Consider the following 72,089-nt stretch of genomic DNA (forward strand, 5'->3'; position numbering starts at 1 on the left):
CATATATAATACACTTTGTGGTCTGCTTTCACCATTAATTTTTGTTGACATAAAACCAAACTAAATAACAGTCATCATATTTACGATATTTTCGTTTCTTCACAGCTGTGCCACTGGTTGAAGACATACTTTTTTTTATCTGCACTATTACATTTATTACTATTCAAAAATTAGTCCATCATTAAAGATACAAGAGCAAAAAATCACAAAACTATTTATCAAAGATAACAAACAAGAAGTAACATAACACTAACTACACTACATGAACTAATTTATATCACTGTTTATTTATGTGGAGCGCTGAGTTTAATTTCACTAGACTTAGAATATAAACTGACTGACTGAATCGAGCCGGCAATGATTTCTTATATGCTTTCCACAAGATCTTCCAGAACAGTCCAAATGTTACAAAGAGTCTACGCACCTCGACGTGTCTAGTGTGATCATATGACGCGATCGAGAAGGCGCAGTGTTGCCAGCTCACATTCGCTAGAATATTCTGCACCAGTGACTTTATTTTTATAGAGGTCAAGCAAAAACAAACCACACAAAAAATCTATATATTTGTAGCTTCTCACTTTGTTTTTTGTTTAGTTAGGCCAAATGTAAATGTCTTGATTCAATTAATTACAAAGCTTTTACAATATTTCATGGCACTCCTGTGAAGAGGCCGCGGCGGCCTCTTCACGCCGCGTACATTTTGGGAATCACTGTTGTAGCAAATAAAAATGAAAAAAAAATCACTTTTGTATTATAAAGAATTGATGAAAACGTAGCAAAACATTAATAAATGTGAAATACAACACACAGTATAGACAAGTGAAGCTAGATTGAATAAGAATTTTTTTTAAGCTCTGCAGTAGGCAACAACATACAGGTCTGAATGATGTCATATACAGACATGTTTGTAAGTGTCTACTTCTCATGATACAGCGCATATGTTTGTTTATTTTTTTCTTTATTAAGCTTGTATACATATTGTTCAAAAGTAAAAACATAGAAACTACTCTTAATTGTAATCAGTTATTTGATCAAAATGAGTTGATTATAAAAGCATTTTACAAATTTATGATTTATGTAAAATCTTTACATGGTGACATAATTTCAATAACATATTCAAAATTACCACCCAAATTAAAATGAAAAAAGTTATGTAACATGTTAAATTTTATGTTGACTAGTGTTATATTTACCTTACCGGTAATTTAATTTAATAAAAATATCTGTATAAATAACTGTATTAATCTTAATATAACTGTTTAAAATTTATTATCATATCAAGTTGCTGATTTCTTGATTGATACAAGTTTTGTTTAACAGTTACTATTATTATTCATCTAACCTTGGTAATATGTAATGACCCTTTAAGTAATTCAAACTATTATCTCCTATAATTTATTTTTTAGATATGTCACTTTTACTATGAACATGTTTATTAATAATATGTAAAATTTAAGACTAGAGTCTTAAACATAACAAGTAGTTATAATAGGTTATAACAGTAGAAAATTTATAATGGCCTTTGAAATTCATGTTATGAACAGTTATCTTCCAATCTATGTAGGTAATGTTCATTCCAAACTGAAATGCATTCATGAGATAAAATCAGTAGTTATAACAAAGTATATCATCTTGGAACTAAGTGAATAATGAAGAAAGTAATATTAAAATAATGTCATGAGATATTAATTACTAGCAATTATATGGTAGAACTCCAACAAATGATAACATCAGATTTAACAATACAACTCTTAATTTTCCCTGCATTTAGTTCAACTAACAACCCAACAGCAAGAAATCTCAGAAAAAGTATACAATTTTATCATTGATATAATGTTATGTAAAAAATTAATTCATTTTTGTAAACACATAATGTATAATCACACAAAATATGTAATATAAAAAATAAGCACCTTCAAATTTTATAGAGTAGAGATTTTTATGACGTTACAGCAAAAGATGTTCAATAGACAGTAAAAAAAGTAACCACTAAGCATATGAGTTATAATTTTTGATAGTGAGCACAAGCACTGATGTGAGTTTTTAAAACAATTTAATACTATAACATCCAACTGTGCTGAGCATAAAGTGTATAAGCGAAATCAATCATAATATTTTTTTTAAGGAATGAAAAATTATTATCCTTACAAACTGAGTGTGAGTAAATAAAGACAACATTAATTTATTGGTCTTTTAAAACAAGTTTAGAGGTGCTTCATGTTCTGAAAATTGGCTATGATATGGTAGCCAGAAAACTGGACAAAAATATAATAGTTTTGTCTGCTGTAGTCCATAACCCACCATTATTATTTTTGGCCACATTATAAACACTATATGTTTGGGTAAAAATTCCTTATCTGTTTTGTATAAAGATTGGTGACAAAAACAATTGAAGCTCAATTGAAAACATTAGAGGAGCACTTACAACTGTTAATAAAACTGATCCCTTTAAAGCCCATCAGGAATAGGAACAGGGGGGTGGTGTGGTGACTGGAAGCATCATAAGGCGTCTTCCCCTTTGGGGTTGCGATGTTAGTAAAACTGAAACCAGAAAATGATCCTATAAGCAAAGTTAAAGTTTTGGATGGTATAACTAAACATTATCTAGGGAATAATTTAGTAAAAATATATTATTCCATAATCAGTAGATGGAGGAATTGAGAAGATAATGATGGTTTTATGGTGAATTAAAAAACTGTTAAAAAAAATATGTATACCACTGGTTTATAAAATCCTAACTATTCTGAAATATATATATATATATGTATATATATATATCAAATAACACTTACTGCTTTTTTAATGTTTTACATTTTTCTTATCACTAGTATTTCTTACCCACATTGTTTATTAAGTGAACACATTGATTAATTTTTTTTTTTAAATATAAAAGAAGAATGAATTACATCTTCATTCTTTGTTTAATGAAAAAAGAATTTTTCTTTCTGATTTTTTAAATGAACTACTTTGTTATAACATTCACTATTGTAGTAGCACATACTGTGAAAGTATTCTTGGTAAGAAATAAAAAAAACCAATCTGAAGCATACTAAGTGAAATTTGTTTAGTAATCAGTCTATACTCAGCTGCTGTGATCTAATTAAATAAATGCATATTAATTGTATTAAAATATGCATTTACCTTATAAATTTACACTGAATAAAAGAATATTAGTGTTTGTTTGTGCAGAGTACTCAGGAACTGCAGGACTGATTTCAAGAATTCCTATTTTTTTAAAACTTACTATTTCCTGAGGGTCATAGGCTATATGTGAATTATGTCAGCCCTACCCTCGCTTAGTTAGTTCTATGACCATTGAAATTCCCTATGTATGATTAATAATGTGTTAGTAAATAATAAAATATGATTATGAGAAAACCATTTCATATATGTATGAAACTTTGGGATTTCATTGTTAGGGTCAAGGAGAAAATTATCACCAGATATGGTAAGGGTCTGAAATCCCATAATCCCTAAACCCCCCTCAATCAACATGAAAAATTTAGATATTGCAATTTTTGAATTGTCATTTTTCAAAATGAGCTCTGCGTGTAGGGATAATGATATCCCTGCGTGTAGCAGGGATGCGTGTAGTAAGTGTAGGGATAAAATGATATTTAATGGTGTTCATATGGTCCAAGACCCCCTCAGCCTCAGTATCTCTAGTCCCCTAGCTCCATTCTCCTCTTCCACTAACAAAATTAAAGATACTAAAAAATTTCTAAATATAATTTTTAAAGTTTTCTATTTTGGGGAAGGAATATGAATTTTTTCATAGTATTGTACCCCATACACTCCCAGGAATCCTATGTCCCCTGGCTGCCTGAATTAATAAAAACTGAAATATATAATCAAATTCTAGACATATTTCTAAACACTTCTTGTGCTTCTGGGATCTGATAAAAATCAGTAATGTTGTACACTTTATGCATGTATGTACCCTCACCCTTAAACATTGTACCCTTTTAAGTTCCTTAAAATAAAAAATTAATTCTTTATTCAAATTATTTTTTTTCATAAGACATTCTATTTTGAAGAATAAATTAGTCAAATTTTAAAGATTTATGGTCCTTCTTTTCTGTACTGCTCTAAAACAATTAATAAGGTAAACATTATGACATAAAAAATGTTTTTTTTTCAACATTTTTTTCTGTTTTTATGAAACAATAAAAAGTTCAAAGAACTCAAGCACCTTTATCTCTAGTTCACTCTAAAAATATTCAAATCTTAATGTATTCAATATTCAATCCATTTCTTTTGCACATTATATTTCTAGAAGCAAGTAAAAACCAAATAATATCAAAATTTGAGCCCTAACAAACTCAAAGTTCAAAGCCTAAAATTAAAATTAGAAAAATTAAATTAAAAGAAAACAAAATTTTTAGGTATTCAATACCTATCTGTTAAAAATATTTCAAGCTTCCTTACCGCTCCTCCCAAGCTCCTTCAGTTATAACAAATTTATGGACCTTGCAATTAGTATAACATAAAAATTCAAGAAAATTGTTACTGAAATCTATATACAAAATTGAGCAAATTCTTCATAAAACATATTTTAAAATTTAAAAAAGTGATTGTGTACACATGCATGTGCACAAACAAATCTGTTCTCAAATTAAATTATACCATTTCTATCAGGTAATTTTTTCTTCTTTACACAACAGATGTACCAGTTTTAGTGTAATTTTCATGATTGAAATAGAATGTATTTATATTTTAAAAACATAAAATGTTTAGAGAAGAACATTTAAAAAAAAAAATGGATAATTTAATTATTCATCACATATTTCAATAAAACATTATAATTGCAAAAACAAAATTACCCAAATTTCTGTAACTTTGGTAAAAAAATTTAAAATAAAAGCACATGCTTATGAAATTTTTTTTCAAAAGTATTTCATTGTTTTTATTTAGAACGGAATATGTCATATTACTTTTTGATAAGTAAATGATACATGCGCAAATTAGATTTTCATTAACTTCAACCCTTTTTAAGATATAAGGATGCCACAAATGTCTATACACACTCTTACCAGTAAAAAAAAAATTAAAATCAATTTCCCTAATACTCAAGGTACAATACCAGATTTCATGATTGTAGTTTTAGCCTTTTCTGGGATATAAAGATAAATAGCAGCCAATAAACACATATTGCATAAACACAAAGTGTACACACAGAGTAGTTACAACTACAAGTTTTTAATGTTTTGGAAGTCAGAGATCCAAAATTTCCATATAAAAATTAAAAAAAAAACTAAATCGAATTTTGTTTTATTTTAACAGTACTTAACCTTTTTTATTTTCTATTACAGCTAGGAGAGTAAAAATAATCTGTATTGCCTTTTCAATCATATTTTGCTTTATTGCCCTGAGTGCTTTTGTATTTTTAATTGGGAAATTAGAAGTGACTTCTTGACATTATCAAATACTGTCCAAAATTCAGAAAACTGTTACTAAAACACTGGAGTAACAGTATTTCATTCTTTGAAGATGTTTTCTCTTAAAATAAAACTGGTCTTCTAACGGTGTTAAAAAACTGGTAGAGGCAATTAAAAAGACAAGTGGAATTTTTAACAGCATTCAATGTGTTCCTAGTATCCCACTCAGACCCCAGAAACTACTTAAATATAAAACGAAGAAATAATAAACTGAGTTAAATTTGTCAATCTCTATGGTGGAGTGGTAGCATTTTGACTTTCATCCAAGTTTTAATCATGATTAGACATGGCATTTTTGTATGCTACAAAATTTCATCTCAATATTTCCATGTACAAGCTTCTGAAGTTTCTGGTGTAAATTAATGAATTAATTCATTCAGCAAAAAAAAAAGAAATGTATGAGAGCTGAAACTAGTAATAATTTCTAAGATAATCAACTTGTGTTTGTTCAGTCATAGAGTTAAGGAAATGAGAATATACTTCCCTCTCACTATCAGCCTCAAAATAGAATTTCTCACCTGTTCACAATGGTTAGAGACAAACCAAAAAAATGTAGCTGAAACATATTTAGAAGATATTCTGAACTTTGTCAGTGTCAAAATGTTTGCTTAACTATGATAAAGTGGTTCATCCAAAGAAAACTTCCAAAGATTATGTAATATTCTACAATATTCTTAAATGCTTGGCCAGAATAGCCAGTGAAGGCTTATAATTCAACGGCCTCACTTAGAATATGCTATTGTATTAATAATTTCCATAAACTAGTGAATTATCTACTTAATTCAAGAACACTGAAATAAATATACAGTTCAGTAAGTAATAGATTTAAAATTAAAATTAATTGCTAATTACAGTACATTTGCAAGCATTATACATTCTACTATAGTGGTTGTAATGTACAACAATAGGTGCAATGTACAATAAACTACATTGGTTGTAATCTTAATATTTTATGAAATTTAAAGAAGCATTTGTCATGTAATGCTACAGAACATTTGTAGCAAGCTTTTGTCATATTCTGACCACAGCATATCATCAGTGAGGTTGCTACGTGACAATAAGATGATCAGGTTTATCTGTCCGAACAGAATTTGGTGGTTGTCGATAAATTTTAAAATTCTGTTTGGTTCCGGAAATTGTCTTTGCATACCAAGGATCATCAGTAGACTTTTTAACAATCTCACAGCAAACTTTAAGTGCATCTAATTGAATAAATCAATACATTTGCAAATAGATTCGTGTTATTTACAGCAACATCAAAGGTCCAAAATAATGTATATACCACTTTTTCCCCAGAAATTGATTATATATTCTGATATATTACCATCCATCTGAGATTATCTTCCCCATAAAGGAATTATATATATGAATGACATTAGGCTGTGGAATTCTACTTTAGTCTTGGTAGCTGAGGAGTATTTCTTAGCAGCTCTGATAGGGTTTACATCAAATTCATTGGAGGGGAGGATAACTTCACTGTCATCTTTTTGACATACAGCGCATACGTTGCTGCTAATTTTTTTGACATACAAGTCATAAGGACCTCTATTAGTTTTGCTCAATTTTTTTAAAATTTGTATAGGACATTTACTAATTCTATTTTCCCTCACAGACCTAGTAAGTGTTGAATTTTTCATCTTCAAACATCTAATAATGCTTGGTGAAGTTATCACAAAACACAGTCAGAGGAAGATTGTTATATATTTTTTGAATTGCATCTACTAGTCTAATAACTGCACTTTCCCCAAGACTTGATTCTGCATTATTTTGAAAAGATTTGCTTTTGTATATATCAAACTGAAATAATATCCAGGCTCTGTGGCAGCAATCCTCTTCTTGTTCAGTTGATATCTCCCAACTTTTCAAGTATTTCAAATGTAATTCAAGTATTTTAAAAGTACCCAAAAATATAAAAAATAATAATGTAATAAATCTAACAAATAGGTATGTAGTAGGCCTACAATAATAAAGAAATATATAAATAACTTTTAAAAGAAAAAAATTTTACAAAAAGTAATGCATTAATAAATTTTAGTAGTTATTGCTTCAATAATGTGTACAATACAACTGTGTCTTTTATACCTGTGAAATCAAACTTTAGCACAGCCAATAATATAACAAAATATTAGACGCAACAGCCAAAGCATACAACAGTGAATAAGTTGTGAATTCTTTGAAGACATTTTCTTACCAGATTGTTAACGATGAAGTGCTGGAATTGAACAACTGGTATGATACCTACCCACCCGGTCGTTAGTGATTCAGGCTAAAATACATTCATCTTGTATGAATATAAAACTAAACATTGTAATACTATTTATAGAGATATTGTTCTTTAGATTCATTGTGGTTTAACAAACATGAAACATTGAATAAACAAAGTAATATATATATACATCTATTTACATTTTTCAATTATGATGTAACCACAGTTAATCAAGTATACAGCATGAACGTATAAAATTCTTGATAGCTTCACGAAATGCAGCAGAATGCTAGAAAAATCAGTGTTGTTAATGGAAGTTCAAACTTAGTAGCAAATAAAAAATATTGTGACATGCATGAGTTTTTGTAAAAAAAAACATCTCTTTTGGATTGTTAACGACCTAGTGGGTATTTAATGGTAAACAAATAGTAAATAGTAGTAGAAATACTAATATTCTACGACAGACTTTCATATTATACCTACTACTGTAAATGAATGCTATCATCATTATATTTACAAAGTGAAAATGATTTAATTTATCTTATTATAATTAAATAAATTTAGTTATACAAATTATTAAAATATAAAGCAATCTTGAATAAGGAAAAAATGACTGAAATTTTTCAAGTGGAACAAACATAAAAAATATATTATTTAATATCAACCAAAAAAACATAAAAAATGACTATATTGTAGGACAGAAGAAATTGTTTATGTTCATTATTCTTGTGTACATTGTGAATTTGATCATTTTAAATATTTAAATTTGTTATAAAATAAAAATAATTTTTTAACAGAATAAAAATTAGCATAAGAAGATAATTTTGAAGAATATCTTTCTCAAATTTTATAGTTGGTTTCAGATTTTATTTCATTAGGCATTGTATTTTAGAACTTCTTTAAAACATAATAACACATATCGTTCCAAAGTGAGTTAACTAATTATTTTGTAATATATAAAATAATCAAACTTATTTCTTGTATTGAAGTAATGAAATGTCAATAGCAAATCAAAATAAGGATGATGATTATTAGAAAAAAGACTTTGAAAATCAATTTGCAATGCTTTATTTTTTAAATTGATAACATGAAATCTTTTTCAATTTAATATATAATTAACAATAAACTTGCAGAGGGATTCCTAAAAAAAACTGGTTTACTTAAATTTAACAAGTTAAATAACTTTGTAACTTCTATTAAGTTATTAATAAGAGCTCACACTGCACTAAATAGTTAATTCATAACTGAAAAATGTATGTTTATGAAAAGCCAGTGTTCTGACTTAGCATCTAAAGTTGGACTTCATAAGTACAGTTTATTGTTAGTGATAAATGAAGATGTAGTTCTTCATGATCTTGTAATGATTATAGATCTTTTTCTGAAAAATTAAGAATTTGTTACAACTGAAAGTGAAACAGGTGGTTACCATTCTATTTTAAAAAATTATTAAAATTCAGTCATTTAATTTTTTTTAAATTTGTCTGTAAATGTCTCATTTTTTATTGATAGACAACATTTATTTGATGTTTATTCAGTCTTTTAAAGAACACTTTGAAACCTGTAAACACATAGTAATATAGTTGATTTGTGGTACAGTCACTGTATAGAAATAGTCCCCTCTTAGTTCCAAAAGCAGACCATGCAAATCTTGAATCAAATTCCATCAGTAGATTTTTTAGATAATATTGCCAAATTTTTTTATATGCAGTAAAATCCAATGTATCCAGTTTTTTCAATAAAAAATTTAATGAATAAACAAGGTTTTTAAGTATGTAAATTACCCCACTGGACTGGTCTAGTGGTGAACTCATCTCAAAATCATTAGCTTGACAGCTTATTCTTTAAGTTGAAGGCTCTGAGGTTTGAATCCTAGTAAAAGTTAGTTGTTTTTATACAGATTTGAATACTAGGCAGTGAATACTGTTGTACTTTGGTAGTTGGGGTTCAATTAACCACACAACTCAGGAATGGTTGGCCTGAGTTTCTACAAGACTACACCTCATTTATAAGTCATGCATATAATTCTCATCTTATTGGGCCATGGGGGAGGATTGCTTATTGTTCACTAGTTGAACAGATTACAACATTGAAAATAAAAAGAAATATGTAAATTATGAAAAGAATAAGAATCTCTTATGAGAATTATGAATCTCTTTTTAATAGATGGAACGGCTGTCAAGAAGATATTATAAAATATGTAAGTTCTTGATGGATGCAAGACAGTCAGGAAAAGTAAGATCACAGAAAAAGAAGTTAGAAAAAAACACTAAATCCAAACAGGAAGAACTTAATAAACTGAAACAAGTAAGTTTAAAATAGATATATTCAAATTAGAGAGTTCCCCTTCTCTAACTATTGATGAACTGTTTATTTTATCATACTTGAATGCATAAACTTTCAGTAGACATAAAAAAAACCAACTTTGCTTCTATTCTAACAACCAATAAAAGAAACCAACCATTCTTTGTTTCACTAGTGCTGGTAACACAAAGGAGGTTAAAAAATCACAAAGGATAGGTGATTAAGCTTATAGATGATCACCCAATCAGGGCTTTTTTCATCCTTTTTAACCATAAAAAACTAAAATGTATTGAAGTAATGGTAATTAAAATTTTGAGTTTTTTTTGTTAACTTTTCTAAAACTTTGGAGCAGTCCCATTATTAGTTATTTTATTTATTTTTTAATTTAATTGCTAATAATATATTTTGTGGTATAGCTCAGAAACTGCATTCATGACTGGTGGAAAGGAGGACTTCATTGAGTATAGTATTACTCAAATCCACCTTTACTGATCAACACTGAAGTAAAATTCATTATTTTCATGTGAGAACTCGCTCATTTTCAAAACATCTCTTATTCATCAATAAATTGTCAAATTTTATTTATTCCTCTTAAATTTAATGCATTTCTTGTAGGTACTTTGTTAAGAATTTTTCTCTTGTTTCAGATCATAAAGACCCTGTAATGTGAAACTTGTGATATTTTGTTTTCACTTCAGTTTGTTTAATATTATATTTCTCTTGATAAGTTTTATTACTATTAATTAATTAGTTCTCAAAGTAGAGAAGTTCATCACAATTTTTAGTGTTAAATTTGTGGTGTACTATAGCTCATCATGAAAGAATTTCAACCACAGTCCCAAAGCAGTATAAAAAAAGAATATCGGGGTTTTAATGCTATTCAGTTTCTGCTACTTTTTACTTACAGTAATGTATTACAAATAAAATGAAAAGAGTATTTCTTATAGTCTTAAATAAAATTGTTCAATGAGAGGGAACACCTTGAACACACACATACATTAAACAGGAGAGTCGGTCCCATACTTTAACCAGCATGTCTGGAGTAATGGAAGCAACAGCTGTTTCAATCCTATATCTTAAACTGGGTAGATCAGTAGGTAGTGGAGATACACAAGATCATTTATACTCCATAGGAAAAAAATCACATAGTGGGTTAGACAGAGTGACCTTGAAGGCAACTGCAAACTTGTCATAGAGTCTGTGTCAACCAATGCAGCGGTTAAGAACCACTGATTTGTTGACAAGTCAAATATCGGTAATTAACTTTGTCAAGTCAAATCCAAGTCATTTAACTTGGGTTTTAACTCGATCCCAGTGAGGAGGCACATCATCTTATTGCCAAGTAGAATTCTCTATCCATCTTGCTGTTGAAGAAAAAGCTGCATCTCCAAATAAGCAACTCCTGTTACTCTTGCTTCAGTGAAAAAGAGCAGCCTGTAAACTTGCCGTCAGGATATCGCAAAGAAAACATTTAATTTTGGAGAGTCCCTTTTGTATTATAATTGTTCATAGGGATTTTCTCACCTCCCAGAATTGTACTTTGTGTGTTAACTGTTCCACTAATATGAAATGATCCATCACTAAACAAAATATGATTAAGAAAATCGTCATCTTGATGTTGCAATATTTTTATTGAGAAATCAACAAGCACAGAGTAGTGAGTAGATTTATAAGCCTACAACAATCGTAAATGGTATGGCCACCAATGTAAATATTTTCTTGAACATTCCAAACTCTCATCACTGCTATCATGCAACTTCGTGGCTGGCCTTCCAAACAAATTTTTAGGATTACGCAGGAAACAACCAGTACAATCAGGATTTTCTTCAGATACCTCTGTGTTCTCATACTCTTCCCTTTACACAGACATTCAGTCATTTCAAATTGATTATGAGATCAAACAGTGTTATTGTCACTCTGAGGAACACAATTAAAATTTTTACGAAATGCAAGTTGAACTGTAACTACAGATTCATAGTTAGTAAACTACAAAGCACAGAAGGCTTTCTGCACTTTCTTATTAAGATGTGACTACTTTAAAATAAATTTTAATAGAAGCTGCCTAAGACAAAATCAGTTCTAAGCCATGTAGTTTCTAGCAATTGGAAATGAATAAGGTACAATAAAAGACCCTTTCAAACTGTTTTAAAATAAATTTAAGGAACAAAAAAAATGAAATAATTTGAGGGCAGAATTATGTTGCAAATTAGCTTACTGTTTTATAAATTAAAAATCGTTTCTAATTTCCAATTATTAAGAAAACAGCTAATATAAAAAAAGATCAGAAAATTGTTATTACATATTTAACACACATCAGAAGAAGTTTACGAAGTTTTGTTTTTCTGCCCTTACGTGTTCATAACAGTATTTAATCACTGAATTTCACATTTTATCAATGTCTTGTGAAAATTTTTGAATTTTCAGTTAACAGCTTGAGACAGTTCAAATTGATGTACCATATGTTTGACACTCCCAGAAAAAATTTGTCAAAATAAAGATAAATCACATAAAACATAGTAAGCAATCAATTGTGCCTTGAAACTCTATCCATTCTAGCAAAGTTTGATTGACATTAACTAACTGAAAAGTATTATGAGGAGGTATCCATCTTAATGCCTAATATAGGGATGGCCACTTTCAAAATTGGAGTTGTTTTATAGCTAAGAAATAAACAACATCTCAAGATTTGAACTGCCAATTACACCCAATGATGAAATAAACTGCAAACTTTATTTTATTATTTTTTTTGTGACATCTCCCCAAACATGAACTGCAGGTACTTTAAGTTCCTTCTCTATAATTAAATGAAGATTTTCATCAGATCAATAAATAAGATCACTTTGATGGTTTACTAGACTGTTCAGTTTGAAACTACACTTTATCAGACCATATCACTGTACTAGAGATGTGATAATCACTTCCTAATAAATAAATTCCTCATAAAATTCCTACCTTTAGCAAAATCACTTGTAGGAAGTGCATGAAGTAATCTTGGCTGATAATTCTTAAACTTGCAATTTATTTAAATTTTTTTAAAAAATGCTTGAGTATTTCCAGTTTAACAAAAGTATTTCTGATTGACATTTGAAGGCTCTTTACTAATACTTTCATAAGTTGTTTTTTTCTAAATAGAATTACTTCTTGGCTTATACTGATGATAGTATATTTATTATTTTCCACCAAAACTGAAGCATAAGAACTCATTCTTGTTTTGTGTAAGTAAACATTTTTAATATAGTAAGTAGAAAAATGAACTGAATAACAATCAGAAAATTAGCAGATACTGCCAACAGTAAAAATGAAATTTCCCCTCTGATCGTTAACAGAATTTAAATCTGCATGCAGAGGAAACTGACTTTTAGCCCATGTAACAATGTCGCTTGTTTATGCAATGGACTAATGTATCTCTAGCTTGTTATATCTCTGAATCTCCGTATCTCCGTCAGGATCTGTTATTAATTAAAACAAGATAATTAGAATGGCGTTTGAGAGTCAGTATCAAGGAGTAACTAGTATTAAAAAGTAACTTCCCTAGCTGAGCTTTAAACTGTTTAGTTTCACATATGAATGCTAATGTTAATGATCTACATCACTCTAATGTACAGTGAATGTTGTGAAACACTGACAATATAGAACTTATTGTTAATTGATTTATATCTTTGTCATTTAACACTTGAATAATTAAATTAGTATATGTATAAAAATAAATCAGTTTTAAAACAATACTTATGATAATATTTTAATAATAGAAAGAAGAAAGAAGGAATAATATAGAGCACACAGGGCTTCTACAGGGACGTCTTGTTGCTGCCCAAATGGTTATGAATAATCAGAAGGAAGAGATAAAAAGCCTTCAACAACAAATGGATTTGCAAAACAATCAAATTCATAATCTCAGGCAACGGTACAAAAATTTAAAAATAATAATAATAATAGGTGCTTATTAATAGTAGAAACCTTCATATCCATCATACTTCTGTAACATTTGGTCCACTTTTAACTCGTACACATAAATTACTATATATTTAGCAGAACAACGAGTCTGATGGATAACTGTATTAAACCAACTCTTTGATTTAACATTACTAATAGTTTAGCTGTTACTACTGAGCTGTATAATAAGTCTATGTTGCTTTAAAATTATCTATCATAGCACATGTAGTTAAAATTAAAGCATATTTAAAATATTAAATTATTTTTAACTATGCTCTATGCTGAACTATTGTTTGAGCAAGTAATTTTTTTGAAAGTATTGCAAATATGAGTATAGTAAGCTGCAAAGATTAATTAATCAATGTATTGAGAAAGCAGCTTCCCTTCAGTTTTAAAAATCTTAATAATGATTTTCATTTCTAATAACGGGGATCCTACAAATTTAAATCTATTTCTACCGCACTAAATTTCTTTAAAATAATAATAATTAACATAATTTACAATAAATAAATAAAGTAATAATAGACCTGTTATTTAGTTACGGCAAAAGAAGTAGGAATTCCATAAAGCACTTCAGCTATAAAGCTTATGCATTTTTAAGAATCTAATTTCATTTTTTTTTATCGAGCAGGTGCCAGAACATTCTAGGCTCAGATAACTGGGTTATCTGTGACAACGTAATGTTTATCCTAAAATGTAAGAATAAACTCTTAGGACAATGAGCAGATTATTCACAAGATGTACCACAGTACAGAAGATAAAATACCTCTCTGAAAGACCTCCCTGAGAGAAACAGCTCAGCTTTCACTTTCCTGCTACAGAGAAGGGAACTAACCCATGTGCATAAGTTAGGCTCGCTCTGTTTTCTTCTCCACGAGCACTCAAATGACAGTTGCATAAGAAGTATTACTAAAAGCTCTCTCAATGTCTAGAAATTCACAAAGTAAGATTTTTTTTAATTATACAGTCATCGATCCTGTTGATCAACTGATAGAGTAATGTCTCACAGTTTCTGCACATCTGATAGGAAAATTGATTGCAGTGCAAAGAATTAACCAATAATATCCTACTTAAGAATAATATTCATTTAAATTTTTTAGATCTACATTCACACACTCAATAGTTGTTAAAAAGAAGAATGCTAAGTAATGCATCATAATGCCATTCTTTTAAAAAGTAATTTTTTTCTACTGGATAAATAATGCACATGAAGTTTCTTCCACTCTTAAAAACTTTAGGAACACAATGTTTGCTTTTCTCAATTCTGTTTTGTGCATTCTGTATTCTTCATATTTCAAGATTCTAAATGCTATTCTAATTACAATAACTTCTTTCTATCCTTTTATTTGCAGCGATAAGCTCATCTTACTTTTTTAATCACATTATTATTACCAGAAAACAAAATAGAATATACTGTAGTATAATGTGTGTTAATTTTATAAATACAGTCTGTTGTCACCTAAAATTCTTTTCTTCTATAAACCAAATATGTATAATTGACCAATGATCAATTTTTCTTCACATTAAGTTCATGATGTTAGCCACACTTTTGGCTAACTGAAGAATTGTGTTAGCTATATTTCAATATCATAAACTATTCAAAGATCATATAGATTTTATTTGTTTTTGTGGTATATCTTTAAATGCTTTCTTTTTACTAATAAAATTTACTCATCTTTGTCTTTTTAAATGCATTATATTATTTCATAAAGGGCATTTTTTTACAATGTAATCACTGGAAGTTTAATAGCAATATGTTGTGGTTTCTATCCAGAATCCAGAATTACATTTTCTCTTGTTGCTAAATTGTCTACTTCCAATTTTACCAATGTTTCAATTTTTTCATAAAATTGTGTATCCATTTTTTAAGCAAATACTTTTTTAAACAAACAATTAAATTGATGTCTGTTGTATCTGGTTTAACTTTCTTTAAATGGATTACAGAATTATTAAATCCAGAAGCTCTTACACAATAACAAATGTCTTATTTTCTCTATTCCATTTCACAGTCTACAAGATATGTGCCAGTAATCATGTTATTTTTATTTTTAATTACAGAACTAAGCTGTAGAAAATAATCCAGTTCCCAAAAGACCGTACTACATTTTATGTATTAAATATAAATTTTTAATTTATTTTTGAACACAAAAAGAATAAATTTGAACTTTTTAATCTTTAAAATGTTCTCCCAGATATGTATTACTTCTTCAGTAAAAGGCAGGGGGAATTTTTTTCAGAAAATTGATCATCTGGAATATCTTTGCTTAAGTAATTATATCTTTTATTTACCTTCTTATTGGAGAATTTCCTTTTATTCAACCTTACAAAGAAATCTCAGAAATAAAATAGTAAAAGAAAAATTGTGAAATAAGAAGTGTTTAATTAATTGATGGCAGATGTTGTTTTCAGATAAATTTAATATACAACTAAAATAGTTATTTTTCCCTACGGTAGAATTACTTTTTGTTTTATTAAATCTCCACCAAATTAAGTCTCTTGATAAATCTTTTGTTAAAATTAACTCATTCATAAGAAAGTTTTCCATTTTCTGTTTATCTAAAGTAACAGAAAAATCAATCCTTCTTCCATTTTTCTTGCAACAACTTTGTTTCTTTAAATTCTATACAAACTAATTGTTAAAGTACCAAAGTCTAGTTTTTACCATAATCTGTTGGTTCTTAATTAATTGGTTCTTGGTCCATAATCTCAATTGGTTTCTTACTCCTTTCAGGAATGTTTACATCTTTTTCACCTTTCCAGATCTTCCTGTTCTAACTTTGTGTCACACATTAGATTTCAACCTGATTTTTATTTTGCAACTTATCCTTATTCCTCTGTCCAAAAAAAAAAAAAATAGGATTAAAAACTTTTACTTAGTAATTTTTGTCCAGGCTTATTAATTTAAGAAACCTACCCTTTCTTAAGAATTTAAGAAATTATTTATTTCTCCAAATTTACTTTCAGCCTGCAAATTTTCTGTCCAAAAAAAGTGTCATTATTCAGTAACAGGTGCCAACATATCTTCCCTCATTCTTATCCAAACAGTTTATTAATTTTTTTTGTTGTGGACATTATGTATTTGTGCACATATTGAATTTCTTTATTTTTTTAATTTGAGTATTTTTTTCTTGATTTATATATTTTTATAATTTTAATTGAAATTTTTTTTTTGGTACTTGTCGGTTAGTCACCTAATTTATTTTGTCAATTATCTGAACACCATCTATTATTAACTTATTCTTTTTCCCAGGGGGGCTGGATCCACTTATGAAGTATAACTCTGTCACCACCTCATTAGAGGTCATCACCATAGCACTCTACCTCCTTGCAAGTCATTTGTGATGCTTCAATAGACCTTCTCGCATGGCATTTGTGATACTTCACTGCGAACACCACTTTTACAGCTGCTAAGCAGTTGTTCAAGGACAACAAAATACAAAATTAAAGCACATACACAGAATACTCAAATGCCTACATCTTTTTCACGTATAGAAACCATTACTGATATAGCCAAAGATATAGACAGAGCAAAATAATAATAAATTCACACAAAGTCCACAAATACATACACAAAGGCCTAGAAAATATCCATGAAGAACAACCCCCAAAGATGTGAATAAATCCATATATATATATATATATATATATATACCAAACATACATCTATACGTATAACACCTAACTAATATAAAAAAAAATTTACCCGGTACAAAATATTCATAGTTTTAACAAAGTTCACAATATATACTGAAATATAATTAAGAACATATACCTCCCTCCCTAATATACAATAAATCCATGAAGACAAATATACATGAAGACTGTTACCAATATAGCCGGACTCATACCCGAACAAAATAATTGTGGATTCACTAAAATTCCCAAATACATACACAAAACCCCACAACTATCCACACAACTACACACCTCGACTTAGAAATAAATCCAATTGTAGACATATTTGAAGTCCATGCTCATGCCCTTCATAGAGCACCTTCAATCCATATCATCATCAGTCTCCCTAGCATGCACAATGGCTTCAACTATGGAAGTTATACCATGCCAAGCTGCTTCTGAGGCAAGCATCTTAGAAACTACATTCTCAGTCCTTAATTCACCGAACTCTTCCCTTACTGGTTGCTTTACATCGTACCAGCACCCACACCAAAACATGATATGTTCTGGGGAATCAGTGACGCCACAATACTGGCATAGGAGGAAAACTCTCTTCCCAATTCTATAAAGATAGGCCCCAAAGCAGCAATGGCCACTCAAAAATTGAGTGAACTCATAAGTAAGGTTTCCAAACTTCTCAATACATCCAGACATTAAACTCCAGGATGAGGGATCTAGTCCAGCCACCTGTACTTGACACCTGCTACCTCTCATGCCATCTCTCCTTCGACTGGTTAATAAACCATCTGCATGCATCACGAGATGCTGTATCCCCCGCTGCCTCATAGCCCTCTCCTTCACCATGAGACTCATGGACAGCACCTCATCAATAACAAACACTCAAGCACTCTCTGCAACCCATCAAGAAGCTCTCTGGCCTGCCTCATAGTAAGACCTTTAATCCATACTGGTGGTCCGTACACACAGGCCGACCCTACCACCAAGGCAAGGAGATCTCCTCTTCCTGGTAGATGGGCCACTATGCATCAGCTTGGTTAGGTCACTAACTGTCCTCCTAGCCTTGCCAACCACCTCTTGAGTGAGCTCGAGAAAAATCCTCCGCTTATCCAACCAAACACCAAAGTACTTGACCTTCATGGAGGTCATGACATTGGTTTCCCTGACACAGAAGATGAACCATTCTACTGGCCATAACTACCCTTACCATCTTCCATTCCACCAGTTTAAGGAAACTTAACTGTTAACTTAAGCCCATTTCTTTGCCATGCAAATTGCTACATTGCCCTTCTCTGCCAGTTCAAGTACTGTGCTACCAGCTACTACCAGAGCCAGGTCATCTGCAAAGCCTATAGCCGTGACCCCATCCGGATACCCGATCCTCAACACCCCAGCATATACGCAATGTTCCATATAGGACCGAACACCAACCTCTGCGGATAAACAAACATCACCTCGTGGGTAATTTGCATTCAGGCTCATAATCCGCTGGGAGGTACATGCTCACACAACATCTCTCCAGCTTGTCATGTATCGCTCGCCAGGGCAGGCAATTAAACATGTTTTCAACATCCAAGAAGACAACAGCTGGTACCCTCCTGTTGCGCCAGGTACTAATGGCAGCCTCACCCACGAGCGCCATAGCACGCACTGTGACCTTCCTTTGCGAAAACCATAGTGGTTATCACTTAATCCAACCCCAGCATCCAACTCAGCTGTCAGTCTACCCACAATTAGGCGTTCACTTAACCAGTGTACTCAGTGGCACACTGTGGCACAATGGGCAGTAACCAATAACATTGCACCTTTCTGGTCCCTACGCCTTTACAATAGAACTAGCCGAATAACCTTCAAAGCATCCGGCCCAAACTCACGTGTTAAACAGTTAACAGTAACCACAAACTTTTGCAGTGCACCTACACCAAGGCCTGCCTGGCCTGATGACATAATCAGTGATGCCATCACGGCCAAGGCCAGCCTGGCCTGATGGCATAATCAGTGATGCCATCACGGCTAGGGCTCTTCTTTGGGTTGACGTGCATATCTGCTGCCATTACCTCATCCCGGTTAAACAGAGGCACTATTCCTCCCAGGACAATTTCTCTCCAAGGCACCTGATTAGCGTTGGGGAGTAATTTCTCCTAATAATCCACCAGGCGCTCCATCGGAATTGCGGGAAGGGAGCATCCAAACCACTTTGTTACAATCTTTAACCGTTCTCACATATCACAATCAACTTCGCTGAGCAGATCAGTCCTCTTGGCTCTCTTGGCCCGACTAATACCTGCCCATTAGGCATGCTTGGCTTCACTAAGCATCCCCTTAGCCTGCAGGATAGCAAATCTGCCACCGCCTCTTAGCAATCTTTGCAGTTACCTTCTCGCTCTGAGGCACTACCAGTAGACCCTCTTACCTCTAGCAGTGCTTTTCGGCACCTCATCCGGCACACTATCATATATTAGCCTGTCAGCGATGATGTCACAAAAGACTTCCTTAGCGCATTCACCCAGTTTCCAGTTTTTGGAGGATGCAACTAACTGTATCCCTGACAACTGTGTAGGTGAACTCAATAGCCCTGTGGTCACTAAGGATCTCTTCATCTAACACACGCCAAATGTTGACTCTCCGGTACGCCAATTCATTGGCAAAGGTAACATCAATGAACGATAATGAGCCTCCACTCTCAAAAGTAGATGATATTCCATCGCTCAGAAAGGTTAGATCGACACCGCTTGCGGTCTTCTCAAGGAGCTGTTCCCTCCCATCAGTGATCCCGCCGCCCCAAGGCACGCACTTAGCGTTGGAGTCACCAGCGAGGATCACCTTTGGCCATTTCTTAGCCTCATCTCAATCTCAATAATCATACCTTACAATCTCATCAATGATAACTTAACAATCTCATGAATGTTAACTTCTTACTCCTCCAAACCTATTTTGGGAGAGATAAACCGAAAATCAACATAACTTCCGAGCTCAACGACTACAAAGCCATTCTTAGAAGCCGCACTGATGACCGGAAGGATTCATCACACCTCAATAAACCCAGAATCTTATATCTCGTCTCAAATCCAACCCCTCTTTTCAGTCAGCTCTAATCCCTAACTCGCAGGTTGCATGTACCTGCTTGCTCCTGTTGACATTAATTGGTGGAATCTAACCATTGCGACATTGTTGGTTTCATACATTCACTTAACCTCCGCTACCACACTTGAGACATCTAGTAGCTTCACCACATTCCTTACTCAGGTGTCCCTCTCACCAGCAGATATATAGCACAGCCTCCAGCGGTCAATCCCCCTACATTTAGATATGACATGACTAGACACTGCAACGGAAACAGCGCTTATCCTTGGATCTGGGCAAAACCCTGCAGCAGATTCAACCAACTTTAACACGACCCCTTTCCAAGAGGACATCCCTGACGGCCCTATCAACCAATACAGTGTTGGTTTTGGTGTTTCCGAAGGACTCCAAATAAATCACCTCTTCACTCGCCACACCAAAAGCTGCTGCAATTCCCGCCCTAACTTCCTGTTCAGTTACAAGCTCGTCTAAATCTTTAATTAATAATGTGACCGGGTGCGTTATTCTTCCACTCTCCACTATCTTAACTTTTTTACTGATGAAATTGCTTAACTTTCACCAACATAGCTCCCCAGCTTCTTCACCCACCACACTGCCCTTAACTTAACGCAGAAGATCTGTGTATGTGCGTCCTTCTGTTTAACCAACCAGGGTTCGCGATTGGATCATGGTGTCTACCCGCTGACCTAGCACACTTCTTACAGCATTGTCAGAGACCAATCTGAAGGAATACCTCTGATCAGCACACTTTACTACGTATTCTGCAACCTTCTTCAAGCCCATGCCTAGCGTGTTTATTACCGCACCAATGGGCAATGAAGACTCCAAGGTAGCATCAATCTTCAGCTTAATAAAAATCTAGCATGCCGAGCTCTCCCTCTTGGTAGAGTCGACAATAGTGACAAAATTATGTCTCTCTTCCACCTCCACATCATCACCGAGCAACACTTCCGTCCTGATGCTTTCAGCGATCACCAGTTCCGTTCTCGGCTCTCTTGAGCCTCTAACTTTCTTAGCACATTACAGGCGCCAAAAACCGATTTGATAAAATCACCCTTCACATCGGTCCCCACGTCCATAACATCAACCATCCTCTCAGGAGATTCATCGACGCGGGTAAACCACTCCTCTCGCCAGAATTTTATTGCACTAGGCACAACTACCTTCTCCTCACTCTCAACCCCCTCATCGAGCTGAACCTTAACCTGTTTGAGCCCCTTAGACGAATCAGTGTGTGAAGCCGCAGCCTGGATGTTACACGAAAGCACGTCTCCATTCGCTCTCATCCTGGACCAGAGACTGTCCATACTCAGACGATGTCCTTATCTCCCTCTTGGTGTTCCAGTTCTCCTTCAAAAGAAGAGTCAATTTCCTGTCCTCTTCCTCAACCACCGTGAAGGCATTAATAGCCTCGGCATCCATCTCTTAGGAATTCTCTAATGTACTCCCCAGGCGCTGCCTCTGGACTTCCTCGGTAGGATGAGCTCAACCAAGTAAGGTTTCCTTCAAAAGGATCCTTGTCACCACAGGTTTTTTCGCCACGAAGGACTCTACCCCTTCCTCAGGGGACACCTTCGCAGCACGCCGAACTCGGGGGGACCTGGGAACGAATTTTCTAGGTTTGAAATCCTTGTCCTGCGACATTATTACCATAGAAACCTATGTAAGGACTTTTACAGAGAAAAACTATCAACCATGGAGACAAATAAATAACCAAAACAAAAATGCCGGAAAAAAATTAAAATTCGCAAAAATAGAAGTGCAGAAAGACTTCTAAACCAAAGGAAGCTATGAAAACAATTAAAAATAGAATAAGAAAAAGGAGCGCAAACCTCCCTCTTCAACACTACCATGTAATATTTAATTAGTAAATAACATGTAACAATGATGTCATCAACACTTTGTAGAACGATATTACAACCAAAAATAAAGGAAAATAAGAAATCAAATGAAATAAAAACAGAGCAAAAAAAAAAAAGAATAAAAGACAACTACGTAACCCTGATTCACTCGGCAAGCATTTAATTAGCATTTTATCCTAAGCAGTAACTTGGTGGCAGACTAATCTAGAACCGCCGCCACCTTATTGGTATAATTTGCACAATTACTGTACCAACTTGTGAGTGAACAGGTATCAGCACTCACAGAAAGCACTGAAAGATATCACCAAAGGAATAGGACCCGATAACGAAGGTGCTATACCGAGTAACAAGCCTATCCAGTCTAGTAAGTCTAAATGCAAATAAGGCTCCTAATATATAAAAAACAGTATAACTTCATTAATAATCGTCCGATTTGAGAAATTCAAACCCCTTTTTTTAACCTTTTTTCTGTTTAGCTTCCGAGAATCACCGTCTGGGATTACTTCAGAGGATGAATGAAGATATGTATGAGTGTCAGTGAGAAGTGTAGTCTTGTACAGTCTCAGGTCGATCATTCCTGAGATGTGTGGTTAATTGAAACCCAACCACTAAAGAACACCGGTGTCCACGAAACAATATTCAAATCTGTATAAAAGTAAAACTGCCTTTACTAGGACTTGAACACTGGAACTCTCGACTTCGAAATCAGCGGATTTGGGAAGACGCGTTCACCATTAGACCAAACCTGTGGGTCCCTTTTTTTTTTAAAGTGTTGCGAAAAAATATCATTTACATACCCCCACAAAGTGGGAGAGTGTCGGATTCGTACAGGTTCGGCTAGATCTTATCAGAGCTTATGTATGCCCGTACCCTACCAACTAAAACTCCTGTTTCACCATGTTTCCCCACCCGAGGACGGATCAGCAGTCAAGCATACCACAACCTCGGGGGTGACTTTTGAGCTCAGGGGATCAAGAGTCCCTATGCCTCATCACCAGCACCCATCGCTCAGGTGCAGACAAGTAATGACTCTGCAGAGGGGTGTCCTTCACCACTTCGCTCTCTGGTTGGTTTTTGTCTTGTGTCGCAAGATGCTGGCCTTCTCATCCACCAGCAGTGTATGTTACAGGTCAGTTCTCTGTTACTTGTTTACTTCAAGCTCCTAAACTGAGGTGGCCAGGTCCAACCATGTCATCCCTTGTGCCCCACCCCAGGAGCCGGGGATCAGTCTTTGTCTTTTTACCTCCACCTCGTGCGTCCTGAGGGCCACTGTTTTTGTGTTCCACTCTTTTATCTTAAAACATAAAATTGGAAGACTTATTTAAGTATTTACAAATCATATTTATAGTAATGGGATTACATTACATATTCATAAACAGACAAATATTGCAATACTTATACATCATCATGATTCATAAATTACACACATTACATAAATGACTCAAATTAAAAATTACACATTTTCTTTACAAGGAAATACAGTACAGATAAACATCGTTTTTACATCATTATTTTTATCTAAGTCACAGCAATTATAGAATACGTAGGCATTATCATGATTTATCATATAAGATACAATTTATCTACAAACATTTATCTGCATACAATAGAAGATACACAGACATCATATTTCATGGTTCAGTTACTCTGTTTATTTACAACATATAAGCATACAGTGTTTCCATGGTTTACTTTAATGCTTTTATAAGCTTCCGAATGCTGTTTGGGAGTAACCTCTCATTTATCACTAATCTGTTGACATTGATGCTATTTTTTGGAGGTTATACCTCGCTTCTTGCCACTCCGTTCTCTCTGTTTTTGATTGTAAACACATGTGATGCATATCTCACGACGGTGCTGTAACATCACCTGTATTATCGTGTCGGTTGTTATAGGCCTGGTAACCGTTGACGCATTTGCTCTGTTCACTTTCCCAGTGCCTACATAGGTACATGATGTGTAATGTGTTCCAGGGTATCGGTCTCTCCACAGTATCGGCAGAGTTCATCATCTGCTGTTCTCCTACCATGGAGGTACCCTTTTTTTTCCTGTTTAGCCTCCAATAATTACCGTTCAGATAATACTTCAGAAAATTATATGTATGAGTGTGAATGAAGTGTAGTTTTGTACAGTCTCAGTTCGACCATTCCTGAGATATGTGGTTACTTGAAACCCAACCACCAAAGAACACTGGAATTCACGACCTAGCATTCAAATCCGTGTAAAAATAATTGACTTTACTAGGATTTGAACGCCAACCCAGTGAGTTACCTTTTTGTAACCTAACCAAACATTACCTAGCACTTGCCAAGCTCATCTAATTAACGTTAAATACATAAATTATATACACTATACTTGGGAGGAATAATAAGTTTTCAGACTTTTTAATGTTTTTATTACTGCCCATATAAAAAAAAATCAGGTGGAACACTGACAAAAAGTACCAATTTTTAAAATTTTTAATTTTCTTTTTTGGAGTTTTTATTTATATTTATAAAGGGTTAAATTCATTATAGAAACTTTACTTATAATTCCCAATGTTACTCATTGCAAAAAGAAAAATTATACATGTTAATAGAAATTTATTTTCTCCTAGCAAAAATTACCACCAAAGCAAAGCATTCTGGACAAAGTGTTTGTTCGAATATGAAACTAATCCTGTAAGTTCTTTATAATATTACTAAACAACAGACTTCACAATACCATCATCCTTGTAACTGACGCTTTAATACCAGTATTATCACTGACAGGAATATGTACTACTTAACAAATCTGAATGAATTAATGGCTATTTTCACAACTGCAGTCGGTAAAATCTGATTGAATATACAATCAGTCAGATATGCTTAAACTGACCATCATTTATTATAATATGGATTCTATGGTAGGGTAGGTAATGGGACCAATACTGTACAGACTAGGAGAACAGAATAATGAACTCATTTAGCTTTTGTAAAAAGGTTATATGTAATGGATAATGTTCAGCCAAGACTTACACGTATTAGTCAAAGGTACAGTTTACATTAAAGGTATTAACCTAAATAACAGGATTAGTTTGAAGTAAGAAAGTTCTAGAAGCAGAGGTTAAGAAACCTCTACTGTGTTTTTTTTTTAATATTAGACCCTGTTGACTTGGAGTACCGATTTATAGTGATAGAAGTTTAACTTGATCTTAAAACATTAATTAACTAAAAGTTTTAATCATAATCGGGGAAAGAAATTTTTCAAGAGACTAAAAACATATTTCAAATTAAAACCTACTGCCTTTTTAAAAATACTTTTATTATAATAGGCATTATTGTCATATGGTAATTTTTCTATGAACTTCTGACCTAACTATATAGGCTAATTAAATATTTTATAGGCTCATAATATATTTCTCGTGAAATAATTATTTAGATTTAAATTTTTATCACAATTTATCTCCCAAAAGACTTGATTATTAAAATATACAACATAAGAAGAGTAATTAATTGTAAGTTTTCATTTATCGCCTTATACCTACTGTACACCAAAGGGTTTGTCCTGTAGTGAAAAGGTCTTTCTAGATTTTTTTTAAATGATGATCTGCTTAATAATATTGAAAACTGAACAAAGATTATCTGTTCATTTTAAGCTGTTCTCATTTGCTTATCACCAAGCCTAGACATTAATCTTACAAAGAAAGTTCTAAAAATAAGTGTATATAGTGGATTATTAGTTAATATTAATTCACTAGTTAATTGAATTCACAATAAACAATTAAAGATGAAAAAATTGATTAATAAATAAATCTGTAACTAAGAAATTAAAGTTAGATTATGATGAGAGAGTGATTTCAGAAGAGATTGGTATTTATTTGTGCTTAAGATGCGCATGTTTCAGAAGTAGAATACAGTTGGACTTAGTTATTTTTAATTGAAACTGGCTTATTTAAAGAAAAACAATTAGGTCAAATTCACCATATTTCAGAAATCAAGATTTTTCCAGAACAGAATTTTGGCAATAGTAGAAATTTTGAGTTTGTGAAAAACGTGGGGTGAAATTAAGCTACTTAAAATTTTTTGGGGAACTCTTGTTGTACATACAGGGGGTATTGAAACATATTTACATAAAAAGCATGGTATTATATAAATTTATATAGTGGTTCTCCTAATTGCAGTATAGTAAGGCAGAAGATAAAATCATAAAGTACTTTGATTAAGAAATACTTTGTTTATGCTTCAAACACTTTGATATCATTCTTCTGTTACAAGATAAGAAGTCTTATGTTAATATCTCTAAAGGAATGATTTTTTTAAATAACAGCAACTGTTATTGTTATTATTAAATAAATGCCAACATTTCAGTGCTTGAAACCAAACAGAATGCCCAACTTCAGTCTCAGCAAACAACTTATTTCTTATAGCATATTCAATGAAAAATTTACTGAAATCCAATTAAAAACATGTGTAAAGAAAATGCTTCTTTTTACATTTGCCATGCTTCTTCTTCACCACTCCATTAGTTACATCAAATGAAGAAGTTAACAATACTAACTGCTTCTGCAGCCTCACTGGAAAAAATTATTTCAGGTTATTTTCAGTTAGGTGACAACTGAATTTCTTTATTATGTATGTAAATTTTAAGAACTTTGTAATCTATAATTTATTACCTCCTTTTGAACTAGTGAGACAAAATCTATTAATACTAGGAAACCACTTTAATATTCATTACAACCTTTACGATCGCAAATCACTATTCATAAAATAATACGTATCTAATCTAAGACTGGATTAAGTGACTTAATGAATCATAAGAATAAAGATAAGTAAACTCTAGTTTATTATTTTAGATTACTAATGTCAGTAGCTCAAAGTGCTTCTAAAGAGTCACTAGCAGAAAATAACGCTAAACAATGTCAAGAATCTGAAGAAAAAAGAAAACAAACATTTCAACAGTACAGTGCACTTAAAAAAGAAGCACAAGTCATGCAGTGTACCTTAATTGGTACACAAGATCAGGTGATTATTTCAATAATATTAATTTTGTTAATAGTAGATTAATTCATTTCTGGGTCATACACATTAATCAGATATTGGTTTTTAAAAACAATAATCTCATATAAATCATTGGTATTTAAAGCAGTATATATCATTGCCATAAATAAATAGCAATGATATGTATCATATACATCTTTGCTATTTATAGCAATCAATATGAGTGCCATTTTTGTCCATAGCTAAAAGGGCACTTCCCTTTCTTCACATCCAGAAAGTGAAACGTTATTATTATTATTATTAACATACTGCCCTTGATCCTAATAAATGAAAGAAATTGTATGATTTTTCAATGAAGAGCCCAAAAATATAAGTTGTCAAAATATTATTTTTTTTAAAAATTAATCAGTTGGTCAAATAAGACAGGCACAGAAAGTAGAAAGATGTAGTTTGTTATAGAATAGTTTGTTTCTTGTAAAATAACGTAGTTTGTTTCACACAAATTATAAAAAAATTTATTTTTCAAAGAATTTAGTTATAGGATTATATAGTTGTTAGAAATATGCATGAAATAACTACAGTATTATGGTAGGGAATACCATCCTTTTAAACTTTCTTAATAGCCCATTTAAAAAAAAGCTTCATAACAAGTTTAATATAACCTTGCAATAGTGTATATTTTATCTAAAATTAATTAAAATAAATTCTGTCTAAATTTCAATTGTGAACGACTAAGAATAAACCAGACTGCAAATGCAATTTTCACATTTTTAATACAGGTAAGCAAAAATTAGTTTCAGGAGCATGAGTATGATCTGAAAACTTCTGACTAGGCCTAAGTTGGGCAAGGAATTAGTACTTGAGAAATTCTGAGTGATATAACAAGTAATTATTTTTACTGTATTCAGCCTTTACACTAAATGCCTGTCATATCTTTAATAAATGCATAATTGTAGAGACAAAATATTTAAATAATGAAAAAAATTATGCTACTATTCTTACAAAGATCAAACAAACTTCATTTTGCTGCCCCATAATTGATCATTTAAGTATACTGTAATAAGCTCCACCCTAGCATACTGTAATGCATTGTAATCAAGATTGATTAGAATCATTGTTGATTAGTACACAACATCTTGAACATTTTTACAAAAAAAGTAAAACAGATGAAAATCAATGAAAGAACTCAATAATAGTCACACCAAGCTGGTTTTTTAGCTTTATTATCTACTGCTTGCAAAGTAATCTGGTCTAAATTATATGCAGATACTTTCTAGTATTGTCTTGAGGAACATCACTTCACAAGCTGTGGATAATTAAAGAATATCTATACTTTGCAACTAAAAAATCATATTAAATAAAAGGAAGTAGTACCCAACCAAATTTTTACTAGCCAGTAATAAATTACTCTCTTTACATCTACTTCTTTCATACTTTTATCATTCTTTTTTTCAGACAGAATGGCAGTTGTATCAACAAACATAGCTATATTGTCTCAAAAATGATCTCTGCTTAAATAAATCACATTACCAAAAAATTCAAAAGCTTTACAATATGTCTTGTTAGATAGACCAGAATTATTAGTTACATTGTTAACTTTTATTCTGGTGGCTATTCTCTAAATATAACTTAAACCAACTGTTGCATATACCTGTTATTCTAGTCATCCATAATCTAGCAAAATCTAATGGTCTACCACCTTGCACATTAATAGTTAGTAGATTTCATTGTATAATTTATGACATACACATTTATTTTACAAATTGTTCTAACTAATTGATTGAGACCAGTGTTTTTAGAGAGGAGTTTTCTTTTGCTAAAAATTCTGGTTGGCTTTGACTTACTACCTAAAACATTGATGAAAAATATCACAAACCTAACAATGTCATTTTAATTTAGCTAACTGTCATAGTTATCACAGAATTAATTTATTAAGACATGATAATCAATTTTGGATTCCACAAATCTACTACAGTTGTCAAAATGCCTGATTGTTGCCATAAAGTAATAATCTATATCTAAATTCTTTAATCTACATTCAAAAATAATTGTTTAAGGTTAATTTTTAATTCTTATAGCTGAATGATCAATAAGAGATACTTTTATTTTTCTAGTAACGTCATTGTTAAGAGTTCAAAAACAAACAAGGCCTTTTAAAAAAGTCAAAATTTTATGTATCATATAAAAAATAACTTGATGAATGCCCAACAGTTGCATTTTCTCATTTTGGTATAATTTTACTAAAATTCTGCCGTTTTATAGACACCAGTTAATTAAAAAAAACACTACCTTAGTATTGCCGTTGTTGAGCCATAATAAGAAAGATAGTGGAAGTTCTTTTTGGTTTTCTATATTAAATATAGGATTTACTGCAGTAAGAAGTGAACGTGTGTTCTAAGACGTATACATAGAATTAATTGAAAACTAATTATAACTGGTTATCAAGGGTTGATGCCTAAATTGGCTCTCTGGTTCTTTCTTTTATACATTTCATCATTAAGATGAACCACATTTTGGCACCAGCTAAAATAAATATTTTCAGATCAAACTTGTTAGCAAGTATTGAAGAAAACATTTTCTTCCAAAAGAGAATATCTCCCGACACATTCCACTTGAGTTATTCATTTATTTCAAGCTACTGTAGGCTTTATACTAACTAAGAAAAGGTTGAGTATTCACCCTCTTCATATCATATAAAATCACATGAGAAGAATAAACAAATAAATTAGGTACTTGTTTGAGAAGTTTATGTTTAGCTACCAAAAAAAAGCTAACTAAAATTTATACAGTATATATATTGCTTTTATTAAACTGTATAAAGATACTAATCAAATTACTAAAAATCATTTAAAATGGTAGTCAAGTACTTTTTATGGTGCTATTATAACCAATCATTGTAAATGAATTTAACTTATTTAAAGGAAGACAGAGATGTAAACCTACACTAGAGTTTAAGCAGTAGTTATTTGGTAGACAAATAGCTCATTTAGAATGATGCATTTACTTTAAAAAAAATATAAGTGAAGACTGCAAAACAACATTTATAGATGAGGACCAATAAGATGAATATCAAATTAAGAAACTGTACAAGGATGCCATAAAATCAGTTATCAATGGCATCATAAAAACATTTTTCATTTTGAGATCACAATTATAACATATTTTATAATTTTAACAAAAAAAGTATTATATTACTTTGGTAGAATTGTAAGTAATGGTTGAAACACTGTTCAAGAAAGTTGGCTGGACAAATTCAAATTTATTATTTAATTAAGAATCATATTATACGTTATTTTTAGAATATTTTAGGATAGTATATCTTGTAGGCTAATGTAATTTACACTAGAAAATTACCCTTATTTTTGGATTACGTGAGATAAAGAACATTAAATGAAGAAGTGAGTTTTGCAGAAATAAAGACCTGAAATTGAACGAAAATGAAAAATGAAAAGAAAAGGACAAACTTTTTTAAGGCCATTTCAAGTTGCACCATGGACCTGAAATATGCAGCATTAAATCTCATTGAATGTTATCAGTTAAAATGAATCATTATATTTAGGTGACAAATAACTTTTAATCGCTTTATAAGTTTTAAATACTTAGAAAAATATCATGTAAATTATATGAACACATAATAAATAAACATGTAATAAAAATGTTTTCAGCTAACCGCATTGAAAGTTGATTATGATAAAGTGAAAGAAGAAAATAATACTTATGCAGCCAAACTGACTGACTGCAAGACCAGATATGAAAACCAGGTAAAATGTATCATCCAATATAATTAAGCCCAATATAATATTTTCTTAAAAATAATGTTTACAATAAGTTTTTCTTTTATCCAGAGTAAATAAATAGCAGTTATCTGAATTTTTGTATTTCTCTATAAGTTAAAACATGACAAGTCTTTATGTAATGAAATGATGGTACACTACTACAGTTTAAGAAAGTTTAAAAATGGCCAAATTTATTGGTATTTAGAAATTAGTTAATTTGTTTCCAGATGTGAACTTTCCAGAGTTACTGAACAGTTCCTTTGTAGAACTCCAACATTGCTTCTTTGTTGCAATAACACCACCATACAGTTTACAATAGCACTGAAAAGATCTATGGAAGCACTTTCCTTGTACTTTTTAAATAAGATTTAAGGCTTTACTTTAAAATATTTTTACCACAGTGTAGGTTATTCTGCTCCAATTAATTATCAGTTGCTTATTGTGTTAACTTGTCAGTTTAACAATTTTCCATAAAGCATGTACAAAAACAGATGTTGCTTCAATACATAATCCATCAATACATACATCCCTTAACAGACTTACAATTAATTTTAACACTTACAATTAGAAGTAATATTCATTTAGTTTATCAAGGATTGCATCTATTTTATTCATAATTCATGCTCTTGTTATTATTCTGAAATTCAATAAAATATTTTTATTTTATTTAAAATCATCTTTTCAACTTATCCATGAAATGAATGTAAATCTGACAGTTAGTCGTGAGCAAGTTTCCTAAACAGATTACTTCCACTAGATCTTTTAAAGTACTTTCCTAGTAATTATTTATGAATTGTGCTTGGCTGCAGTTCATTTTAGGAGCCTGATTGTCACTGTAAAACTGAAAGAATCAAATCACTTGTTAATATTACATATAAATAAACATTTTAATGAGTCATTTTTTAATTAATCATATGTTGATATTGACTTACACAGGAGTTGATGACAAATAAATAATTGTTACTTACAGGATATATATAAATTGATTAAAATAAATATATGATCAGATTAATACCAGATTATATTGATTATTTACACAACTTTTATCTATTTAGTTTAATGTCTTTTTTACCTGCAATAAAATTGTAGAAGAATTATTATTATTTTTATTCATTTGATTAACACTTGTATTATATATTAGAAGTTAAGTAATAAAAAATTTAAGTAACCCATTTATGTGGAAAAAGGTTCTGTAAGAAGTTATTTTAAAATAAAATATAAATTAAGTAATTGTCTTTGATTTTTGCTAGTTTTCTGTAGAACAAAGATCTTAGTACAATATTAATGTATGATAACCTTTCTCCAGCAGTGTTTTACTGGTTCTGCTTATGCAATTACGTTGCTTTAATCAAATTATGAAATTTAAATAATTAGCCGTGGATGACAAGCTTTTAACCCAATAGATCTCAGGATTCGTATAATAGAGGTTTGTGAAATACTCAATTCTACTGAATCTTTTCTTGTGGAATTTTTAGGACTAAACAAATACTTCAGCAACAAATTGCTTATGATACTCTGTAAAAACTGTTTTTGGTTGACCAGTTTTGGGGCATTAAGAATTATACCTGTTATATCAAATTTGTCATAAATATGTTAAATATGTCTCTTTGAGGCTTAAGTACCAAATGTTTTAACCCATTTTTTTCTATCAGTTTCAGCATTTTGAGACTTCAAATATTTTTTTAACATCCATTTTCTTGCAATGGTATTTAAATTATTTGCCATTATGGGGTTTCTAAATTATCAGAAAATAAAAAGTTTACATTTAAATAAATTTAGTTATAAAATTTAATAGTTCCTAATACAAACCCTATTCCACTTTTGGTTCACCTTGTAATTAATGGTTGTTATTTTTACATTTATTTGTACAGTATCATAAAACTATTTATTTTCTTAAATAATAAATGAATCTATGAGTGAGATTTTTTTATGGGGGGATTCCCTAGATTAGTAATTGCATCATTAAACTAAACAAATTTTTTAAAGTTTTTTCAAATCTACTCAGTGCTGTTCACTAGACTGAGAAATGTTTATTAATAAAAATTCAAAACTTTTAAATTGTGTAATATTAATATTTTCAAAACTAAATTTATTTATTGTATTACCACCTAATTCTTTTCTATTTTATCATTAATATCTTCTTTGCCTTCAGGTTCACACATGTGTTTTGTCACCTAAATAAGATTCACACTAATAATTTTTTCTTCCTAATGATCCTAGTTTCTATTTTGCAATATCAAAATTTTAAGCAGTTAATTTGCTTTACTGAGAAAGATGATACTAATACAATGATGTATAAAAATAGAAATATAAAGATACAGAAACTATTTTTTCACTATTTATGAACAATGTTGAATCCTTTTCTTTGTTAAATACATTACCCTTAACATTGTTTATAAAAAATACCAAATCAACCATCAAACCATTGTTTATGAAAAAATATTAGATTTAATGTTTATTTTATTAAATTAAAATATTTTTAAATTGTTGATACATGCAGTCCACTAGGCAGCTTATGAAGTAAAAAAGGTCTATTTGAACTTAAATAGACCCTAAATAATTAAATATTATTAGACCCTGAATAATAAAAAAATAATATTTATTAATTAATAGCTTTAATTATTTGAACTGATGAACTGGCAAGGATGTATTAGGAAAAGCAGAGGGATGGATCACATAGCAAAAAACAACAAAAATGAAATGAAGTGGATTTCGATGTGTTATTTATTTAAATAAATTAACTTCAGTTCAGTTGAATTTGATAATTTTTTTTTAAAACATTTGTATGTTTTTGCTTTATTTTTTTGTCAAACTATATTATACACATTTTCTTCAGTTTTCAGAGGATCAATTTGTACTCTACATCAATATGATTTATCGTTATTATATTCAAATTTCTGTTGTAATTATTTCACCCTGACTAATAAGTAAATTAAAAAATAACTTTTTCTTATCTATTTCAGATAACACAATTGTCTGAACAGTTACAAAAAGAAAGATTAGAAAAACAAGAAGTAGAGGTAACAGTAGATCAGTTACATAAGCAACTTAAAAAGCAAACTGAAATTGCTTCAGAACGAATTAAGAAAGCAAACAAAAAACTGAAGGAATTTTTCAAGACTATTCAGGTGATTACTGGATTCATTTAAAAATATATTGAGAATATTCTGCTGCTGACAAAGCAAACTTAGCTTACTCTTTTATTTTTGTATCATTGAACATAAAGCTTGCTTCCTTTATACTTGCTTGTGCTCATGCCACTGCCTGTTGTTCCAGTCACTGACTTAGATAAGAAGTGTCATCCTTTGTTAAGTAGATGTTAGACAAGTTCATTGTCTTATTCACTCATCGCTTAGTTCGGTGTCATTTAAATTTTTTTTCCATCTTTTATTACAGTGTTTGCAAAATTTTAATAACCTTACTTAAATCTGCTTTTGAATTATGTTAATGATAATAATTCATATTTTTAGGTTGTTATAAAAAATTACTATACAAAAAATTAAAAACAAGGACTTTTGTGTAACAATTATAAGAGACTAACTTAGAAATATTTTGTAGAATAGCGTATCTAATAGCATTTATTACATTTGTTAATTGTTCAGTACGCTACCAGTACTGTGGATTTTTTTGTTAAAAAAGGCTAATACCAATATACTAAGCATACCAACAAACAAGTGCTCTACTGATGTTATGATTGACATTATTGGCAACAAACATGTTTAATTTTTAGTGTGAGTAGATATTAAAATTCAGTCTTGTTTGCCTAAGTTCTTTTTCCCTTCCTCATTCTAGGGGTAACAGATTCTGCTGTAACATTTTTATGCATTTCAATAAGTATAAAAATTTGGAAATTTTCTGCTATCTGCCAATTAATTATAGAACTAAATATAAAACAGAAAGCTCCAAACAAAAAGTTCCCTATATAATAATTTTTTATTGCTAATTAAATAAAATATGTTAAATTTCTATAAAAGAAATATATAGAAATAGAAATTACTAGCAGACCCGACAATGCTTTGCTACTGCTAGATTTGAGTATATATATATATATATATATATATATATATATATACTCAAATCTATATATATATATATATGTATATATATATATATATATATATATATATATATAGATTAAATGAACACAACTGAAAGTTTGATAAAGCATTAACAAAATAAGCATTACGAACTTCATAAAATTTAACCTTTTTCTTCTTTTCTTTCCCATTTTTCCTTTCTCCCATTTTCACTTTACCGTATTTCCATTCCCCATTTCCCCTGTTGCTCCCCTTCCCCTCCCTATTTACCTTTCCTTCTCCCTGTTTTCCATTTTCCCCTTCTTCCCTTTTAACTTTTTGGATTTTTCCCTTTTTTCCTGCGTGTAAATCGGTCCAGTAGTTTTTTAGTCTATAGCGGACACACATATCGAAAACACTGAAACGAAATCGTAAAATATTTAATATATGTGTTGTTTTTATGTCCAATAGATAGCACTCTTTTTCAAAAAAAGCTTGTTTTTACCTGTCACAGGTGTGACATCTTAGGTATACAAATAGTAGGTTTATAAAAACACGCGCGTATTCGAATGCAACGTTGTGTAAAAATTTCAAAGCAATTTGTGAAGAAGTTTCGGAGATTTAAGATTCTGAAGAAACGAACTTTTACATTTTTATTTATACAGGTTAAAAATCAAAAACATTTGTAAACCAATCTAAACTAAATTAAAAATTTTAACGGTATTGTTTTACACGGTAAAACAACCAACGGCTTAAAATATAAAAATTGTAAAGAATGAAACAAAAGATTGGAAAAATTAACAATATAATGTGGTTAACTATATATTGTCATGTTCAACTTCTCGAACTTTATTCGAAGTCAACTCACCACACTTATTAGTAACATACCGCTGCTGCTTCTCAGTCGCAATCAAGTCTATCTGTTTCACGCCTGCAATCACCAAGACTGCATCCCAACCCCGTAGGGAAACACACCACCATGTGGCGATTCCGGTCGCCACACACCAACCCCTCCGTTCCTAGCCCCGAAGGACTTTACTGGAGGTCGTCTTCAGACCCTCTTAACTGATTACATCTCACAGTCACCAGCCAGGCCTCAGTCGGGATGCCACCGATGCAAATGCCTCGGCAGATAGTTACATCAGTAAAAACCAATAACTCGGCCAACGCCTTCGCTTTTAGTCTTCCTTCGGACATCGACATCTGTACTTTTCCTAACCTATAGCATCACCCTCTGAACTAGCTATTCGAGTTCACGGATGTCCAAACCCCGCGCCTAGCCCAATTACAATATAAACGCTTGTGACTGGACTGTAAATGCCTCAAACATTGACTAAGTAACAAATCAAATGCAATGCCAAACTCGTACCGCTCAAATTTTGTTATACGTTACAACGAAATTCAGACCCATATTCCATCATCCGCTACAAAATACACCGATTAACAGATTTAAGAAAAATGTATTCCAATCTGGTCCACAAGGGAGTCGAGGGCAGACCTCTTATTCCCACCCGGCTCCATCTCAGAGTCCCGCGTGACATTTACTTTGCCCCACTCAAAGATCGCTCTCGGCATAGTACCACACCTTACGGCTGCATGGACTACCATGCTCTCGGTAGCGCGGTTACCACCCCCACCGACAGTGGCTCCGCCACTCGACTTTAACTAAACTAACCGAGACTCACTGCCAATACGCCTACCTCCGACCAATCAAATTTCCCGGCCGAAACCCTAGCCACCCAGGACCCTACTCCGTTTAAACACCTTCAGCCTACCTACGTAATGCAAGATGCATCCATTAGCCGTTTTCCATCGCCGATATTGTTCTCTATGATAGTGTTTTAGTTCTAGTTGGCGCAATCGATAAAAAGAAACAGCCGGCTTGATTAATAGATCAGAGTTAAAATATGAGATTATCGTTGTATAAAATGCTTGTTATGAGACTTAATACGATTACCGTAGTATAAAATGCTGGTTTTTCAAAAATTCTGCTATAAAAATTGAACAAATCCAGACAAATATTGATATTCTCTGAAGTACTGTTTAGTAGTTTATATAATATTTAGCGACGGAAAAATAGCGAAAATCTTTTTCGGTCATTTGCCGTGAACAAACGTGTATAATTCATAAATCGTTTTAAAGAGGAAATTTCTAACTAATTTGTTTTCTATCGAAAACAGAAGAACGATTTTTTATTGCAATTACCTTTAAAAAAGGGGTAGTGATTTTTTAATGTATTATTTGCCTAAGCTTTCCTGTACTCTTAGTAATAAAATTAAAATAATTAATTTTCTCGTGGATTAAGTATATGAAAAAAAATTACTTAATCCCAAGGCCAGTTTTTCTTTCTGTAATCCTCAATTTTTAAATTTCATTATTATTTCAACTGTTTGCCGTATAACAATAATTCTCACACTAGGGAAAATATTTTCCTGTTGCAAAAATGTTATAAATATTATTATTATAAAACTGTTTAATATACACAATTTTTTTTTAATAAAATAATAGGCCTACAGTGAATTAGTTTCTAAGAAGGGACCATCGATCATACTTCCTCATTATTGCGAATATTCGTTTCCAAAAATTGGCCCAGTATATTTTAATATAATATATAATCTTTATAACTGCATAATATATAAAATAAAGAGTTGAAATAATTTTTTTTTTACTATAGGTATTTTTAGAACTTGCATGCAAGGCGAATTCATCTTCTTGCTTTCACTTTGAGCAAGCAGAAAGAATAGCTGCCAGAATTTTTAATATTCCGTCGAAAGATGTGCAAAAGATTACTAATTTAATAACAAATCTTCCTGAGGTACGTCAAAATATATATATATTTTTTTTGTACATTATATTTACAATTATTTTTTAACAGTTTAAGGCATAAATAAATATTTTATTTAGATAAGAACTTGATTAATTATACAAAATTTTCAACGTCACGAACGGATTTGAGTGCCAATCTATGCTATGAAAGATTTTCTTCAGAATTATGATGCAGTTACTCAAAGGCAGAAATTTAAATATTTGCAAATTCATATAATTTTGTACATGCATCCAATTTTTGTGAGGTAATTGTCAAGTTTTTATTACTTTTTTTTAGTAAGAATGAATGCACCTACCAGTTTTACCAATATAAAATTTGGTGCACTCTCTGAAATTAGTGTTCTTAAAATTAATGAAATACGGACAGCGGTTTAGCTCTGCTTTTAAATGATGATTTGTCTGAAATTGAATAATTCAACATTTTTTAATGCTGCTGGACTGCTACAGTAATTTTAGATTACTTTTACGAAATTTAATGAGTTTCTCCTCAAATTAATCTAGCGCAACCTTTTGCACAGCTACCTTGATTTTTTCATTTTGTTATCGTACATTATTTCTGTTTATCGTGTTATCATTTTATAAAAATGTCTCACCTGATGTTTCAAGCTATCTGTTGACATTGAATTAATCCTTTAATTTATCGTTTACTTAATCACTTTATTTCAGGAATAGATTGTTTAAACCAATCTTAGTTTTAGTTACCTCTACAACCACTTATCGTTTTTCCTTTCTGTAGCCGCAAAAAGGAAAATAATGATTGTGAAAAACTAAAATTTGAATCTGTATGCACTCGTAATATTATACGAATATAAATTTTCACAGAATTATCTTTAATATTAGTTTTAAACTTCAGTTACAGGATCGGATAGAATACAGCAAAAGTTTGGTTGGAAAGGATGAGTTTTCGAAGGAAATGGCGCAGTTTTTATACTCTGTAACTCTTTCCAGTAAAAATGTTTCTATTTAAATTTAAAAAATTGTAATTTGTAATGTGTCATTTGTAATGTGTCATTTGTAATGTGTCATTTGTAATGTATCGTTTGTAATGTATCGTTAAAAAAATATATGGTAAAAATGAGTAATTACTGACTATTTTATTTATAAAAATTCGTATGCTCTGAACGCGAGCCCGTGCGTTTTAACACGCGCGCGCGCGTGTGTATATGTTACGGTAAAACCCCGAATACCGGTAAATCTTAGGTTTTACCCGTAAATTCTAACATTTATCAAGTCACTTGGAAAAAGTCTGAAAAAAATCTTGAAAACACATTTATTTCGGACTTTTACCAAATAGTTTTGGTCATTATTGACATTTACCACAGACTGTTGGTAAAAGTTGACAATTCTGTAATGAAATCACTCGAAAGCATGAAATTTCGGTATTCGGGGTTTTACCTTAACATATATATTAGACGCTGTTCAGTGATTGGATAGTAGTATATTGCATCTTCGTAAAGAGGCGTATTGATTCAGATATTAAAACTGAGCTACTTAATTTTTTCTCTTTTGCAATTTTTTTGTAATTTAAATAAAATATCTAACTCCAGTTAGATTTCAGATTACGTATGCATAAGGTTGTAATCGTCACCGTCGAAGAGTACTATCTCGTGAGTAAAAGTAAAGTTAAAACAAATAAAATATGATCCCACTTATTTTCATCCACGCATTCCCTTTGCAAGTAACTGCAGTTTTTATAAAATTTCTAACTAGTACGAATGTAAATGTGATTTTCAGCTTATTTTTAATTTTTGCGTAAGGAAATGAAATTTAAATGAGTGGAAGCCTATTCCACATTTCACTGACGTATTAAAATATTCAGTGGATAAAAAAATTATGTCGATGTTAACGTTGATTTCTTCAAATTTTGTATGATATGAATTCTGTACGGTAAGTAATAATCCAAAAAATTTCTATTAACTATAATAGAATATAGGTTCTTTTCTTAGACAAAAATAAATCATTAAAATAAGTAAAATATTTTTTAGTTTCTTTTACAAAAGACCATTTTAAATGTAAAATTTATTTTTTGAATGAACTTTACTCAAAATATCGTACTTTTGTTTTCATTTTATCTTAGACTCAAAAAACTGAAGTCATTCGTTTCATTATCGTCTGTTAAAAAGTTTTATAGATGTAATCAATATTATTTTCCTCCTGTCAATGAATTTAAAAAAAAAAATTTCTACTGTCTTCCGATAAAACAATATATCAATATATTAGATTTAGTGTAAATTACATTAAAATTTTCTGTTAGAATCAAAATTTATTCTTCACAAGAGACGTGATCGTCGTTCCAAACGCCACAACTTTAATTTAATTTAAGGCAATTAGAACGCATCATTTCTAACAGCTCTTGTTGACCAGATTATTTGGGAATAAAGTCCCATGCGGCCAAAATCCATACTCGTATTAAAATTTAAGACTATCTTTTTTCCGTCTCTCTGTAGGAATCGTTCCGTGAATTGTTACCATCTACTCATAATAATTTTTTTTTTTTTAATGAACTTGACCTGTTTCTAATAATTGCAAAGCATCAATCGGTTAGAATAAATATATAATTCCAACAAGAATAAAAACCTGATCTTACCTTTAAGAAATCTTTTCTTTACTTCTCTGTTACATGTCCACAGACTATGAAGACCGTTACGGGCCATGTCAATGACAAGTACATTATTCAGTTTTAAAATAGCACAGAGATTATGCTCCGATACATATTTTCCGGTTTAATATTTGTACCAATCTTTTTTCTTAGTACCTAGTAGTTACATTACTTTGTAATTTCTCATCCTTCGGAACGTTTTTCTTTTAAATGTAATAAATGGAGGAAACTTTTTTCACCTGCAAGTACTATTAGTATAATCGCACATTGCTGTTTCTCACTGCCGTAAGTACGTTAGCGAACAGGTTTATCTTCAATTCGGTTAATAGTTGAATCTGCTGGTATGTCGAAGTATACCGGCATTTCCTATTAGCATCGACAAAAAATTTTTTCTTGCGTAGCTGAATATAGGTATATTTTTTATACCTATTTTTGTTGTCTCTGAAAGACTAATAATAATTTATCTCATGGTCATCCGAAGTGTTGGCAAGTAAAAGTTTGGAGAGTCCATGCCTCTTTATGAAACGACGTAGCCATCTTCGACTTACTTTAAAATCTTCATTCGTTATTTGAAATTCCTTCACTATTTGAGCGGTTTTTAATTACGTAATCGCTGTTGATACGACAATTATGCGGCGCCTATCTTGAATGTAAATGAATACCTCGCCTTCTATTTATAGAAACTTATTAAATAGAAGAGCGGAAATATTCTTAAACTTGTATTGCTATCTACTACTAAGTTTCTATGTTTTCTTTCTCAAGTCTCTTATAGACGATTCTGGAAAGTCATTGTACGGCCCGCTGCACAATTACAGATTACCTCAACTTTGCGAATAACTTTTAGTTTTCGCCAGCAATAAATTAATAAAAACGTTTTACGAAACTCGTTTTTACTAACTCGCTAAAAATAAAAACTATATATGTATTCAATATTACTTGACTAAAACGAAATGAATACAACGTTAAGTTTCGCTGAAGACGACAAATACAAGAAACAAAGAATGAACCGTTGGCTGTTATCTAGTTACTCACAGGATGGCAAATGAATAGGCGATTATGGTAATAATAACGAATGTGATTTACAATTTTGTAACTGATATGAAATCAAAAGAATTGCCTACTCATCAAGATGATTTATTTTAAATAAACCGTAACCGTAATATATCACGATGTTTAATACAATACAGAGATAAGTCTCTACTTCTAATTACCAACTCATCATGCATATCCATATCTGTTAGAGCTTTACAGCATTCAGATCCTTTACAGCATCTAAAAAGAAAAACAGTAGTAACGATAAAATAAACAAATACTAAAAAAAATACTAAATAAACAAATAATAAACAAATACCTGCAGTGATGGCTTGCCTGATCGGTTTATCGTTCAACAAGATACTTCCAGTTGTTACATAATTAGTCGAGTTGGTGACTTCTCTGTGGTAACAGTTGTTGTATTTCGCTCTGCGTTATTGTTAGTTATTAGTGGTTTTTTGGTTGTGTACGTTGGAAATTGTTGAGGAATGGTTACTGGACACGGACACTAAATTTCATGAGTTTTGGACACGGATTGATTTATTTAAGTTTTACTGAATATACTCTATTCTGAGTTATAGTTAAAATATTATTTAAATTAAATTGTTTAAAGTGATATTTTACGGTGTAAGGAGAATAATCACAGTATTAATTAAAGTGAAGAGAAGATATTGGCTGCTTTCTGGGTATACAGGAATGCATATGTGCGTAATATTAATTTTAAAATTAACATTTTTATTTTGAGGTTAAGCTTAGAATATAGACTTATTGAGTGAATTTTTCTAAGTTAAACTTGCGGGCCTAGAGTGGCTAGTGACGTCAGCCAATTAGAAGTAAACAAGGACTTATAAAATTTTTGCAGTAGAGATTCATTAGAAGAGAAGTATTCTGTCCTAAGAAGATTATAAGGGGGAACACTTTTTTGATTGTAATTCCCTTTCTGATCGTCCTATCCAAAAACCCTCCGGGATCTATCCGTCCCGAATCCTTCCGCGGCCCCTGACCCCCCAAAAAATTAGTACTTTTTTGGGGAGATACATTTCCTTGACCCCCTGTTTTTTTCGACCACACATTTCAATGGATACATTTTACCTATCTTTCAAAATCCCCCTGTCCCCCTTTTTTAAACCCCCCCGAACCCCATCGAGTGGGTACTGGGCGGACTTGGAATTGAACCTAGAACCCTAGAAAAAATAATGCGGGACGTGGCTCTCTTCCTATGGAAGATTCGGCTGCCCAAAGTTCTGGTGCTTCGAAGACGACAGTAATGAGGAAAGTCGACAGGAAGGGCAAGAAGCGAGTCCGGCAGGCTTCATCAGAGGAGGAAGAAACGCCACCTGGTACTTAAGTTTAAGCTATCAATTGGGAATTGTCATGATATCGTTAAAACAACATTTGGGCTTTATATGGAGCTAAAGGCGCTTACGGAAATGTCCCCACCATTAACGCCGGTCACACAGGTGATACAGACACAGCCGGTGACGTCAGACGTAGATGTAGAGGCTATTTTGGCGGGTGAAATAACGGATAGTGAACTCATTGAGCTCCTACCAAAACGATGGCTGGCCTCATATAGAGATAAAATTTGTTTAATAACAGAATTGCCGTCGGAAGTTGTGCACTCTACACGATATAGGTAAGAGGAAGACATCAGATGAAGACGTGACTCAGCGACCTATGTATACTCCTGGAGATATATTAAAAGACGAGATTTCAATCATAGACGAGGAAACAATTGAATTAAAGCGAATTAAATATAAAGTTTATTATGATTCAGCAGCACATGAGAACACATCGACAGTAATACTGAGAGCAATCAGAAAGGTGATATAGCAATCGCCAAATCTGGCGTTTATTTTGCCGTCGGGTATAATTGGTAACTTGACAAAGAAGATCTTATCCTACATAATGAGAGATAAGATAGAACCGGTTAAAGTGTTGACACTACAGACAGAGACACAAATGAGACAGATTAGGTCGGGTCAAACGCCGATTAAAAAAGCAACACCACCAGCAGAGAAGAGCCGCACGGTGATAGTGAAGGCGGCTGGGAAATTATATGCTGACTTATTATGAACAATGAAATCGGCAGTTACTAATGACAAAGCTAATGACGTGATTTCCCTACGTAAAGGGAGAAATGATGAACTCCATGTTAGGATACAAGGAGGTCAGAAGGCGGTGGAGTTCACAAATGTTTTAAGGGATAGAGCTGCGGGATTACAAGTAGACCTTAAGACGCGAGCTGGAAGACGTACCATAATACACATCAGAGACGTGGAAGTCGATATCTCTGAGGAAGAAATAATGACTGCAATAGTTAGTAGGATTGGAGAGAATGAAGATATTAAAATATCATCAATTAGGCATGGTTATGGAGAAACGCAGAATGTTACAGTGATAACTTCAGACAGGGCAGCCTGTAAGTTAGTAGAGCAGAGAATTAAAATTGGTTGGGTTAACTGCAGGGCTTACATCAGGGAGGATGAAGACCCATGTTTCCGATGCTGGGGCACGGGTCACTGCAAATATGAATGTACAGGCCCAGATAGCCTGGAGTTATATTTTAATTTTGGTGAAAAAGGACATAAAATAGCCGACTGTCAGGAGCCTAAAAACTGTTGGAACTGTGGAAAAAAAGATCATCGCACGGGAGGCTGGGCAGGCTCAATGAACAAAAATGCTTAAAGTACTGCTAGCAAATGTTAATAGAAGCCCGCATCTCATAATTTAGTTAGTGAGCTTGTTAAAGAGAAATATATAGACTTCTTGATAGTAACAGAGCCTAATATTTACGTAGCGGCAAGGTCTGGATGGACTGCAGATACTGAGGGAGATGTAGCGATAATGGATGTCAGTGGTAGAGTTTCTTGGCGACTAGTGAGTAGAGAAAAGGGTTTTGTGACTATAGAGACTGATACTGCGATGATTATAAGGACATATGTATCACCTAACTGTGATCACCGAGACAGTTGACAGTTTTATTGATTCAATTTATAGAGCGGCAACAAGAAGCGATAAAAGATTGATAATGCTTGGAGACTTTAACAGTAAGTCTGCTGCTACAGGCAGCACGTATATAAACAGAAGACGTGAAATATTATCGGACCTGATGGATTCAGTTGGATGCCATTGTATAAACGATGCAACGCCCACCTTTGAGGCCAGAGGGCATTCTTCTGTACTAGATCTCACAATTCTGGACAACAGGTGGAGTCAGGAGCAGTTGAGTTGGCGGGTATTGCCAGATGATATTACTAGCGATGATATTATGCACTACCTTGGATATACAAGATCGGTCATTTCTCTCCAGTGATAAGACACTTCCCCCTAGCCTCACGGAGGACTAGGTAAATAAGATATTGAATCGAGTAGCCAATAGGCATAGAAGTCTGCAGTACCATACACCAGAAGCGTTAACTCACATAATACAACAGGAGGTGGCAAGGTGGTTCATAGAAGCAGAGAAAAGAAAACAGTATAATGGTGGCCAGAAGAGATAGCGGGGCTAAGACAACTACCAAAAACATGCAGGCGAAAAATGGAAAGACTAAGAAGAACTGGTGGGGATGAATATGAAGCAGCGGCGGCAAGATATTTGGAGACCAGGCGGACATTAAACAAGATAATTAAAAAGTCAAAACGGGATCATTGGAAAAAACTCTATGAAGAACTAGATAGAAACCCTTGGGGGCAGGCTTTTAAGATAGTTACGAAACGTTTCGGTAGACGATTGCCAGTGCTTTCAAAATTACAGGCAGAGATACAAATCACAGACTTATTCCCTTGTGCAGAGGAAGAGGTGGAAGGAAGGTTAGAATGCGAAAGCAGGCGATTCAGTCTAGCAGAGGTACAATCAGCGGTCGGTTATCTAGGAAATAAGAAGTGCCCTGGACCAGATAGGATTCCTGCAGCATTATTGAAAGGGCTAGTTAGTAAAGTACCTTGGGAGATGTTATAAGTGGCCAGTTTCGAAGTAGATAATAATAAGTGCTGGAAGGAGGCCAGAGTAGTATTCCTGTCCAAGAAAACTGTGGAAACAGGTGTAGTAGACTACAGACCATTAAGTCTAATTAACACTATGGAAAGGCAGTTGAAAAGATGCCGGCTGGTCGAATTATCAAGGAAATAGAAGAAGGAGTTGGAATAAGTCCAAACCAATACGGGTTCTGGAAAAATCGGTCCACTGTTCAAGCAATTAAGAGAGTTACAGACTGGGCGGCAGAGGTCAGATCAGGTACGTGGAGAACTAGAGGTATCCCACAGTTTGTTTCACTAGATGTTAAAAACGCTTTTGGGTCTATTAGATGGCAAGTTATAATAAGAGCATTGGAGGAGAAGGGAGTAAGTCCTTAATTGCGTCGACAAATATGGGAATATTTATCGGTGAGAGTGTTTTTTAGATGCGCAGTAACAAAGGTTTGGTTTAAAATTAAATGGTGGAGTACTACAAGGATCTGTTCTTGGCCCACTGTTGTGGGTGATAGCTTTTGATGGAGGGCTTGAATTCCCCGACGGGTTCAAGCCATTGCATATGCGGATGATCTTGCCATTCTAGTACAGGGCAAAACTGAGTTGGAGATACAAGAACGGGCTAATACGGCAATACAGGTAATAATACAATGGTTGAAAGCAAGAGGATTAGAATTAGCTACTGACAAATGGTAGTATATCTTACTAACCGGCAGGAGGCAGATTGAGCCGATTAATCTAACGATAGAGGGAGAAAGAATAAACGAGGTGCATAAGCTAAAATACCTAGGCGTGACATTTGAGAAGAATTGTCTGTTTACCGAACAAATTATTAGTAGCTTCAAGAAGGCAGAAAATATGGCTAAGGCGCTCAACATTATTTTGACTTCGCAGAGAGCTCCAAGAGCATCCAAAAGGAAGCTGATATTATCGGCAGTGACTTCCTCTATGTTATATGCTGCGCCAGTCTAGGGGCTTTCTCTAAGGTATAAGAGAAATCTGATAAGAATGGTCAGAGTCCATAGGAAGCTGTTACTAGGGGTGATTTCAGCTTATAGGACAGTTTCATATGAGGCGTTGTATTTAATGTCTTCCATACCACCGCTTGAATTGCAAGTTGAAGAAAGAAGAGAGATAGCACAGAGCTTAGATAGACATGAGGCCAAAAACAGGCTAATGGAAAGATGGAAGAATAGATGGAGAGAAAAGGGGGTTGCTAGACGAACTACGGAGCTAATAGCGAACTTACTAGCTTGGCATAGCCGAAGGTTTGGAGATCAGTTACTATACGTCGCAGCTGTTTACTGGCCATGGTAACTTCAATGATTACCTATATAGGATAGGAAGAAGACCAGAACCCAAATGCATGTACTGCAACGAGGATGACACCGCTGAATATGCCCTTTTTGATTGCGGTAAATGGAACACCTTGAGATATGAAGCTGGAATCGCAGGGAAAAGGCCGGTAGAATTGATAACTTACATGCTCGGCAATGAATTGCAGTGGAAACGGGTGGCTGACTATCTAAGACAAGTGATCAAGCAAAAGAACATAGAGGAGCGGCGAAGGGGGTTTTAGAGTAGGGAAGGGCGGATAGCCTCAGTGGTGAGGGCCGACATGCCTTGGTGTATCGGCTTCAAAGAGCCACTGGGGACTCCAGGGGATGCTAGGACACTAAAAGAAAAATGAGAAAAGACCCGACATCGCGTCTCGACAGATGTTCGGGAGTGGTGTCAAAAGGACAACAAAAAATAACTGAAAAGAGCTGACCGGCGAGCCGACCTGCCATGCCGGATTTCCAGCTGGTAGGTGGGGAGCCTAGTTAGAGTAAACAGACACTTCTGTGAGTGGCGTAATACCAAACAGTTGGACCGGCCCAGGGGAATAGAGAGGAAAAATAAGAAAAGGAGTTACATAATTACGAAGATGGGGACGAAGCTACCGCTGTAGCAATCTTTTTCATATGTTTTTAGTTGGCTTATTATTTTCAGGGAAAGCGATTTTTGTCTCAATTCTTTTGTTGTTTTTTATTTCGTTCGAAAGGGATTAGCGGAGTAGAATTATTAAATTTATTGATTGCTTCACTACAATAAAAGTTTTTCTTTTTAATGAGAAAGCTAATTTTTAATCGTTACCAAAAAGGCTTGTCCCAGGCATAATTAAAAGTTTCTTTATACGAATTGTGTGCATGTTAACAGTTCTGGTACCGTACGTCAAAATTCTAGCCATGAATCTTACTTAAATTTAAAATAATGTATCTATTTCCTATTAAGTAAATAAAATTTAAAAAAATGTTACATTTATAATAGTTTATACAAAAATATAAACCAACTGAGAATTTGATAAAAGAGTTTTATAGTACGTTTTTAATCACTTGCTAATAGATAATTAAATAAAACAATTTTTATTCCTCGACTTACGAGTATAAATGAAATTTATATTTTTACAAATTAAAAAACAAAGCAGTAAAATTATTTTTCTTGAGTTAGTCGCTAATGGGAAGCGAAATAATTATTATTTTTTAAATTTATTTTATTAAAATTAATTTTTCCGACTTCAGTGGTGAAAAAATTAAATTTGGAAGATTACCTACTTTTTACAAGATCATTTTAGTTTCAAGTTTGTGTTTTTTATCAATATTTTTGCAGCATAGTTTTATAAATTCAAACAAAAAAGATTTTTTTTTTATTTTATGAAATCGGCAAACTATATAAAAGCACAAACTACGTCAAAAAATACAGGTACATTATTTCATCCTTGCAGTCGACAATTCGTTTAAATCTTTAATACGTAAATGTAATGTTTGAAATTTCAAGATTTTCTCGAAAATAATGCACTAGCGAAAATTTTTAATTATTTTTGGTGAAGTAAGCGCATCTATTCTTTAATATTGCATGATATAAGTATATAAGTTTTATATATTGGACCTGTGTATATTTTTACTATTATAATTATTCCCACGTAAAAGAGAAACTAAATAGTAACGAATTTTTTTATACTAACAGAAAATGCATGACAAGTACAACCATGTCGAGTTACAACAGCACTGAATAAAACAAAAATAAACAATAGGACTCTCATTTATTAAGTTATATCTTGAGAAATGTACACACATGAAACGTACATTTACAACGGACACGTATTTTATAAACCTATTTAAATTTACAGTTATGTTTAGAGAAAATTTAAAGAGTTTTCATTAAGTTTTTTGCTTGCTGTATTACTAGTTTTGTAACTGTTTTTAAGAAAACGAACCTTCCCGCTTTTTAATCTGTTAATTTTTCTGTAACAGTACACATCGTTATTTATTTTTTAATGTAATATAAATTGTCGCTGATATACAGTAAAAAGCAAAAATATTCATCTTATTGTAAATTATCTTCATATTTTCAAAAAAAAAGAAAAGAGTACTTTTCTTTTTCTTTTTTAAGCAAACGCCACTATACTTGGCGTTTGCTTAACCGATTAGCCGGTGTATAATAAATAGGCTCCTTTGAAGTCTGCAGAAAGTTAATGAAGACTTTGAAAAGCGAATTATAACATTTCAAGCTTTCAAAAAGTTCAGTTCCTTTAAGAACTAAAAATATTTAATTAGTTTATACAAAATACTATAAAAAATAATGACCTAATTATAAATAAGACCACGTAAGAAAAATGTTGTTCATTTACTAACATAATTTTCAAAAAAAAAATTCAAAAAGTGTTGTAAAGAAATATAAATAATTTAATAAAGTAATCAAGATTGTTTATTTTCTATGTCAGAAAATGAAATGAATTTCACATTATAAAGGCTTCACAATTTACCACTTGAATTCGCCATCGTTGATAAAATACAGGAAAATTTAACTTATGAGATGAATAATTTTATCAAGTTTATAAGAAGATGATAAAATATCTTGTTTTAAAACAAAACTACAACTTGTTTTAAAAGTTGAAAAACTAATTTTTTAAAAATAAAATAGAAACGAGTAGAAATAGAAATGAGATTACTTTTCTGCATTTCGTCTATACCTTAGTTTTTTTTCTGAACATCAGGTTGGATGCTACCGCCCAAAGCCAAAGCTAATAAAATTTCACGCTGATTCTGGTTGTATCAGAGCGACCGGACGGTGGATCGAAGGTGGCGATTGGACACATCAGTAAGCCAGTGAAACAGATTTGAATTTTACCGAACATTTTTGAACTTTCAATAATTGTTCACTTTCTTTTTCGTTTTAATATAGACGAGAAATTACAGGAGGTAATTTTCTATCCAACAATACCATGTTTATGGGGGTTTGTGTTGATAGTGTCGTAAATGGTGCACAACTGTTGTCTTTCCTTAGCGAATTGTATATATGGAGATATACATAAATTTTTATATGTTGTCCGGAGCTAAAGGACAGAATCTCCAAGTTTTTTACTTGTTTTCAAGAATGTAGCCAGCCTATCGTAACGACCGTGAAAATATAATTACACATTATGTGCCACTAACGATGGGGCCGCGCACCGTGTAATGTTGAATGAATCAAAATCAGAGTGTGGTGGGAGTGAAATAGAATCAGGTATTCTAAAGCGGGTCGACTAAAACTTTACCGTTTTAGGTAAATAACTTACCAATGGAAAATAACTTTTTTATCCGGAAATTATTTTTGGTAAAATAGAGGTATGGGTTTTGTAATTTATTTCTTTTATATTAACTACAGATTTCTGTTAAAGTTTAGTTAAAATTGCAAACTGATCAACCATATAGCGACTGTTAATTGAATCATTCTACTCAGTCCAGTCATTTTAAATCTCTGCATATGGTTTCCCATGACAACACTATATATAACTCTTCTGGTAATATAAATGATTAGAGCTGATTACCTTAGTTAGATAAAAATTACTATCAAGTACTGGACGTCTACGCGATGGAAAATTACACTAACTTACTGCAGGAAATATGAGGAGACGACACCCAGCTTATAGAAGAAAATATGCATTGAGGCCGAACGATATTAAGTAGAGATGCTGTGTAAAACGATATTTAAGAAGCCTACCTTGTAGTAAACTACATCACATGAAGGATGTTCTTTTTATATGAGTTATTATTAGATGACTTTGTCAATGCCAGAAAGAAGCTTATATCCATTAAAATGATTACTACTGAGCTAAATCGGATTGAATTGGGGTAGAAACTCGAAGAAAGTTGTTTTGAATGAAACCAAGCGCCTGTTGGTGTTGTGGAGAAGTAAATGATTTAAATAATATGTACTCGAAAGCTGTTAAGGAAAAAAACAGTAATTACAATTATGAAGCCCCGTATGCCAACTTAAATTAGTTGAGTAGTTAAAATAAGAAGTTTGCAAATACCTTTTTAATATAGGATCTGTCTTTTAATAAGTAATCTTTCACAAACAGTAAACCAGACAAATGTAAATAATAAGCCTAAATTGAAAAAATAAAACTATTTAATGCTTTCCAGATAATGGAGTAATCTAAGTAAATTTACGGCTAATGCAGTTTTTTTAAATTGGAAAAATTACTGACAAAAGTAACATTTTTTAGTACAGCAGTTCTTCGATTTTAACTAAAATTTCTATTAAGACCAAAAAAATACTTATATTGATGTGCGCAAACAGAAAGATCTATACAAAAAAAAATTGAATTAACACTTCATTCATTTTAAATGTTCAAAATATTTCGCTAAGCCCGTCAAATGTGTTTTTTAAATCGAAAAATATAGACGAGTGCATTGTCACAAGATCAATTTGTACAGTTGAATTAAAGGCGATGAATAGGCGGAAAGTACAGATTTTGACTCTGTACGCTTCTGGTCCTACAAAATAATTCTTAAGATATCGCACAAGACTTACATTCACCATTTTCTTCTTAAGCTTTCATAAAGATTTCAAAGGATCGAAATACTAGTCGACAGTTGTAAGAGTCGAAAGACTTTTTTTTCTTATCGGGCTTTAATATAGGAATAAAAATGGTTTCAAATCAAGATTAAGGAAAATTCCGTTCTTCACATATTTCGTGGTGTAAATTTATTTATTTATTTATTTATTTTTTTGTTTTCTTGAATTTTTACGGGCATCGACTACTAAGGTTATTAGCCCTCGTCACATTCTTAAAGGAAATTAGTATCACCATCAGGATCGTCACATGTAAGGGTGTAAAGGGCCCTTACATTTTATTTAAAAGCACAAAACTACACACACAAAAACATTAAAACAAAAATAACAAAGACGAACACAATACTTACGGGGTGTAAAGGGCCCCGATATTAAAATTTGAGATAAGGTTCCCAAAAGACCATGAATTAAAAATTACAAGTTGTCAATACCATTATCTGCTTCTACCTGTCTCGTTTATTAGTTTGTTTAAGCACCCTCGGGGCGACCAGACCGCCGTTGAGCAGTATATCAGTCGCGCCAGGGTGCCGTGGCAGTTGACTCCTCCTTATTAATATGCTACAAGCATCCATTGCACTTACCCATTGCCTCGCGCCCTCAGTTTACCCTTGAGGGTCCCCCATGCCATCATTGGACACACCCCGACACACTGCTCTTGAGTGCAGAAGAGCCAGGATGGCCTAGCCAAGAGGGCTACCTCCCGTCACTATACGTGCCACGCTTCGAGACTCCCTTATATATATATAAAACTACCGCTTAGAGATTCTTTTATCATAGCTTTAAATTTTCATTTTATAGACTTTTAAGAAGTCCACTGGCGTGTAAAAATGCAACTATATGTTCTTTATTTCCATTATCCAGATCAGCAGTAATATCATTTCTAAGACGGAACCTCTTTCTGAGGTCCTCATATATGGTACACTCTTCTATTAGATGCTTGATTGTCAGTGTTTTATTACAAACACCGCACATTGGTCTCTCTTCGCCGGTTAACAAATATGAATTTGTCAATCGCGTGTGACCGATTCTAAGTCTGGTCACCGCTACTTGTTCACGGCGAGTCAACTTAAAGTCGCCTTTCCATTTATATGGAGAAGTTTTTACTGAGTTTAATTGTGTATTTAAACTCCTCCATTCAGTATTCCACTTGTTTTTTACTACGTTAGTTAGACAGTTTTTAACATCTGCCACTCTTACAGGAAATGCATACAAATGATCGCAGACTGTTGCTTTTCTGGCAGCTTCGTCTTCGCTCTCATTACCTGTAATACCAGCATGCCCTGGAGTTCTATACAAATGTTTTATACAAATAAACATCGCTGTCCTCGTTGATTTAGAACATATAAAATGGACAGGATGTTTGCAATTAGGACATCCTTAATGTTCTTGTTCCGAATTGCGACAAGTGCACTTAAAGAATCGGAACATCACTCTCTCTTCGCAATAGTGTTCAGTGTAGCGAAGAGCTTGCTGAATTGCAGTAAGTTCTACCGTGTAGACACTGGCTACATCTGGCAGTTTCCAAAAGTCGGCTTCTCCATTTACATATATGGAGCATCCAACACCATGTTCGGTTTTAGAACCGTCAGTATAAATTCTAATATGTTCTTCGTAACTACTGACGGTTGCCAAATTTCCTGTTGGATGATCACTGCTGGTTTCTTTTTTATTTCTCCTTGAGAGAGATCCAACCTTGTATTTTCCGCTGGCAAGATCCATGGCGGTATTTCTCTAGTAGAAATTGCTAATGTATCTGGAATGGCAATTTCGTATTTACTTCTTAATTCGTGGTACCTAATTCTGGCTGGTCTGGAATAGGTAGCACGACGTTCGTATAATGCAGCCATAGGATGGTTGTTGAATGGTTTATTATTTGTATGGGCAGGAAAAGCCCATATATTTGCTGCGTATCTTAGTAAAAGGATCTCTCTTCTATAATGTAGTGGCATTATTCCGGCTTCAGACATCAGACTAGTCGCCGGACTTGTGCGGAAAGCGCCTGTTGCATATCTTATTCCGCTATTATGAATTACGTCCTTACATGCGACTTCCTAGCGGATGAATATACAATGCATCCGTAGTCGAGTTTCGATTGAACCAATGCCTTATACAATCTCAATAATGTCTCTTTGTCTGAGCCCCAATTTAAGTTCGATAAACATTTTATAATGTTTAGGGCTCTTTTGCATCTATCACTCAAGTCCTGTATATGTAATCCCCACGTAAGGGATTTATCCAATACTAGTCCTAAATATCTTACGTTGTCTTTATATTGTATTGGATTATCACCAATTGTCAACGCAGGACTTTGATGAGGAATTCTCTTCCTACAAAAGTGTACACAGCACGTTTTTTCTGGTGAGAATTGGAATCCGTTATTCCTTGCAACTTCATTTAGAGCGTTGATCGCTCGTTGCAATTTGTACTTCACCATAGCAGTCTTGTTCCTGGCATACACAATTGCCAAATCATCAACATAGACGCTTTTGCTGATTTCTACTCGAATGGCTAATATCAATTTATTAATGGCGATGGTAAACAAGTTACCGCTCAACGGCGAACCTTGTGGTATGCCATTTTCCATAATTCTTACAGATGAATATTCATTATTGACTCGTACTTGGAAAGTACGGTCATTCATATAGTTGCTCAGTAAGACTGGCAAATTGCCACGAATGCCCCATTCATGTATCTGGAGCATTATACCATGACGCCAGGTCATATCGAAAGCCTTCTGAAGATCAAAAAAGACTCCGACGCAATGCTTCCTTGTGATAAAGCTGTTATATATAACGTTCTCGAAGTTGATCATTTGATCAGTGGTAGAATGGTATTGCCGAAAACCTGTTTGATACGGCGATATCAGGTTTTCTTTTTCCAAAACCCAGACGAGTCGATTATTAATCATTTTTTCGAATATTTTTCCCATAGCGCACGTCAATGAAATAGGACGATAGCTATTGGGATCTGTTAAATTTTTATTTTTCTTTGGTACTGGAACAACGTGAGCTTATTTTCACTGCTGCGGGTACATTCCATCCCGCCATATTTGATTATAAAGTTCTAATAATCTGCGTTTTGCAGTGGTATTCAGCTGCCTGATCATATTATAATGGATTTCATCCGGACCAGCAGCTGTCTTGCCTGCTTTCTGCAACGCTTTCGCGAATTCTTCCATTTTAAATGGTACATTATAAGAGTAATTATACTCAGTTCTGAAGTTTAATAGACCTTCAAGTTCTTCCTTTTTCATTTGAAAATCTTCTTCGTAGTTGGCCGTTTTGCTGGCCTTCTTCTTTTTTTTTTTACAATTTGCACCGGGAAATGATCGCTTCCATGCAAATCGTCTAAAACATGGAAGCTGTACCTCGGTGCTATCGATCCGCTTATCAGTGCAAGATCTATACAGGACGTCGATCCATCTCTGCCATTGAAAAAGGTTCCTGACCCAACGTTTAAAAGCATAAGTTCAGAATTCATCAGGAACCTTTCCAATTCTCTTCCGCGGGGATCTACTCGATCCGATCCCCAGAGAGAATTATGAGCATTAAAATCACCCACCAGTAAAATAGATGGGGGAAGCTCAGAAATTAGTCGCGCTATTTCATCCTCTTTCCAATCAAAATTCAGCAAGTATATGCTGCAAACAGCGACCTGAAGCGGACGCTTCATTCTAATGGCGACCGCTTGCAGGTTTGTATTTAGATCAACAGCTTCGGCGGTAGCTCTGGTCGATGTTAGTATAGCTACTCCACCTCTAACTCTTATATTTGGCGGTTGATCTCGCCGAAATGTATCATATCCTTTTAATTTAAATTTGTCATTTCGGCTGAAATGTGTTTCTTGCAAACATATACAAATCGGGTCTACATCATGTACCAAGCGTTGGAGCTCATGGAAGTTTGAAAAACATCCATTGATGTTCCATTGTACTATCGACTCGCTGATTTTAAATTATATTATAGCCTAGGTTTTTCCTTCGGCCATCCTTTTTTTCTTTTTTTCTCCATCTTACGAACAAAATCGTGTTCGTGGAGAAGGTCGTCGTCCGTAAAGCTTCCAGAATCCGAATCGGATACCACCGAATCCGCCGACGACGACGGGGATGGATCGTCACCGGTTACAGGCGCCGATTGTGGGGTGGCAAACTGGCCGACCCCAGACACGGGGGTCGCACCGGTTACCGCCTGTGGAAGGGGGGGACACTCGTCCCCCCTGTGAAATTTTTTGTGGCCTCTGAGGCTTAGAGGCCACTTCAGTTACTGGAGGCTTGGGGGCCTCCATAATAGACTCTGTAGCTGTTACTTTCTTTTCATCAACTAAAATCTCACCAAGACGGACTTGGATTTCAGGTTTAGCGTCCGTTTTCTTCTGTACTGGAGCAACTTTCTGTTTCGGAAATGTGTCTTCAGGAGGCTGTACAATTATTCTTGGCTTAACAGATTCTTTAGTGCTGAGAGGCTTCATTTTATTTTCAATGATCCTCTCAATTAAGCCAGCCAAGGTAGCTGCAAGTTTGTTGATGATTGCATTCTCATCAACAGCCACTGGAACAGGAGCAGCCGCAGCCTGAGCATAGGTTGTTGTTGTTGCTCTAGGTCTGCGGGCGTTTACGATCTTCTTTGCTTCGAAGTAGCTGACCTTTTGCAGGGTTTTTACTTCCTGCACAGCCACTTCGTCTTTGTAGACACGACAATTCCTGGATCTACATGAGTGCTGTCCCTTGCAATTGATGCATGTAGGGGGCTCTTTGCACGACTCTCCCTCATGCACCTTTTCGCCGCACACGCATATTTGCGTTCTCTCACATTTGAAAGCGGTGTGGCCAAAGCGTTGGCACTTGAAGCATCGCATTGGCTGCGGGATAAATGCCCGCACATCCAATCGATGTATCCCCGCTCTTATCTTCTCCGGCAAGGTAGGCCGGTTAAATGTGAGAACATGAGAGGCTGAAGGTAGGATTTCGCCATTCCTCCTCATGTTCAATCGGCGACACTCTATTACTCCTTGTGATGACAACTCCTCAACATTTTCTTTTCTTGCTCCGAGCAATTTAGAAGATCCCGATAGACGACCACACCCCTTGAGGTGTTGAGCGTACCGCGTGGATCGACACGTACAGCCAGTTCTCCAATCTTTTTAAGCCCTAGGATCTTTTGAGACTGGGCATCTTTTACAGTCTCAACATGAAGTCCCGTGAAGGTCTTCCTTATTTCTTTAACAGGGCCTCCAGCGCATTTGTTTATCTCCCGAGCGATGAGAAAAGGACTCACCCTCGAGAAATTTCCATCCTCCTTTGTAATGACCAAATATTTGGGTTTCGGTACATTACTACTCTTAAAAAAAGTTTTTTGTAAGCTTTTTCTAGCCTCAATCTCAATCTTTCCTGATTCTACACTCTTTCTCCGTTTCGCCTCAGGCGAAACGGCTGGTTCCAAACGAGGGTGTTTTCGTGAAACCTCTGCCACGTTAGTTTGTTCAGGAATATTCATGAATACCCCTTCTGTAGCAAGGCTAGCCGCCGGGGTACACCCCCACTCCAGGGCTAGTAACCTTGGAGGTCCGATCCAGTACTCCGGTGGAACCGGCATATGTTCTGGCAGAGAGCGCATGCGCAATCTCTGCACTGACTCCAGGCTCCTACTCACCGAAGCTTTCAGAGCTCCCATGCACCGACATACATGGGCACCATTGCTACATGCTTGCCATCACAGGGAGCATGTGGACAACGGAAGAGTCTCTGTTATACCTGCAATAACATTGACCCCGGCCGCCACATCGCCAGCTCTATATATGGTGTGAGTCCATTTCCAAGTCATAAGTAATTCATATCCTGCAGGTGACCGAAAAATCCAATCCATAAGGTGACCTGAAGATGGAGAAGGTCAAAAGATAAGCATATCCGAGGAATTTACTCGGAGCCCCGTTAGCCAGCTATATGTATTGCACATAAGTACAGCTGTTGCCGCCCTGGACGTGGAACGTAGATGTTGTGTTCCGGACGTGGGGATTACCTACCTCAGGGCTGTAAATTTATTAAATAGTTAACAAAAATTTAAAATATAGAGTATTGCATGATATATTATAGGATATAGACTTATTAGACTAATGCTGACATTTCAAAGGCAAGAATCATGAGAGTATTTTAAAGCGTATTTTAATTCTCGTATCAAAAGGCAAACTCCTTTAAATTTCGAAGGTCTAACGACTGTCGGCGATAAGTTACATGTTAATCATTGTGTATTTTCGAAAGTCTGCATTGTAAGAGATAGTGCGGGAAACTGAAAAACTCTATATAACGAACCTCGATATTGAAAGCCTCGACTTTACAATTTTTTACTGCACCGTGACATTTTAATAAAATTACGTATAAATTTACCCCTATTTAACGTATTCATACCTCTACATAACGATATTGTTACATACTGCTTATTAACATAATACAGTATGTAGTAACATCAGTAATTTTTACGAAACGTTTTTGAAAAATAACGACATGAAATTTAATATTTTTGGACAGCTATCTAAGTTTAAGGTGGTTATTCTTTTGATTTACGCACCTAAATTGCACCTGTATACAAAGTATTCTTGACAACGGTAAAAAATGACAGGTTATTTTTATTGAACTGGCAAAGCGAAAATTACCAACATTTATTTCTATTATAACCCATTAACAATGAAATTCTAGCAAAAGATTTAAACACATTTTCTGCAGTTACTGTCTGCCTATAGATTACAGAAGCGGAATTTCTCGAAATTCATTACCTAACGCAAAACACTAAACTTGCTGCGCAAACGTTTATTCATTTATCCAAACGAGATATTTATCTACAATACGTAGACATAACAACCAGAATTCTTAGAAAAAATTTAAAACATACTCCCTTTATGTTCAGTGCATACATACAGTTCAGCAATATTTTTCCTCGGATTAATTCAGTTGGTCTCTGTCTTCGGATTAAAATTAGCGTTACACACGAAGTTGACAAAGCTCATTGTCAACAAATTTAAAAAATCGGCACGTGATACTACAAGAATGAAACCGGCGTAAAGAAATTTAGTGAGAAAAAAATTAAAAGCTATGATGATATCGACGAAGCCATTTTAAAATGGATGACAGTAATGTGCGAAAAAAGCTTCCGTTATCCGGTACATTAATTAAAGAAAAATCCTGAAATTTGGAGCCGCATTAGGACACAAAGAATTCCAAGCCAGCAACGGGTGGTTAGAGAAGTTTAAAAAAGGCATTTTGTTATTCATAAAGTAATTTCTGGAAAAAGTACAAGTGCTAACGTAAGTGACTGTAAAATTTGGAAACAGACTGTGTTGAAACCGATTTTAGAAGAATATCCACGAAAATATATTTTCAACGCGGAGGAGACGGGTCTGTTTTAAATGTTTACCCAGAAAAATGTTAACTTTTAAAAATTATCCGTGCTTTGGTGGTAAATACAATAAACTAAGAATTACGGTGTTAGTGGCTGCAAACATGTTTGGGACTGAAAGATTTAAAATCTTGGTAATCGGCAAAAGTAAAACTCCGCGTTTTTTTTCGAGGAGTTAAATCTCTAGAGACAGACTACACATTTAAAAAAAAGGCTTTGATGCCTACCCACATTTTTATAGATTGGGTAAAAAAAGGTGGACAAACAGATTTCCAGACAAAAAAAAAAAATCGTACTTTTTTTGATACGTAATTTTACGGCACATCCTCCAAGGAATTTAATACTTATCAAATTTTTTTGGGTTGTAAGTTTATATATTCTATTATTAAATTTATTCACTATTGTTTTGCGTAATAAGTTACTGTTTTTCTATTTGCGAAAGTTATTTTCCGTATAATTAATAATAATTTTCCATATTCTCTTATATTATTATTTTTATGCGTCATAACAGTCACATTATATCTTTACTGATGAATGTTATTTTAATAACATGCCTCACTATTACTGTAGAAATCGAGGGTGGCTGAAAAATTTATGGCTTAAACATTTTTATTTTTAGCTATGAATTTTTATAACTCGCAAAATTTTTTTTTTGAAAGGCTGAAGGAAAATTACAGAAAAATAATTGTTGATTATTTTTTAAACTTACTGGATTTTGTGCCCCTGTGAAACGTGCAAATATTTATAAATAAAATATGCCTAAAACTATAAAAATATTTATAGAATTTAACTAATAAGCTTTCCTTTCTCATCGTCCTAGAAAAATTTGAAGTTTCTTAGAACAAAGATATTTCATCGTTTTCCATATAATAGTATCAGTCAGGAATGTTGAGTGAAAAAAACTGAATTTTTTTTTTTTTTATAAGCTGAGCCATAAGCGCTTAAAATAATGAACTGCAAATTTTAATCTATCTAAATTTAAGTAACTAAATAGAATTATTATAATACTTTAATTAATGACGATCCGAGCTGGCGACTAAAGTCATAAATAAAACTTAAAGTCGAATATACATACTTTGTTACCGACAGATTATTTCATTTTCAACACTGGTCGTTTTACCAAACAACAACAAGAGTGTCTGATGAAGGTTATATTTTTATTGATGAGCTGATAAAAAATACAATGGTGTGAAAATATATTTCGAAATGTTTCTTATTATCTATCTATTATATTATCTAATTGCTATCTAAGTATTACTGTTGTAGCCTTTAGTCGTCAGCAATTTGTCGCTGAACATCTATATATTATGTTTAATATCATAGGCAAATAGAGTGATTGTTCGTTTTTCAACTTAAGTTCTCAGTAAAAATACATTTTTGCAAATCTTGCATTCAAATCTCTTTTTTATACTCACAAGTGTAAAATTTATCGTAACTTTGAATACAGCATCAAAATTAGATCAGTAGTAATAATTCTACATTGTATTTTCAATAAATACTCCTACATATTTAATTCAAGTGCTGTATTAAATCGGTATTTTTAATCGTAAAAAAAAAAAATTGTTCTGTAGTTTTTATGTGGTTCTCTTGACTTAATTAAGTGGGTTTGCTTCATCCAGTCGGTCTGAATATAACTGTGTACATTTTTTTACTGGAAGGCGGTAAACTGTATTATGTAGCTTATAGCGCTTGAGCACACCGGTAATTTTACCGTAAGCTAAAAGTAAATAAGAGCATATGATTAACATGAAAATGTGCAGTAGAGTAGAAAAATACCGTTTAATGATGTTAATATAGCCTATTTCCTTCATAATTATTATATGGAAAGGATGTTACCTAATTCTAGTTTAAAATGCATTTCTCACTGCTTATTGTTATTAATGCCACCTGAGCTTGTGAATGAAAGTAAAAGAAATAAATATAAAATAGACCTTTTTTTTTACTGTTTATCTTTTTTAATATCAAATTTATTTGTCCAACGATACAGAAATGATTAACATTTAATTATTTATTGGTATTATCGTCGTATCGGTCGATTGTTCTGATAGTTTTGATACAGAATCGGTCGGATTTAAATAACCATAGAGATTTAAGCGCTTGTCAAACTTAACTCAGGTTGTAACGGCTTGTGATTTATTTAATCTAAAACATTACCTTTTATAAATCAATCTTTTCTACATTTTAATAGCAAAAACATAGCATAAATTGAGCTTAGCTATGGACTACTATCTGTGGGCTCACATGAAATCGTTTGTATACGAAAAAAATCTAAACTTAAAAATAAACTAAAATCTAAAAATTAAATCTAAAAATATCTAAACAAGAATTACTGACGAAAATTTTCAATACAGTTGAAATTATACGAAACAATCCTAATGTGCAGGGTGTCCCATATAAAACGCAACCCATTAATCACTTATCCATGAAATTTCAAAAGTCAAGCTAACTCCCCTACTCGTTACTGAAATGGACTCGTCCAACATCTGAAAATCGCAAAATTTAGAGAGACCGGTTCTGTTAATAACAAGGAACACAAAAGATCTGCGTCAGTGTTGAATACAGATACAGTCGCTGAAATCAAAGATCGATTACTCGCCTCGCCAAATAAATCGATCAGACGTTTGTCTGCTGAAATTAATTTGTCTAAATATACTGTTCATCGGGCGACCAAACGATTACAATTACGACCTTATCGCATTCAAACGGTACATCGACTTCTTGAGCCCGACAAAGAAAAACGACTACAATATTGTCAACGGTTCCGTCGATTTCTACGTGAGGGAATTAATGTTATGGATTCGTTATTTTTCACAGATGAAGCACGGTTTCATTTGGATGGCTACGTAAACAGCCAAAACAGTAGAATTTGGAGGGATGAAAATCCCCACGTTTATCACGAAAAACAATTACACCCGCAGAAGTTGGGCGTGTGGTGCGCGATATCGCGGAAGAAAATAATCGGTCCTATTTTTTTCGAGTACACCATTAATGCAGAACGATATCAGAATATTTTATTTCGGTTCATTGCACTCTTGGAAGAGGAAGACAGACACAGCTGGCTACAACATGACGGTGCGACATCGCACTACGCAGGTTCAACTTCTGATTTCGTTGAGGAATTCTTTGTTAATCGTGTTATCGGTCGAGGCTTGTGGCCACCAAGATCTCCAGATTTGACTGCAACGGATTTTTTTCTACGGGGTTACCTCAAAGAAAAAGCCTACAGCAACAAACCACGAACACTTGAACAATTGAAAGTCAATATTGAAGCTATATTAAATATCCAGCCACAAACTTTGAAAAAAGTTGCAAGAAACGCTGTAAAAAGAACTGAAGCTTGTATTCAAGAAGATGGCGGCCACTTCTAACATTTACTCTAAATGTAAGGTAATAGATGGTAATAATAAAAATTACATTTACATTTACACATGCCTTTTTATTATTTCAATACCTACCAATATAAAGTTGGGTTGCGTTTTATATGGGACATCCTGTATTAAGAAGGGTTATCTAAGAAATTTTAAATCAAGCGGTACATTGTGTAAAAAGAGAAGTGAAAGAGAATATTTTGAACAATTATAATAAGTTTGCAATGCGTTTTTATTTATTTATTATTAGTAATGTTTTTAGATATTTTAAAGCATTAAAATCACAAATGATAAAAATTATAATAAAACATTTTTGTACTACGTTTCTGACTGTTTTGCTTTTAATAATAGTCAAATTTTAAATTAATGTTTACTTAAATATATTTTCAAGAAATAAGTTCTCTATTAGTTTTGATGCATAATTCTTCTTTTGTTATTGTTAACTTAATCAAGTTACTGTACTTCATACTTTAAAAAAAGTGTCAGTAAACACCAGATTTTTTTGTAAAAAAAAATTATTAGAAATGCAGTTGAGGTCTGTTTTATTCAATTTAAAATAAAAAACATCAAATTTACCCCTTAACTTAAGCTTTAAGAATTGCAGTATGGCTTTACTTTGAGCGAAAATCAGAGCAAAATTTTTCACAATCTATTACCCGAAACCAAGCCTTTCCGGTCCTATGTTTATGTAAAATTTCTTCTGTATTATCTCTTATACTAATTCAACTAAAATAGTAATTATCAGATTGTGTTATAATTTGTAAAACACAGACAACCAGGTAGGCATACAAGCAGAAATCATGATAGTAGTACGTAAATTTGAATTGTAAAATTTAATTCATTTTTTTAATTATGTTTAGTTTAAGTTTCTAGATTAATTAAACCGTTTCTAGATTAAAAAAACCTTTTCTTACCTTCTGAAAATAGGAAATCTTGCCTTCTTCTTGGTGTTGTTAAACGTGAGGAATGTTAATTGATGTTTCACAAATAATCAACATCCTTAAGTACCGGTTCTTCTTCTTCTTTTTCCTAGAAGCCTCACATTATAAATATTTACTTTTTTAATTAGTATTCTTTGTAATTATTTAATTTATATCATTTCAATTTTTTTTTATTTTATGCAATAACATCTTATTTTAAATTTCATTATATTGTGTTAGAGCACAGACCACCTTTCTGGAAGGTGTTCCTTAATGATTGTTTTTAGAAAGGTGATGATTTGTACTATTAACAGAATAAAATAGAATTTAAAATAAGATTTTTTCGTAAATTTTGTTTCTTCAATCACCAATATACCAGTTTTCTGTACGTAAAGAACTTTCAAGTCATGTTTACTTTCAGTCAAGGTCGTTTAGTTTCGTAATTAAATAAGCAGAGAATGATAAGTCATATTCTGGAAGATCAGGTCACGATTATTAGCTTGTTACATCATTTACTTTGACATAATTAAATAAATTACCCGTTTAATATACATTCCGTCATAGTTCCCAACTTAACATAATTTGTTCCATACCTCTTGCTAAATTTAAGAAACTAAAATCGTAAGTTTACTTTGAGGTATGACACTTTGAAGGTGACAACGGTTTTTGTTGATCAGCAGTCCTGTTTTCTAGTTGGTAGAGAAGCTAGAATTATTAGGAAGAAAAGAAAAAGGTTTACACATTTTTGTTTACATAGTATAATATAATTTTGGGTAGTTTTACTAAAACAATCATTTGAATTATCATATTTTACACATGAGTACATGTGGCTGCAAAAATTCTTGTATGAAACGCTGAAATCATTTCCTCGGCGAGATGTGTTTTATAGAATTGTTCTGTTATTTTTTTTTTTTTTTTTACAGAAGATATTCTTTGTATAGAATTTCAGATCTAACAAATAATGATTTAAGAGCCTAAAATTATATAACTATGTTTAATTATTGTTATGCTTTAGTTCTGAACCAGTAACATATGGTAGTTAGCCCTCTCTTTAGTAACGTATGGAGTACGTTACTGAACCCTGTAATTTCATGTTTTTAACTGTTGAAGTAAAACTTCTTCCAAACGGTTCATACCTATTATAACTATGTATAGTCTCTCATGTTTCAACAGTCACGACTTCAGTTAAAGCCTTAGCCGGCATAATTTTAAAGTTGTGATACGACTTGACTGTGATTATTGAATTCATCATTAGAATCGGCAAAAAGATACAGAAAGAAAAACTTTTAACTCAAAATTAATTCACGGCTTTCAGATTTGGAACCCAGGGTTATTGAACTAAGTATATTAGTCTCTACAGTTTCATATTTCTTCAATTTAAAAATATTAATCTTTGTATTTGGTGACAATAATATTAACCTTTACAATTCATTTTTACTATTTACCGAGAATATTACAACCATGCGGATGAAAGCGAATTCGTTAATCGGAACTATCTACCTGTCTATCTACCTACCAGTCATTACAACTTGATGAAATTGAAGTCGGAGAAAAAGAACAAATTGCAATCTTTGATTCCTAAATAACGGCTTCTTAGTATGGCAATCAACTGATTCCAATTTTACTGTCAATTTCACTCAGTGCTGCTAACATAATGGTTATGTAAAAGTAAAAAGTATATAAGATAGGTATACAATTCGTAAAGATATTATACGTACAAATTAATATAATCATTAACAGGTATAGAAACAATATCACTTCTTTTTTTAAGAGGAAACAAGTGTTTTTGAAAGAAACCGTACACTATTAATTAGAAAGAGTTTTGAATTTTCATGAATAATGTATTAAACCTTGTGGTTTAAAAAATCTTTTGGCTGAAAAAACTTCTTTTTGTAAAAAATTATTTCTGGATTCTGAATTATCTTTTATTCAGTGAAAAAGATTCCTCTAATAGCCAGTCACTGGAAGTGAATCCCGTTATTTTTATGCTAGCTGTAACTCCGTGTTCTACGGTTAATAAAAACCAAAAAGTTTCATATTTATCAAAAATTATTTTAGACAAAACCTTTTCAAGATTTATTTATATTCGTTTATTTCTATTATTTTTTCAAGAATAACCTTAAAAGAGAAGATGGGAAAAGCTGGATCGGCATCACCGGCATATTTTTGTAATTGTAAGTAGATTGAGTTTGTTGGCTCGTAAATTAAATAAATTTTCTAATCGTGCGGCGATGAGAAATAAAAAATGTTTTATTTTCTTTTAACTTTTATAGCTTCAAAGTTCTTAGAGTCTGGAATAGTAGGAATAAATGCGAAATTTATTGCCATCGGTATAAAAAATTAAATAAATTATACACGTTCATCATCATTTGGTATTCTACCGAATGGCTAATTCCTGTCTGTCATTACACATACATCTGCACACGGGCGCGCGCACACAACAGACGTGATTAAAGAAACAATAAAAGAAAGTTAAATTAACTGACTTGGAAGTCCATACACCGATGAGTTGTTAAGGTGAATTAAACAATAAATGCAGAATTTCATTCTGTATCCATATTCGTCTAAATACTACATTGCTTTGGAATAGTACTGATTAAACGATACCCTCTGCAGGAAAGAGAAAGAAAAATTGCATTCAAAATTGGGTTATTAAAAATAAACTACGTTTCCGAATAAAGAATGTACAGTGATATCAAAAATCAAACTGCTTGAAGGTTAAAACAAGACAAGAACAAATGTATATATATATATATATGTATATAATTTTTTGGTTTGTAAATAGTAAAAGGTGCTAAGCCTTTACAGTAACCAAATTTGATGATTTTTAATAAAGAAGAACTGAATAAACAAAAATTCAATTAATTTTTAATTTATACATAAACACTAGCCGGTCGGAGTTCCGTCTTCTGGATCACGTTCCCACGGGGTCTACCCCAGGGCCGCAGAGCTCGCTTCGCTCGCCGTTCTTGTCTAGCCAGTGTGGACCCCCGCAGTGTTTGTTACTCTCATGGTTGTGAGAATAATATTGATAAATAAAAATAAAGTACTCAGGCTTTATAAAACCTGAAAAAGAAAATTAAATTACCACTATTGTGTGTAGTACTAACTTTCTTTCTTTTCTCTGTTTAGCCTCCGGAGCCACCGTAAGGTATTACTTCAAAGGATGAATGAGGATGGTATGTGTGAGTGTAAATGAAGTATAGTCTTGTACAGTCTCAGTTCGACCGTTCCTAAGATGTGTGGTTAATTGAAATCAAATCACCAAAGAATACCGGTATCCACGATCAAGTATTCAAGTCCGTATAAAAGTAACTGATTTTACTAGGACTTGAATGCTGGAATTCTCGACTTCCAAATCAGCTGATTTGGGAAAATGCGTTCACCACTAGACCAACCCAGAGAGTTAAGGTGGGTTACTAACTATGTTAAATGAAGTACACACACCTTTGACGATTAAAAATGTTAACTTAGTTCTGCTGCCATGGTGACGAAGTAAAAGGATTAATATTTTTTTTCTTTAAAGAATAACAGCTCACTCCTATCGTAACTTTCATTGCTCAGCTTTTGGAAAATACTTATAAGTTGTTTGATATTTATTTTAGCTCATGGTGGAATTTGCAACATGTTTTTCATTCGTCTTACGAGATAGATTTTAATTCATTTTTATTCGATATAACGAAGAGTATTCTTTGAAATTATTTTAGATGACATCAAAGAAATTTTAGTATCAACATTTAGTCTGATAACTATTCTTTTTTAGGATGTTTACTTGAAAATTATTTTTTATAAAAATATAATGATATATCTTCAGGTCTTTGTACGATATTTGCTCGAGGTTGATAAAAATAAAAATAATTATTGTTTGTTATATTCAAATGTGAAAATTTTAAAAATATATTTGTTCGACTTATAGATTAGCCTCTACTATTTAACTTACCTGCTGTCATGATTTTTTTGTGTGCGCTCTCCTATCAATATTTATGATTCTTTGTTTATACATACATCATCTTGTTAGCAGTGTATGATGTATTAGTAATATTTAATAAAATGCATTCGTCTTGACCCCAATTTACTGCTCGGTTGCTCTCAGTGCGTACATCATGTAATATTATACAACAGTAATGTGGTGCGCTGGTAAGAACACTACAATTTACGTTTATTACATCAGAGAATGTAATTTTACACAGTAATGGAAGAATAGCTGTATTTATTATTTTATTAATATATTCATTTAATTCCATAATTATTTATTATTTTTATTGGAATTCGAAAATTTGACGAAAGTTTTATATATTTATATATTACTTTATACAAATACATACATTATATATATATATATATATATATATATATATATATATATATATATATAGTTTAACTTCGGAACCACCGTTAGATCCCGCCCTGAAGCTCTGAAGCTACCTGTTGGTGGAACTTACTTGCTCCTAGTATAAATAAATGATAAATATTTAACTTATGCCCTCGTCACTCAATTTCACACCGGATTTTATTCACATCGAGACTGGTTTAATTAATTACTTTTGTGTCATCTAATTATAAGTAGTCAACATAAGTTACACCGGATTAACTTAGTTTCAAGTTTGTTTACATATGTCTATAGCAAAACCAAAACCAAATATATTAATATATTTTTATCTTCTACAAATAAAATTCTTTAATTCCATAATGCTTGAAAGCCCAAATTATAACAGATACATCTAAGAGAGGTCGTGGCTTTTGAATTTTGGACCTTAATTCCAAGACTTCTTAGTTCAACACGAGAACCTTCAGGTTGCGACTTGTTATGTCTCATTAGCCGTGATTTTTACCAATTTTAACATATAAATAATTTTTTTATATTAACATGTTTTGTTATCTGCAGTAGTTTTTTCTTTGAATTTAATGTTTAAAATTGGACTTTATAATTGTTGAAGTATTGGAAACTTTTTCCAAAAGTAAACGGCTCTTAACCCTCAAATTATCCTTTTTTTTAAAGAAAACGATTCAAAGATTTTAAATTTGAATTTTCAAAGATTATAAATCCAAAAATTTCGACTAACATTGTACATTGCAACAGTCAGTACCACAGCGAAATCACCTACCAGTAAATAAAACATATTTTTAACTAAATTTTGAGTACAAAAATAGTAACTAGAAATGTTTTAAAAACTTATAAACTAATGGTAGATTTAATGAAATTATTGAAAATTTATTTCACAATAGAATGTCAAAAACATTATACATTAGATCAAAAATTTTACTTTTATCTTTGAACAAATTTTTAAAAGTCCCTCTTAATGTTTTTAAAAAAAATGTTGTAAGTATTAATTACAATAGAAAAGTTATTATCAACTTAGAAACAAAAGCAGTAAAATACTGAATAAAAAGTATTAAACTATGAGAAAAGTTTGACGAACAGTTATTGAAAAAGAAATTTTGAAAATGTTGTGGGCAAATAATACCTTATTAAAAAAAGCAAAATTAAATAACTCTCGAGTACCTTCGAACAGCTTGTATATGGACTAGACTATATCGTTGTAAAGAAATTATAAAGGATCGCCAATTAGTGAAACAATTTTTGAAAGGTAAATCAACTTAAATCTAACATTTAAAAAGTAAATAAACGAAATATTGCACAGTATGCAGTCAGAAAATATATGTAAATAAATAGTGTAATAATAAAATATATAAATAAAAAAATATATTGCAAACGTGAATCTCCAGTATATGAAGGAATATATGGGCTCCCAATAATTAAAAATAATAGAAAATAAATAAAAATCCAGATAAAAGTTTAACTAAACTCAGGCATTTTAAAAGTTTTACCATTTTACCCACATTGTCACCCAGTACAATGTAATTGTGGTGCTAGTTTAAACCGTTGACACGTGACAGGTGGGCGTTGTCGCCCACCTGTCAAATGGGCACGTTGAGAAATACTGATGATAACCACTACTGTAATTATTATCAGATAGAAGATGATGCAGTTTGAAGAGAACCTCCGCTAACACGCTCACAAATGTACATTTGTAATAAATCAAAGAAAAAAAATTATGGACGGAATTCAAGATCTTAAGGTGCCATTTTTCTGACAGAGAAATAAACCTCAGAATCGTATTCCAATTTAGATCGTATTAAGACTCTTTTAATTCTAGTATAAATACAGACTGTCTCTGCAAAAGCTGTTTGCTACAGGATCAACATAACCCTAAAAGTTTCAGGTAACTAACTTTCAGTTTGTGTAAATGATTAATCTACTTCATATTACTATTATAATAATGAACGTCGCCGTTCATCATAATAGATTTCTAAAACATTTCACGGTTCTATATTGCGATTTCTTGTAAATTTAAAAATAAATTTCGCATGTAAAAATTTGTTTAAGAGAAAAGGGAATAAAACGACATAAAACACTCTGTATAATATATCTCTATACCAAGCAGTGTCATATGCCTTCTCCAAGTCGAAGAAAACAGCTAATTGGTGTTGACCAGTTAGCGTTGACCCCACAATTTGGTAAAACATACTGTTAAAAATTTCGTTGTAATAATTATTAAATGGTTTACATAAGAATTATCAAATTTCTTTGATATTACGAGAATTAGTGATCCTAGATGCTCGAGCTACTTATAGTCCTCACTACGCAAAGGCGACTGTAAACACACAACGTTAAACTCTATACGGTATGAATACGATTCAAAAACATGTAGCAACATTTTCTTCCTCTAGCAGAATAATATTGTAGCAGTACAGCGTGTTTCGCACTTTAACCGTAACCCAAGGTGTGACAGTGCGGATAGTTGGATGGATGGCTGTAAGTAATACGTCTCAAACGGCTTTTTAGGGATTCAGTGTGAAGTCAATAATGTATACCAGTCCCGTTACTAGTGCTCTCAGCGACATGTGCACTGTAACATTGAGACGGAGTGAAATAAATATTTTAGAAAATTTTAAATCAGGAGTATGAGGATGCTGTTGGTACTGAAACTGATTTGAGGTTGGTATTGAAGGTGTGATGAGGCTGTTGGATTCACATTTCTCATTTTATTGAAAAACTTCTAGACGTTCCTGGTAAATCTATCTCAATTCTTTATTTGGAAAGCCTAAATATCCATCTGCTTCTTAGTGGAATATAGACTATAATAAGGCTAATCCATACACATCGTCCAGTGCTCTAAGGATCTTCAATCATGGGTTACATCTGAACGTCTCAGAATTTATCTTAAAACGATTAATTGTAAAATTTTGAGAGCCTAAACGTTTTTCTTGGAGAAATTATATAAATTTCTCTGAAGAATTACAACTATTTCTGTTATATGGAGAACTAATTGGGGGCTATTTCAGAACGTTACATAAGGGATGTATTTAATGCCATTTTCCCTTGTGACATATCCTGGCAAATACAGTCTATATAACGAAGATTTCGTTAAATAGAGGTTTTCTTAATATCAAGGTGGTACTGAAACCAGCTTTACAAAAAACAATGGAGTACGGTTTCATCGTTAACATCATTGGTTCATACTTTTGATAATTCAGAAATGCACTCCTGGAGTTCAGCAGGGACGGTCTCGTTCTCTGCAATGGTTAAAATTTTTTTCAGGATTCCTTTTCGGTAACGCAGTTTAAGATTTTCAATTAGCCCTTAATCCACTGGTTATAAAAATGGCATTAAGTATGGTGGGAAAATACGGCTTTTACGTTATTTAATACAGTATCTTGAGGATGTGCCGTAAAATTACGTATCAAAAAAAATACGATTTTTTTTTTGTCTGGAAATCTGTTTGTCCACCTTTTTTTACCCAATCTATAAAAATGTGGGTAGTCATCAAAGCCTTTTTTTTAAATGTGTAGTCTATCTCTAGAGATTTAACTCCTCGAAAAAAAACGCGGAGTTTTACTTTTGCCGATTACCAACATTTTAAATCTTTCAGTCCCAAACATGTTTGCAGCCACTAACACCGTAATTCTTAGTTTATTGTATTTACCACCAAAGCACGGATAATTTTTAAAAGTTAACATTTTTCTGAGTAAACATTTAAAACAGACCCGTCTCCTCCTGTTTAGCCTCCGGTAACTACCGTTCAGATAATACTTCAGAGGATGAATGAGGATATTTATGAATGTAAATGAAGTGTAGTCTTGCACATTCTCAGTTCGACCATTTCTGAGATGTGTGGTTAATTGAAACCCAACCACCAAAGAACACCGGTATCCACGATCTACTATTCAAATCCGTGTAAAAATAAGTATTAAATTGGCATGACAAAACGTAACTTTAAAAGAACAGAAAATTAATTAGAAAAATATTTAAAATACGGTAATCTGAATTTGAACTATGTTTAATAAGTGAAAAAAAGCATTGGTCTAGTTAAGAAATATAAAAAATTACATGAAAACAAAGGAAATTGGCAAAAATAAAAATTCATGTTACACTACAGGAGATATTTTATTCACGCGCAAATATTAAATGAAAATTTATTTACATAATATTTAATAAATGAACAAATACATTTTGAAGTTAATAAATTTTGATAACTGCAGTTGCCATCTGCAGAAAATATTATAAAGGAATAACGTAAGTGAAATAGAAATCAGTTCGTTTACCCTTAATATTCGTTAATCCTTAATATTTGTAAAATAATTAAACTATTTTAGATTTCTTGAGAAGAAACTTTTTGTGTTATCTTTCTCCTTAAGACATCAAATTTCTTCCCGAAAACATTCGAATAAAGAATTAAGTATATATTCATATATCTCATAATTATAGTTCGGGCGGTATCTGTTTTGGGTTGGACTTTTTCTGTATGACCATTAATTTTTGATTTTATGCCACCTATCATCAGAAAAGACTATTTCGTTATGCGCCAGTTGAAAAAGGTGTGCTTAAATTTTTATTA

General features: G+C 32.7%; 1 protein-coding gene across 1 annotated transcript; it reads left to right on the forward strand.

The window, feature by feature from the left end:
- The first annotated feature begins 13,756 nt into the window (after positions 1 to 13,756).
- LOC142318203 (uncharacterized) lies at positions 13,757 to 39,074 on the forward strand. Its single transcript, XM_075354763.1, has 6 exons — positions 13,757 to 13,849; positions 27,271 to 27,439; positions 31,081 to 31,176; positions 34,155 to 34,319; positions 37,882 to 38,022; positions 38,887 to 39,074. Exons 1-6 carry the CDS (start codon positions 13,761 to 13,763, stop codon positions 38,998 to 39,000), a joined length of 774 nt encoding a protein of 257 aa, XP_075210878.1. The 5' UTR covers positions 13,757 to 13,760; the 3' UTR covers positions 39,001 to 39,074.
- The last annotated feature ends 33,015 nt before the right edge of the window (positions 39,075 to 72,089 follow it).

Source organism: Lycorma delicatula, chromosome 1, assembly GCF_047948215.1.
Source record: "Lycorma delicatula isolate Av1 chromosome 1, ASM4794821v1, whole genome shotgun sequence".
NCBI classification, from domain to species: domain Eukaryota; kingdom Metazoa; phylum Arthropoda; class Insecta; order Hemiptera; family Fulgoridae; genus Lycorma; species Lycorma delicatula.

Excerpts from the sequence above, each read along its gene's own strand:
- LOC142318203 (XM_075354763.1), top strand. The coding sequence starts at position 13,761 with ATGGTTATGAATAATCAGAAGGAAGAGATAAAAAGCCTTCAACAACAA. Across the intron at positions 34,320-37,881 it reads AATTTTTCAAGACTATTCAG|GTATTTTTAGAACTTGCATG; the intron begins GTGATTACTGGA and ends TTTTTACTATAG. Across the intron at positions 38,023-38,886 it reads TAATAACAAATCTTCCTGAG|TTACAGGATCGGATAGAATA; the intron begins GTACGTCAAAAT and ends TTTAAACTTCAG.